General features: G+C 39.6%; 1 protein-coding gene and 2 long non-coding RNA genes across 7 annotated transcripts; 1 reads left to right on the top strand and 2 right to left on the bottom strand.

The window, feature by feature from the left end:
• Nucleotides 1-8,663: 8,663 nt before the first annotated feature.
• Nucleotides 8,664-9,972, bottom strand: LOC122880557. The gene is made up of 2 exons (XR_006378967.1): nucleotides 9,816-9,972; nucleotides 8,664-9,690 (listed from the first exon to the last, which is right to left on the bottom strand). It is a non-coding gene; the product is annotated as an uncharacterized LOC122880557 (long non-coding RNA).
• Nucleotides 9,973-17,502: 7,530 nt separating this feature from the next.
• Nucleotides 17,503-21,462, top strand: LOC122880556. Of its 2 annotated transcripts, XR_006378966.1 has the most exons (4): nucleotides 17,503-17,560; nucleotides 19,591-19,707; nucleotides 19,913-19,966; nucleotides 20,385-21,462. It is a non-coding gene; the product is annotated as an uncharacterized LOC122880556 (long non-coding RNA). The 2 variants fall into 2 exon arrangements; XR_006378965.1 differs by lacking the exon at nucleotides 17,503-17,560 and having other exon boundaries at nucleotides 18,457-19,707.
• A 6,665-nt stretch (nucleotides 21,463-28,127) lies between these two features.
• On the bottom strand, nucleotides 28,128-51,760 carry LOC122880410 (protocadherin-10-like). Of its 4 annotated transcripts, XM_044205503.1 has the most exons (6): nucleotides 51,324-51,760; nucleotides 48,724-51,203; nucleotides 48,250-48,308; nucleotides 47,900-48,006; nucleotides 37,991-38,148; nucleotides 28,128-35,432 (listed from the first exon to the last, which is right to left on the bottom strand). In XM_044205503.1, the coding sequence occupies exons 1-6, from the start codon at nucleotides 51,325-51,327 to the stop codon at nucleotides 35,379-35,381; spliced, it is 2,862 nt and encodes a 953-aa protein (XP_044061438.1). In that variant the 5' UTR covers nucleotides 51,328-51,760; the 3' UTR covers nucleotides 28,128-35,378. The 4 variants fall into 4 exon arrangements, with proteins under 4 accessions (XP_044061438.1, XP_044061436.1, XP_044061437.1 ...); XM_044205501.1 differs by having other exon boundaries at nucleotides 37,804-38,148; nucleotides 48,724-51,760; XM_044205502.1 differs by having other exon boundaries at nucleotides 48,724-51,760.
• Nucleotides 51,761-72,089: the final 20,329 nt, after the last annotated feature.

Genomic DNA, 72,089 nt, shown 5'->3' with positions numbered 1-72,089 from the left:
TGATGGTTTGAATGTGGCCTGCATTGACACATTAGACTCTGGCCTTTCATAAATCTGTAGCTCTGTTGCGATAAGTATGTAATTGACACACTCTGCTCCAATTAGACAGTTGTCTTTTTTTACCTCATGGTAGACATTGTTGAAACTGTTTTAATTCATAGCCCGAGCTGGCAAGATTGGTTGGCATTGTGGCCCTGTATCTGCAACGGAAGCAAATCCCCACTCCACTAGTGGAGCAGAGTAATAAACAACTCTGTGCTTCTGTTTCAAAACAAGCGGCTCTCACCAGAACACTGGCATTAAGTTGAGCTTTTCTAAACTTTCCCCTTTAGTGTTGCTGGGTGCCTTTTAAAACTCTGTAGCTCAGCGGGCGGCATTTGGCTGCAATGCCAGGTCCCATTCACGATGAATAGCAGCCTATCGCTGTCCCAGTTTTTGTGTGTTTCAGAGGGGAAACTGATGATCTGAAGTTAGTGGCTTCAAAGTGTATGCAAAAGGGCCAAGAGAGTTTTTAAGATTTTAGTTGAAAGAGTTCTCAGTTTTTGTCATAGACACCTCAGACCAAATGTATTTTTTACCTGTGCAAATTATGCTATATGATTAAATGAGCTATTCTGAGGGTTTTTTATTTATTCATTTATTTATTTATTTATTGGGGGGGAGTGCTGTCCTCTTTCCAATATACATTTCATCCTGGACCATTAACAGTTACACAGCTTTTAGTAAGGCTCACATTTGTTTGGTAATTTTTGTTTTGCTTTGTTTACAAGCACAATTTTATTATTTTATTAATTTAGGAACATGGTTCAAATATTAGGCTATTTTGTGAGCAGCTAAATTTTTACATACATTACTATGTATAGTGAGTACTGAGCATAAATGGCAGTAGAAACAAATTTCACACAGAAAATGAGGCAGTTTAAATTTTTTCAACAACTTCCTTGTAGGCCCCATCCATTTCATGTTTCAACCCTAACACTGAAAAAAACTCAAAAAGCAAGCCTGCATCATGTAACTTTCTTTCTAGCTTTCTTGATCATTTTAACCTAAATACAATACATGCTGGGAAATATCCTAATAAACTAACAGTTTATAAACATCTCAAATTTAAGTGAATGATCAACTGGACATTTAGTCAACTCATCATTTTAAGTTACAACACTGAACTCATGATTAGAAGCTCTGAAATGGTTCTGAATGTTCTGAATAAGTTTACAATTTAAGTTGACGTGACTTGAAATTGATAAACTGATCTAACTAGATTGAGTTAATGAAGGATGAGTTAATATAATGCGTAATATAATGATCCGTGAAAGTTGTTTAAAAAGGACAAGTTAACAAAACTTTTAAAATGTTTTAAAATGCTGATAATTTATGCTTCGAAGTCGTAACAACTTGCAATTCTCATTTATGCCAATGAATTTAAGTTGCTATTTTACAGTGTAATGAAACATGGGTTCAAGCTATGGGTGCAGCCCTGCACAAATCATCAGGAATGAAATAATTTGAACGTACATCATATTTAATTTCATTCATAATTGAAACATAAGCCAGTTATAATGCATCATTTCTTTGCCAGAATGTTGATGGAAGGAAGGCATGGAAACCCTGCAAATATTTAGACATGTTTTCATAAATCATCAGGGAAAGGGAGAAGGGCTGCTCTGCCAGAATCTTGTGTAGGAGGAGACAAGTTGCTGTTAGACAGATAAGCCCCCCTCATACTGTAACTCCCTCATATAAACACCCGCCTATTATTACACAGTTTTAACTTTTGCCAGACTCCCTGGTAATGGCGGGCTGATGTGCTTTCATCGGGCTAATAAAAGCAGAATATCAGTTGCGTCAAGATAGATTCAGAAAGATTAGGGCTTTGATTTGTGCAAGTTAAGAGGAGCTCAGAAATCATCAACCAAATTAACATCATAGTCTTCCTTGGCTGCTCTTTCAGAGTTCTGCACGCTCACAAAGGGGCATCACTGTTTCATCTAATACACATAAAACACTCCACTACCTGTGTGTGTGTGTGTGTGTGTGTGTGTGTGTGTGTGTGTGTTTGTGTGCGTGTGCGTGTGTGTTCATGTCAGGCAGAGATGTCTCGAGTCAACAAGTAGTGTTACTTTATGTTTCAATATAATACAAGAACTCTACAAGTAATGAACGCATGACATTGATGGGATCCCTCACCAGCTTCCCACAGCCAAACACAGCCAATTGTGTTTGCTAGAAAGCATGATCCCTGCTGGTTAGCATGTTCCAGGCTGGGAAATGACCGGTAGCCTTAGTCAATACTATAACTCTTTAAGCTAACTGGCCTACTATCTTTCAGAAAGCTAACTCGGTCAGGACATTTTGTTACTGGTCAACGTGTCAGAATTCACCAGAGTTGAACTTGATGCAAAAGATTTTTGCATTGTTGAATTACTTTGTTTCTGAGAATGAATCCTCTGATAACAAAGATTATCAATTACTTGATTTCACTCGTTTTAAATGTTGGTTGACCATCTGGGGATCGACCACCAAGCCTGTGAGCCATGGACGACCCTCTACCTCCTGAGCCACAGCCGCCGGTAATTGGTAAGAATGGGAGCATCTGCCTATGTAAAACCCTGATTTCTCCAACCTTACCGAATTCTCTAACACATCACAGTGTATGGCTGCCAGCTACAGGTGTGTGACGCTGGAGTCAAACAAAAAGTCAATGGAAGTCAGCAGCTTCCACAGGATCACTACCATAAGCCTTTGGATTCAAGAACTTCAAGGAACTTAGAGGAGCTTAGCCTGCAGAGTTTGCATACCATTACAGACCTGAAATATACGCCTTTTAAATGTAACCACCATCTTTCCCTGAACTTCACCAAGTTTTAGTTCCCTCATTGAAATGGTTTTGCAGAATTGTCCAATCTGAATGTAGGATAGCTAGTTATTTAGCCCCCCCATTAATCCTGTCTACAAAGCTGTGATTGATTAACTGTTTCTTCAACTCACTTGTTGTCACTTGTTGACTTGTTATTTGTGGTTTGTCTTAACAACAGAACATGTTCTGCAATGTCTTAGCAATCTAGCATCATTAGAGTTTTGAGCTGAGCCAAGAGCACTCCCAGGTGTGAACAGGCAAAGCTTTGATTCAAAGCCAAACTTTACAACATTTGGCTTAGCTTTCTGATGTCTTTTTTTTTGACATTTATATCTAGTAAACACTGTTTACTGCTGTTTTGAACACTTTCCTCCTACTACTCATATATTTCCTCCTCCTACTCATATACTTCCTCCTTTCTTCCTCCTACTCATATATTTCCTTATTTTTTACTGTCCAAGATGCCTCACATATCTAGCAGCATAGCTGTAAATTCTGCTTTTCCAGGAAAGTAGCATCAGGTCCAGATACATTTCTGATTGTGCATTCTGATTTCCCAGAATGCACGATTTTTCAGTGAGGTTTAAAATAAGCCTTAAAGGAGCAGTGTGTAGGATTCAGTGGCATCTGGTGAACTTGCAGTTTGCAACCATTTGAATACCGCTCAAAAAAACAAAATCAAATACTTCAGTCACCAGCTAATTCTTATATCAAGAGCACTGTGCTTTAACTGTCAATATACATCAAAATTTCAAAAATATATGATGGAGGGTGTTTTTTTTTCTTTCTCCCAGAGCAGTGTCTGCATGCATCACAATTTTAATTTTAACTGAAACAACTATTAAAATCATGATGATATGACATCATCATGATTTGCCATCTGCTCATCCGAACAAACTATTACCTTTATCAAAAAATTGCAGCTTCTGCGATTTGGATATTGCACTTGGCCATTTTGCGTTTTCGATAATATTTCAATTAATTCTGCAGCCCTAGTACAAACTAGTTTATTCTTCAGATTGCAGAAAGTAAAATACAAATCTGGAATATGAATGGTCTGGATTCAGAATGCAGGACTACAACATTTCTCCTGGCATCAATTTTTAAACCTTTCATACTAAACTCCTCTTGATGGGATGTGATGTTTCTGGTTGGTCAATAATTAAAGTACTGCACAAAAGACTCTGCAGCCCTCCTCAGTGGCTGCATCTCTGGTGATGGGAGAACCACAGAGAGATTGGGATCCAGTAAGCAGCCTCCTGCAGGTGTTGGATCAAATTTAGGGGTGAGTGGATTTATAATCTCAGCAAAATAGTCCCACAGGGATTTGAGGAGGACTTGCGCCAGTTTCTTTCATTACACCACCAAGGGATGGATCAGTCTGTAGCTGGTCTGTGAGAACAGTGAAGGGCTTTAGCAAGTTCACCAGGTTCTCCAACTTTGTCCAGTCACTTGTTAACAGTGTGTCCATCCCTAGCTCTTCACGGACATTGTTATGTTCCGTCTTAGTGTCAAGCATTCTCTTGACAAAATGTCAAGTGAGCTATTCCACTGTGTGCTGCAGTCCCGGATCAGAGTTTTATCGCACTTCTTTGCCATGGCTTCAGTAGCAACTGATGATTTCTGGACTGCATGAACCAGCCTCCTTGCTTTGGTGATGACTGAATCTGCACTTGTGTGCTTCATGGTGTCCTTCAGTGTGAGTTGAAGGGTGTAGGCCAGGCATGGCATCCTCTGGAACCTATTGTCCTTTAGCAGCTGCTCATAATCTGGACACAAAATGGTAAATGGACTGTACTTGCAGAGTCCCTTTCTAGTCTTCTGACCACTCAAAGCGCTTTACACTACATTCTCATTTTCCTCTCTCCTCTCCTCGATTGGCCTTACAGTTTTAACAATGTTAGACCCATTATCTGTGACAATTAGCATTACCTTCTCCTCTTTGATCACCCATTTATCCATTGTTTTGTCCATGCATTGTGCAATAGCTTCCCCAGTGTGGGAGTGTTCCAGACGGTGCAAGTGCAACACAGCATGGTGGTCTTGGCCAGTTGGTGGGTGATAAAAGCAAACAGATATACCCATGAAAGAAGCTGTTAATCCTTGCATGCTCCAACCGTCAATCCGTCACTTTTCTCACTTCCTTCGAGTACATTTTCGACGTAATTAACCCATTAATTCTGGCAGCACGTGGCGGTTTGAATTTATGCAGATGACTCGCATAGCATCTTGGACATGCCAGTCTCAATAAACATTTGCACCAATGTATCCTCTCACTTGTGTTTGTTGGCCAGGTTACCGATCTCAGCATGCAGGAGGTCAATGTTTGCTGTGTTGGTGTTGCAAGAAAAATTACTTTCATGAAAATTAAAAGATATTTTGGTTTTAGGGGGAGTTATGTGCTGGATTTCTTGGTTAACAGTCAGGTGCAGTGATTGAATGTACTGTAGCTTCCTGAAGTCTTGTTGTCACAGTGACCATTGCCAGGTTTAGTAGCATCTTGCCTGTATCTGACTGCATCTAAAATGACTCAACAAACTGATCCGCAAGGCCAGTGACATTGTGGGGGTGGAGCTGGACTCTCTGGTGGTGGTGTCAGAGAGGAGGATGCTGGCCAAACTACATGCCATCTTGGACAGTGTCTCCCACCCACTCCATGACGTGCTGGTCAAGCAAAGGAGTACCTTCAACAGAAGACTCATCCCCCCAAAAAGTACCACAGAGCGCCACAGGAAGTCATTCCTGCCTGTGGCCATCAAACTCTTTACCGCTTCCCTCCAAGGGTAGTCTGTCTGACCCTAAGTCATTAAACTGGACATTGATCATTACATCTCTGCAATACTTGACATAATTGTGCAATATTTTGTGTAATACTCCTGTGCAATATTTTAGTTTAAAATTCCCTATTTATTGATATTGATATTACTCATCCTTCTATTACTGCTGTGCAATATCCTCTGTCTCATTATAACCTTAAATAAGCTACACTTAACTTGACAGTCCATGCACTATTACCTTATACTGTATTATTATCATCAACCGGTAAACCCATTTGGTACTTCACACTTTTTTATACTTATACCCACTTGGTACTTAATTTATTTTCTGACCTATATTATAGTGTATTATATTTTTTGCTAGCACTTCTATTCCTGTGTGCACTGACATAAAGGAGAGCTGCTGTAACAAAAGAGTTTCCCCTCTGGGATCAATAAAGTATTTCTGATTCTGATTCTGATCTGGCAACCTGGCAACACAACAGCCAGAAACATTACACAGAAATGTTGGGTGGATGGATAAGCTGTTGTTCATCAAGAAATAGCTCCAGCATATAACTCTCCATAAAAACTAATTAAATAATTAATTGTTTTCAAAATTGTGTACAGATTAAACAAACAAAATAAAGAAAAACTAAAATAAACCTATACATTGTAGCTTTCACATTTCTTTTCATGTATGGGCATTTCTGAGCTGTGGACAGAGCTGTTTCATCCTGCTTCCAGTCTGTTATTCTAAACTAAGCTAACTACGTCCTAAGTCCAGGTCTGTATTTAACATGCAGATATGAGATTGATATCCATCTCTACCATCTAACTCTCAGAAAGAAATAATGTTGAACTACTCCTTTAATGATCTGCAGAAAAAAGTTCACCAAATATCGAATAATATGTCCATATCTTGTTGTGTAGACCAGTTTTTAATTGAACAATAGCATCACTAACAAAGCTCTGCTAACTCAGAGACATTGCATTTCTCATATCTTCTAACAATACAACAGTAAGATAATTAAAGCGAGTTAAACCTAGCCCTTGGAAAACAGTGTATGTATCCTGATCCAAAGTGCTGCCTAAGAGGTGAAACTCAGGGTACTGTGAAGGTTTTTGAGTGTAGGTTAACAGTTGAAGGCATCTTAGATTTGTATGTCTGCATTTTTATCAAATAACAGCATTAGTGATGAGTTATGGTGGCAGGGCAGTAAGAAGACATAGTTCACTTGAACTCCAACTGTAAATTGTAAAATGGGTTTCAAAAAGTGCAGAGGACATGTCCCCACATTCTCGGGGGAAATTACACCCTTGCTTCACCAAAGAAAAGAATCTTTCTTCCTATTAGCATATGACAGTGACCTATTTGTCCTGTGCTCTATATAGGTTGGGTCAGCTACTTCATATTCAGATTCAGAGGAATGGCAGTAATGGCAGTCATATTTTCACAGCTTTTATTTTACACCTCCAAGTTTATAAAAAACACATTCGAAATGCATTTTCATGATATGTGATTTAAAAACAAATGTATTGTTAGTTGTACAAAACAATGTGCATATGACATTCAAAACTGCAAACAATTCACATATTATTAATATTATTATTTAGTTAGTTTGGGTAAATAAGCCAACAGTAATGTAAAAAATAACACTAACACCTGATCAAAACAATCCATTGTCTTAGGGGGTTCTTTTACCCATGGGTCTTGCAGCACTCATTTCTTAGGTAAACAAAAGTTAGAGCATGGTTGTTCATGTCTCTTGCAAATATCCTTGCTGAAGTTTTTTTTAAATCAAATTATAAAGGAAGGAATCTCTATCTGTCTGTCTGTCTGTATGTCTGTCCTTTGATTTTCTCGAGAACCGTTCCTTTGATCAACTTAACACTTGGCAGGTGTATTGATCAGACCATTCAAACTGCTCCACAGTCAGCCTGAAATATCACTGAAACCAGGCGCTATCCAGGCAGAGTTCATGAACCAAACTATGATACTCTCCCAGCTGTGTCCTCGAGGACCTTCAAGGTCTCTGTCTGGCTTTCAGTCTATGCTGAAAAACAGCAATACCAAGAAGCTTCCTTTGGTTTGTGTTTATTTGTTTGAAAGACAGAGAGACAAATAGAGACAGTGGTGATTGAACAACCTCTAGAGTGAGTTAGGAAAGGGAGCGCCGGTAGCGAGAAAGCTGGTGAATCAGAGAAATAAAATGTAATTTTCTGATTGTTTCAAAGGACAAATAAACACGCCCACCCCCCCACACACTGGTGTTGAAGCAGTGACCGTTCTCCACTACTGGAGTAAAGCATTTCTCAGAATCTGGAAATGAATTTGGATTAGTGTGGGTGGATATTCTTACTCAGGATAAAATTTAATGACTTGTCTAAAGTAGTAGTAATAGTAATAATAGTAGTAGTAATAGTAATAGTAGAAATATATGTGAGTAAATATAACCACCTGTTGTTTTCAGCAAATTATAGGAAAACAGTGAAATCTCTTCTAAATAACAAAATGATGCATTACGGCCATCATCTGGTAAGGAGTGTGGTTGGATGGATAGGCAGTATGGGCAAACATGGCTAGTTACTCTGTTTGGTCTCAGCAGTGTGAAGCTCTACATTGGTTCCTCCAGCTTATTCTGTCAAGTATAGTGTAGTGGTTACAAACGCTGCCTCAGTGTGGATGGAAGGCAAAAATATGTGTCAGTGTGGACACTGTGTACTACACGCACAAATGCAAATCCAATGGTATGAACATAATTACAGAAGCAGGAGAAAGATAGTTTAGGCTTGTATCAATGTTAGATGGAAATCACATACTTGTAGGTACATACTAAATGACTGCAAATGTGTTTGAGCCTACAGAGGAGCAAACGGTTTTGTTTTGACTGCCCCCATCCCCTCATAACACTACCTACCACCCTATACACACACACTCTTGCACACCACCTCATCTGATGTCTTTGTCTATGGATCACCTCCACAGTTGTAGAGTCTGATAGGCAAAGCAGATGGCTTTCATACACAGTTTGCTTGTTTGTTCTGGGTTGCTCTGGTGTATGTGGCTGTATGTATGTCACTGGTCCCACTCCTTCAAATGGCCATGTGCCGAGTGGAGTCCAGTTTGAACCATTTGACGAGTGAAATCCTGTGAGAACACCAGGGGACGACTCACAGGAAGGGACATCAAACACTGGCTGAGAGCAAAGACTGACCCATACAGACCAGACTGTACTTTCAAGTCCTGCACTACTCTGTTGAAATACATGCACCTTTTTATGTTTTTGAGTGTGTGTGTATTTCCAGTGTATACCCTTAATCCATAGTGAACAAGACCCATCAAAACTAATAAATACCTAAATAATTGCGGAAGAGCAGATGGGCAGCTGGACTAAAGAACACTTGTGCAATAATGATAACCTAATGTTCCAAACTGTAAACAACCACGGTCGACATGTTATTTCACTTCAACTGATTAGTGGAACAAGTTGGCAATGTGGGATGCTGAACTGGCATTACATTATAGGTAAACATTATATGACACATTTAACTTTAGTTGTGGTTTCTGTTATGATGCATAATAAAGTGAAGGCTTGAGCAGGTATGAAGGCTGGGTACTGAAATAATTGCTAAATATCATATTAGTCCTGTTAAGTACTTGTTGATTTTGATGGGAAAAAATACAGTCCTAATACAGAGATGTGGGAACAGCAAAACATTTTATTCACTTGTTTAAGAAATGTGCTTTTCAAACTAAATAAATGGTAAATGGCTGCATTTATGTAGTGCTTTTATGAATTCAATGCAATTCAGTTCAATTATATTTATATAGTACCAATTCATAACAGAAGTTATCTCATTGCAATTATCCCACAGAGCAGATCATAGACTGTACTCTTTATAATATTATTTACAGAGAACCAACACATCCCACCATGAGCAAGCACTTGGTGACATTGGCAAGTAAAAACTTCCCTTAAGAGGCAGACCACTCAGGCAGAACCAGACTCAAAGGTGGGCGGCCATCCGCCGCTGCCGTGTTGGGTTGGGGGTGGGGCACAATGCAAATTCCACCTATAATTTAAAAATAATAATAATAATGTAATGGCAGAGGTAATATTAATATTTATAAAATAATAATTATAGGAATGATTGTGATAGTAATAATAATGATAATAATAGTAATAAGTAATAATAACAATTGTAGTAGCAGTTGTCGAGCAGGAACACAGGGCAGCAGGTGACCCATAATCACCGATCCAGATTCTGCATCTCCAGAGGCATAAATACCTGCTAAAAGCAAAAGAAAGAGAAAAGGAGATGAGAAAGCACAAAACTATGGGAGAGAGAAGATGTTTAGTTAGTAACATGCATTAATGGGATAAAAATCCATACAGATGGAGAGGGAGAGAAGGAGAGAGGAGCATCATAGGCCTATGGCAGCATAACTAAAGGATGGTTCAGGACTCACCCAAGCCAGCCCTATCTATAAGCTTTATCAAAGAGGAGAGTCTTAAGCCTACTCTTAAATGTGGAGATGATGCTTGCCTCCTGAACCCAAACTGGGACCTGATTGCACAGGAGAGCCACTTGATAACTGAAGGCTCTGGCTCCCATTCTACTTCTGGAGACTCCAGGAACCACAAGTAACCCTGCATTCTGAGAGTGCAGTGTTCTAGTGGGGTAATAAGGTATTATGAGTTCTTTAAGATATGATGGTGCCAGACCATTAAGAGCTTTGTAGGTGAGAAGGATTTTAAATTCTATTCTGGAATTTACGGGGAGCCAGTGCAGAGAAGCTAATATTGGAGAAATATGATCTATTTTACTAGTTCTTGTCAGTACACATGCCGGAGTATTCTGGATCAACTGGAGAGTCTTGAGGAACTTATTTGGGAAGCCTGATAATAAGGAATTGCAATAATCCAGCCTAGAAGTAACAAATGCATGGATTAGTTTTTCGGCATCATTTTGAGGCAGGATGTGCCTGATTTTTGCAATGTTACATAGGTGAAAGAAGGCAGTCTTTGAAGTTTATTTCATGTGGGAGTTAAAGGATGAATCCTGATCAAAGATAACTCTGAGGTTCCTTACGGTGGTGCTGGAGTCCAGGGCAATGCCATCTAGAGTAACTATATCTTTAGATAATGTTTCTCGGCGGTGTTTGGGGCCAAGTACAATAACTTCAGTTTTGGCAGAGTTTAACATCAGAAAATTGCAGGTCATCCAGGTTTTTATGTCTTTCAGGCATGCTTGAAGTTTAGTTAACTGATTATTTTCATCTAGCTTGATCAATAGGTATATTTGGGTATCATCTGCATAAAAATGAACGTTTCTAGAGTGTTTCCTAATAATATTGCCTAAAGGAAGCATATATAAGGTGAATAGAATCGGTCCAAGCACAGAACCTTGTGGAACTCCATGACAACTTTGGCGTGCATGGAGGACTCACTGTTAACATGTACAAACTGAGATCGATTTGATAGATAGGATTCAAACCAGCTTAGTACGGTTCCTTCAATCCCAATTAAATGTTCCAGTCTCTGTAATAGGATGTGATGGTCAATGGTGTCAAATGCAGCACTAAGATCTAACAAGACAAGTACAGAGACAAGTCCATTGTCATTGACAAGTCCACTGTCGATGCAATTAAAAGGTCATTTGTAATTTTCACCAGTGCTGTCTCTGTGCTATGATGCACTCTAAATCCTGACTGAAAATTCTCAAATAAACTATAGTTATTTAGAAAGTCACACAACTGATTGGCAACTGCTTTCTCGAGGATCTTGGAAAGAAAGGAAAGGTTAGATATAGGTCTATAGTTGGCTAAAACCCCTAGATCAAGAGCTGGCTTTTTAAGAAGAGGTTTAATTAACTATTTTAAAAAGACTGGGAATAGCCTGTTAATAAGACAGATTGATCATACCCAGTAAAGAAGTGCTAACTAAGGGTAAAACTTCTTTAAGCAGCCTAGTTGGAATGGGGTCTAAGAGACAGGTTTATGGCTTAGATGAAGATCGTTGAGGTTAGTTGAAAGAGGTCAATAGGAGAAATGTAGTCTAAATATATGGGTTTTTACAGCTGTTTCTAAGGTTCCTGTTGTTGGGACTCCACAGATTAATTCATTCATTTCTGTGATTGTTAACTGAATTATCTTTTGTCCCACAATCCTGAGAGCCATTGAATGCAGCATTGCCCAGTCTGACATGTGACCCGGATGTCACCAGGTCAATAAAACGGTCAGTGACACTTTGTTCTAACTCTCTTTTCTCCTGGAATCTTTCACTGCGGCGGATGGCCATGGTCGGCCTGCTCACCAGCAGACACCTTAACTCTCTCGCAGCAGAACCGAAGTTTATGTTATAGTTTGAGGGTTTTTCATTTCCTGTTATATTTTGTAGTGTTCTCCTTCCCTTGTCTGTCTTGTGGTTTTACTTCCTGTCTTTGTTTGCTTTCCCTCCAGTTTTGATTGTTGGCCCTTCCTTGATTGTTTGCACCTGTGTCTCGTTGTCTCACTTCCCCTAGAGTATTTAGTCCGAGTCTCTTTCTTTGTTCAGTTTCGGCTCATTGTGATTCCTGTCTTGTGTGGTTCCTGTCTTGTGTGTGTGTCGCTGTTTGGGGCACTTTTGATTGTACCTGGTTCCCATGCCCGGTTCCACAGCTTTCTTACCGTGAGTCTGTTTTGGATTCTTTATCTCCCTTGGACCGTGTCTGGAGTTTGGATTTAGAACTTTGTCTGCTCCCTATTGGACTGTTTAGCCTCATTGGACTCAGTTCCCTGTTTTCACCACTGTAAGCCGGTTACCCATTTCCCTGTACTTGGACCTAGCTGCCAATTTTCCGGTAACCTGTTTGCCTACTGGTCTGTCTGCCTGTACCTGCCTGTAAACCACATCATCCCCCAATAAACACTGTAGCCATCTGGCTACTTCACCCTCATACCGCTTCCTGGTCATCTGCATTTGGGTCCACATACCACTACACACCACATGACAGTTTAGTGCCAAACCTGGGGTTGTTGTTCTTTTTCGCTCTATTAATGATGAGTAGTATGCTGCTCTGGCATTGCAGAGGGCTTTCCTATATGTTTTAAGACTATCTTGCAAGGCTAAACAAGATTCTTCCAGATTTCCTTTCAAGTTTTCCTGTTTGCTATATTTGCAGGTTTGGGGGGTTATACCATGGAGATAACCTTCTTTGTTTTATTATCTTTTTTAGAGGGGCGATTAAAATCAAGTGACGTTTGCAATGAGCCTGCATCACTATCAACAAGATGGTCAAGATGCTTTTATCCAAAGCACTTTACAAGTTTTGCCGCTTATTCACACACACACACTGATCGCTGCGAGCTACAATGCAAGGTGATGGCCTGGCCATCGGGATCAATTTCAGGTTCGGTATCTTGCCCAAGGACACCTCAACATGTGGCAAGAGCTGGATATTGAACCGCCAACCCTATGAACAGTGGAGGACCCGCTCTACCTCCTAAGACGCAGGGGTGAATCTTGTGAACGATTCACTGCCAGTTTTTCCTGCATTAATGAAGTTTAACTTGCCAAGTCAAATCTGCTCTTTTTTAATTAAAGGTGTTGAGGCTGAGTAACTTATGTGCAGATTTTGAGCCAAGCAGAACCTGCTTAAACCATCACTGAAAGCAGAGAATCTGAATTTACACATTCCTGTCCTTGAAAGAAGATGACCAAACCTGGTTGGATGAACCACAAGGGAACTTAATTTTAGTATCAGCTCCCACTCAATCAGAAACCACAAACTGCAAAAAAATTATTTGATATTAAAATTAATATTGAATTAAATTATAAAATATTAAATAATTACAGGGTATTTGTTTAACATGCACAGTGTCTGCTGATGAAAAACATATATACTCAAACAATTATGTTCTGAAGTAACAGCTAGTATTAGCTACCTAGCTACATGTTTGCCACTGTACTAGCACACACATTGACTCACTAATTGTTAACTAACCATTCAGAAATGTCCTACTGCATTCTCAATGTTTGAAGGAGCCTCTCCTTGTTTTGGGTCAGATTCTGGATCAAACATGTACAGATGAACCCCTGTGTCTTCGTTACCAGCCATATGGGTTCTTCTGCTTCTTTTTATGGGGGGTAGATGCTCAAGGTAACCATGGTACGGAGCCCCAGCTGGAAAAGCACTACCAGTTCTGGAGAGGGGTGTGGGGAGCAGTACTTCATTTGGATTTAAAGCTACAGACACAGAAACAGCCCTTCTAGAACAGGACTGAAAGTGAGGGGTGTATAGGTATGCTAGAATGCACTATCTGTGTGGTATTTTCAGCAAAAAACTTAAAAGACACATTTTGGGTACCTCAGAGCCCTACGTATATTAACTTGTTAAAAGCTCTTGTTTTTCTAGAGCTTTCAGCCGTATGTCATGGTCCTTCTCAGCAGATGGAGGTTGGATTGTAATTTTTAGGAGACACAAAAATCTCCATGACAAATGAGTTCCAACTGAGCTGTTAAAGCGCCAACTTGAAGTTGTTGAGGAGATTCTTCTCATGTCAGATCAGTCTGTAAACATTTGTTTTCATCTATTTTATTCCATCACGGTTTGGCACAAAGGAGGAAAAACCCTCAGAAAAACACTATAATCATCAGACTATAAGTCTAAATGTTCAGCTTTCACTCATGCCAACTGTTTACAGTATGAATGTGCAGCAAAATACTTTACATAAAGAATGTGAGTAAATAGGAGTTAAATGATAGTCACAACCTAATGCCTTATCATTTATAACCCTTACATAAGAATATAGAAATAGTTAAGAAAATGAATAATCTCTTTTCACCATATACAATCTTTAAGGGGCCTATGAAACTTTTCATAAATTAGAAACCTTATCTGCTGTAGGAAATATGATGATGAACAACTTTAAATATTCCACACAGAACTGATGCCCTCTCCTATCAGCTTGCTCATATGGCAAGCTCTGTGAGAACTCAAAAGATAAACTTCCCCCTGTCCTCCATCCTGCCTTCACTTTCTTTGGAGCCTAAACAAACATCTGCCAGAACTCAAAGATGACATCAAAGGGGAGTTAAGTGACAACTGCCCCATTTTACAACTGACCTGGACCCAGGTCTGATAACCCCCACATGTCAGCATATAAGCCAAAGTCACACCATACTGTTAACTCAGAGAGGATGCCAATGAAAGTTAAGTGAGAATGGGCCAATGTATGATGCTAATCCACCCTCAGGATGATATCTGGACCTCATCAATAACCCATACACGGAACAAGGAACAAAATAAACCAACTATCAAATGTACATTAATTGATACACCATGTTTAATTCATGTTAAAGGAAGAATGCAAAGTGTATTTCAACAGGCTGATTTTGATGCAGGAACTGAACTAATCCAGAAAGAAGATGTAAACTGGCATGTCAAATGTCACACTCATGCGTGCTTGCTCGGGGTGAAGTTGTCCCCCCTCCTCTTTTCAGTTCTCTCAGAGAAGGCAGACACATTCCTGTTGATACAGACTGATAGATGTTCTGTTTTACACTAAAATGCACTAAAACTTACATGTATTGATTTTATCTTACTGTTTAATTTTTCTGTGTATATATATATATATATATATATATATATATATATATATATATATATATATATATATATATATATATATAATATAAAATATAGGGACATATGTATGTGTGTATGTATGTATAGGGACATATGTATGTATGTATGTATGTGTGTGTATTGCAATACACAGAGGTAACATGATTGCCATTTATGACATTTAATTAAAACTGTGTTATTTACTTGCTTAAATGGATAATATCCTTATTCATATAATATGTGTTTAGTATCATTCAGCAACTGAAAGTGGCACGCTTTTAAGTACTGGAGAGTTAAACTGGTAACAAATACTTTAATAATTCTTTAGGAAAGTAATTGACATAATAGATCTCAGGTGGGAGTGTCACGCCGATGACATCACATTGCCATACCCCTGGACAGAAGACTACAAAACAAAGGAAACCCAAATGGCTACTCTCTTAGGTTATTGGTCTCTCTTCTTCTTCAAGGCTCTTCTGCTCTTCAGTTTAACCTCTTGCCTGTCCGTCCAGACCCCTGTAAGGAGACCAGCACAACCACTCTGTCTGCTCACCACCTAACAAAAAGTTAGGAAAGTCACCATCAATGCCACCATCAAGTCTCCAGCACATCCAGCCATGGTGTGCCCGTGCCGAGATGTTACCACAATGCCGCCTGCAGAGAGAGGACAGATGGCCAACTACAGCCAAGTCGCAACGCGGGACCGACAATGCCCAAAGAAGTCAGAGCTCTTGGGAGCTCCATAAGAGGAGTCAGATGGTCGAACTGCACATGGTACGCAGCGCATCCCTCCTCCCTTCCAGCGCAACTTGTCCCCTGGCTATCTGAACTACCAGATGAAAACATTACTTTTCCTCTGTTATATTTGAGTTAATGCTAGATAAATTAGTAAAAGGTCATTTAGCATGAGGTCAGGAATAGAATCTGTTCAGTTCAATCATCATAGGGAATCATCAAATATTTCACAAGTGCTTCCCAAAGCTTCTCTCAGCTGCTGACTGATATTTCACCGGTCAATATTAAGGTTTTATCCAGTCTCCTGTGTTTCCACAAATTAAGACATCTTAATTTCATTCACTGCTTTATCCGGTACAGTGGTCATTCATTCATTTATTAATTATTTAATCGCTGTATTCATCTTTACACATGGTTGCATTTATCTGTTTGTTTGTGTGTCTAGTTGTTTGTGTGTGATAGTAGTGATAGTAATAATAGTTTCTAATTTAAATCGGTGCCCTTTCTTTTCTGTAACTTACATTCATTCACTTTACATACCCTTTCCTTGTTGTACCTCTTGCTACCTGATTACAGGTTAACGTTTCAGTACATACTTTTACTACGGTTGCAACCCAGTCTCACCCATCTGCGTACAAATAATACAGCTTTACACTTTCAAATTGCGTGCAGATGATACACCAAAGTCCAATTTTGCATGCATATGATACGCCAATCCTTCATGTTGACTTCTGTGGAGAGCAGATGCATCCAAATACCAGTGGTCATGCCTTCACCAGAACCGAGGCGACACGAGTGATCATTACGCCTGCGCTAGCCCCTGCAGTGCAGAACCTCAGGTGAGACGATTTAAATGGGGCATTTAAAGTGTGATTATTTAGTCAATAAGCAAAAACAATACAGAAAAATTTTTTAAGGTGACGTGACATGAGTGTTGACATGAGATAACCATTTTGAAATTGCATTTGCTAGATATTACTACATTCTTTACCGATCTTCTGCTATGCTATACCTTGAAGTAAAGTTACTGCAAAAAGGTCTAACTCAGGATTGCAGAGCGCTGTGCATTTGCATCTAAAAGCTACAAACCACACATTTGAAGACAGCAAGGTGAAGATTCTAAGTAGAGAGAAGAGTTGGTTTGAACGGGGTGTCAAGGAAGCCATTTTTGTGAAAAAAGAAAACCCCTCTTTGAACAGAAATGGTGGTCTGAGATTCAATTTGCCCAAAGTCTACCACAGTCCTTGGTCACGCCAATCATATGCTAATCAGGTACTTTACAGTTATGAGGGAAGTGCAGCCAGAAAACAATAGGCCTGATTACTGATTACTGGGCCATCATGGAGACACTTAGGTCAGTTTCAGGTGAAACTAGCTACTCAACAGATACTCAGGTAGACTCCTTCCTGAGGTTAGGGCTTATGTAACACAGAGTACCTTAAATTTCTGAGTTCCTGTTCCATTTTTTCACAATTGAGATTGACTTCCGGATGGGAGCCGAAACGTCTTGATTCTGAAAACAGTGTCCAGATGACTACGACTGAAACCTTTTCTACGATAGAACACTCCTGGATGAATGAGGGACTACTCCGTCTTAACTGTTAGTATCTTCTTCAGTTTGTTGTTTTAAAAACTCTGTTAGAGCTAGCAATCTTTCTTATAGAAAGTTTACAATGAGCCATCCTCCCTGGGGTTATTCCTAGAACCTGAAGGTTATGAACCCTGTGTACATGAAGGACATGAAGGTCATTGTCAACACAGGTTTGTCATTTTACATTGAAAAAACCTTAAGGTTAAGGAATCATATTAAATGTGGAGCAGGTAATTCCTATAAGGAATTCATCAAATTTGTAATGCATTTTTGAAAATTATTTTCTGTTTGCTGATTCCACTAATAACTACCTACCTAACCTGTGTTTCTATGGTAGTCTATATAGTAGTCTTTGGTTATGTTTTTATTTTATTTACCTTTATTTGGCAGGATGGCTCTGCATCATCACTGTCAAAAATGTGTGAGTGTGAACCAGAAGCCTGCACTCAGCAGCCAACAAGCCCCAAACAGCCTTTTCCATCCCTCTGCTAGAGCTTTTTGTTTGTCTGTCACTGGAGTGTCAGGTTTCTGTTGAGGGTTTTTGCAACAACCTGCACTGGAGAAACAACCTCACTGCTGTCTATGATGTGAACATTTCAGTTACTTTCATGGAAGACTGACTTGAGTCCATATGGTTGTGAAAATTAACTGCATATGATTACACACCTTCCTTGATTGTGCTACATCATTAATTATCACAACTAAAAGTAAACCTTTATGGAAACATCTAGAATTATATAATAGCATGCAAAATTATTATTATTATTGTAAAATAACTTTTTAGTGAACCATGTCAAGTATCACCTTGACATGTAATGTATGTGCAATGTGCAATGCGAGCATGATGATAGAAAAAGAGAAACAAGCTTATCTATCTGGATCAGTCGCGCCCCCACATGCTCTATATGAATATTTGTGTGCGCGTGCTCAGCTGAAAGGTCCAGTAGAGGTCCACATGAAGAATTGCATTGATTGGACAGACGGGGGACATTCTCATTAGAAAGGCTACTTTGGAAAACACTGGTGGCAGCGAATTGATGATTGAGCAGTAAGAATTAAAAGTCCACTCAGAGGGCTGTATTTTCCATATACGCCACACAGATGTTTATGGGCTTAATGAATGAACAAATTATCTTTATTTACATTGCGCTTTTTACAGCAGAGCCATTTCTAAGACACATTGCAAACACACCTAAAACAGGGAATGTTCTCACCGCAACAGGCCTATGTCATATGAAGAACAGACTATGCCTCATCCTCACTGTAAATGTACAGTTAAGAACGTTAAACAATACATTACCCATCATTGTGGCATGTCTTGATAAACCTTATAGTGAAGGTGTCAATAAATAAAACAAATGAAATAAGGTCTAATTACAAAATTTCTGATCAGTGAGGAATAGGCGTGATTTTAAATATTAATAGCTATTTACAGACTATGTAGGCTAAAACCCACAAGAGACTTATTCTCCTTTACAATAAATCACTACATGTTTACAATCAGGTAGACAAACTCATTGAGATATGCAATAATTAAGATCGGTGTATATGATGAAGTAGTGGCATGAAAATGTGCCATTCCTCCCATAATTATGTAAATTCTTCTTAACTCTTTAGCAGTGTAGCGACTTGTCTGTGTTGTTGACACACATTTGTGACACACACGAGTACATTTTTAAACTCCTGTGTAAAACAGAATTATTGTTTTGACACATTAACTCAAACTTATGTCATAGTGTGTTCAATCAGAAATCAGGGGAGGGCATACCACAACATCTCCTTTGCCGTACCAGCATTTCACATTTATGGACACAAATTGCCATGCCAGATAATTCATAGAGACATTGGGACCTGTATCAGTCAATCCACTGCACTGCTGAAATAGTAGAAAATGTAGAAATGCTTAAAAGTAATCTTAAATATTTTCCCACCTGGTATTTGTCTGAATTTGTTTTAGAGCTGCACTGTTTATGACAATATAGTAGAAATATGTTCAGTGTCAGTGTATCTGATATTCCATGACTTTGCTTTAATCACAGATCAAGTACAGCACCAGATGGCTTGATAGGTTTGGGCTCACAGACAGGGAAGGAATGAAGAGGTTGTGGTCTTTCCTCTGAAGATTTGCCAGAGTCACTGGTTGTCAAAACCAATAAGTAAGCAACTTAAGTGAATGCATGAATGTCTTGAATATTGTAATAAGGTCACAAATATTAACAAAGAATATTGCAAATATGTTATACTTACCATTCCATGTACAGTAATGAAGTACAATCTTATAAGCTGTGTGAGTAAAGAAGTAATATGGAATGAAGTTTATTGTTTATTAGAGCTGTAATAATGTCTTTATCTGTTCTCCAGACACTGTCTCTAAAGGAACTACATCATCCAACAGATTCAATTCTACAAGCTCAAGTAAGAGTTCAATGTGTTTATGCAATACTATATGGTAATTACACCCATCTATAAGTGCTCTACTGATGTGCTTCAACATGGAAGCCTAGGTGTGATTACATAGCTATGAGCCAGATAGTAACATAGCATATTGTTGTAGGTAACTGTCACAATGATGTTGTTAAAAATGAAGAGTTGCTATAATGCTGGTGTGATTAATAATCAATTACCACCAAAGCCTCCTTTACAACTTATGTAGTGTTTGGTCAGGTGTACCACAGTGATACTTTCAGGTTTGCAACTATTTAATTCTTAACAGAGTTAGTAAGCAGTCTGTTATCACTCTACTAACCACCTGCACCTGCAACTACCTGCAAATCATTTTAGAAACCACCTGGTAACATGACATAGCACTCTGTTTTCTTTTGTCCTCTTCCAGATTGAAGAAGATGAAGTTTCGAGGAGTTTGAAAAGGCAAGGGGTTTATGCCTTACATATGAAGACTTGAACCACTGAGGAAAAGCTCATTCTTTACCAGAAAATGAGAACTGTAACTGACCTCCATGCAGCATGCCTTTCTGTTCTCTGCCATCAATAACACAGCGCAACCTGGTGCAAAGGCTGCTCTCATCCAACGTTTCAAACAGCTGGAAAGAAAGCTACATCATGCCACTGTAATGTTTCACCAACATGTTCCAGACTGTTCCTGCAACGCATGGTTACATCACCCCAGACAACCCCTGCCTGCCTTAGGCCCTCCCCCTGTCAAGCATACAGACACTGATATACAATGATGATGATGATAATGATGATGACAATGATAGCAACTAGGGCTGGTTTGCTGCTTCTTGATTTTTAATGATTACTTTAAGCAAGCTTGTATGTTTTGTTATTCATCATTCAAAATATATCCTATATCCTTATTTAGTGCTAACCAAAATTCATCATATGTTCTGTGTGTGTTTTCATTGTAACTGGTCAGGATCTAATTGATGCTGTGTTGCTGATCAGTTGATTAGTCTAACTGCAACGAAGTCTATGTTTCTTTTTCTTGAGCTGTGAACTGTCCCATCAATCTAATCCAAAAAAACTTTGTTTAAACTTGCTCTTTTTGGACAACAAACACTGTTTTTGTAGAAGTTGTTGTCTCATTGACTTTCTAAAGTCTTGTAGTATTCAGGGTATAGCCAGCTTTGGTGTAATGAATAACCTTACAATTAACACTAACCGTATTATTGTATCTATACACCATGTTTTTGTAAAAAGGACACATTTGTAAAAGAGGGCTTGCTCTCTGTTTTCCATGTGTAAACAGTGTTGTCAACTTGGCTACTTTGTCAATAGATTTAGCAGCTTTTCAGACCCTCTTAACGGCTATTTCTAAAAAGCTACTAGTGACAAATTTAGCGACTTATTCAGACCATCTGGGAAAAGGCAAGAAATATATTCAAATATATTATATTCTAATTCATTCCCATGCATGCTGCAGCTCTTCTGCCAACAGTGTCTCTCTTGCGCTGTGCGCAGGCAGTCAGTGTGTGGCGTGTGGGGCAGGCAGCTTCACTCTTTCTCTCCGGATCTCTGGATTAAGATGTTATAGCTTGTAAATATGTGAATAGTTTGTTTGTGCTTCTCTCTCACTCTTTCTCTCTGGAGATGTTACTACAGGTTGTCAATATGTTATTGTATGTTATTGTAAATAATATTGATCTTCTCCCTCCTCCTTCCTTAGTAGATTTTTTAAATTATTGTTTTTACTTTTTTTTACTTCAAATACATCTACGTTTAATATGTCTTAAATTAAGGTCATCTCTCCCTCACTGCACTAATCTTTATGCAAATTAATGCGTGATGGCATCATCTGGCGACTTATAGTGACTTCTGTAGCTGGTGCTAGCTACTTTAATTGGAAAAGTGTTGGCAACACTGTGTAAATGAAGGTTACGGCTACTCAATTTCAGTTTATAAAGATGAAAAAGAACCTACAGGTGTATTGACTCTACAATACAGCTTTCCCACAAGGAGTAATACGTTTACAATCCTACTTTGCTAACAGGAACCACTACCAACCCAAAACCCGATTTCTAGAATGATCGCTAAAATATCTTAAATAAACCAACATCTTTACTTTTTCTTAACATAGATCATCTAGATGAAGTGTAATTACTAGCTCGGCTGTACTAGATAGATGATATATTTAGTAGATATATCTATTTAAGATCCTAATCGGAAGAACTATAACTGTGGTGCTGATTTGTATCAGGCTGCTTGGCGCTGTTCTCTGGAATTGTAGTTTTTATGAAATATTAGTGTTTTTCCTAGAATTGGAATTGAAAAGTTGGAAATACTGAATTGAGAGTATACTGGGGAGTTTAAGGGGATGGTAAACACATCTGTGTAATCAGATTTTAAATCTCTAATTGTCAAATGGGTGAAACTTAATTTTATAAATATTTTACACATATTTGACAGCGCCCCCAATTGTTGACTGTATTCACATGATAGCTGAGGTCAAGAGCTCTCTATAACAGTGGTCAAGGTTCAAAGGTCAGTATTTAAAAGCAGGAGCCATGAAAAATCATCATACTGACATATATTACTCTCCAGGTTGAGACCTTTTCAACGATGTATCTGGTGTAGCTTTAAGCCAAATTTAAAATTTTCTCATTGTATGGACACAAGCCACCCCAGCGTAGCAGCATCCATAGCAACGATCTGGTGAGACCTGAATGAATCTTCATAATAACTAACAAAACTAAGGATCATATACATTCACTGAATGAAGATTATGAAAATAAAATGCACATTTATTGCTAGAAATGTTATCAAAAGTAATTTTAATGCTGAAACTATCTTAAAATACAGCATCTTCCACTGAGAATGAAAGGAATGTCCGCCTTTTTTTTTTCTTTTTCAGATAGAAAAGAATAGGACAAAAAACCCTTTTTCTCAGAATTGAATGAGAAATAATTAAAGCTAATGGCCATAACATTAAACTATATAGTAACACAGGGACTTCTGATGTGGTACTGTACCTGCCATTCTACACGATTTGCCTTTTGGACGATGGATTATACACTTTTATGGGCAGCAAAAGCACCTTGCTGAAAATATTGAAAGCTTAAGTTTAATATGTAGCCCTACAGTGAATCTGTGGTGCAATGAATAAGGTGGTGCATGCATCCTCTAGCTATATCATAGTCTCAACACATCACATCAACATTATCCCAAAACTGGGATAATATGGGAAACTGTTCTGTAGAGCTGTAAAGGAGGACAAAAAAAAGTCAGGTAAAGAGGTAGGCTATTATGCAGACAGACTGACAGATGGACCTGCACCTTTGGGTTTTATTTTTCAAGTTCAGTTCTTTTCTGTAGAAATTTCTGCTCCTGATTTTCCCATATCTAAAATCAAAATATTTGGCAATTAATAGCTAAAGCATTGTTCGACATAGACATAGTGCATGATAAGTAATAAAATGGACTTACCACAGAAGTCCTGGGACTGACAGGGACACAACTGGGATTTGGAGCTGTAAAGGAAGACGAAAAAGGTCAGGTAAAGAGATATTATGCAGACAGACAGTCACAGACTGACAGACAGATGGACCTGCACCTTTGGGTTTTATTTTTCAAGTTCAAGGTTGAGGACAGCAATGAATGTTCATGTTAGCCTACGTCATTGCTCACAAAAATACAACAGAGCTGCCACAGCCCTGATATCACCAACAAGCTAAGGTATTTCTAATAATTTGGCAGTGTCCATCTTTTGCATTTATATAAATGTAATTGAAAGCTTCTAGCTTACACTCACAGGTGACAGGTGTGCTAGTAGAGGAGCAGGCCAATTAAACTTCTAACTTACTCTATGGTTCTTCATGTGGGATCAAATTCAGCCAGGCTTTGTTCAAACCAAAGAACTGTATTTTGCATTCTAGTCAAGATCCCAAGGTTTCCAAAGATACCAAACATGTCAGACTCAATGTCACAACAATTTTTGTAATAACATCAACCTAACATCACTGAAAACATCAAAGCAAGCAGGTAAAAACATGCTAATTAGTAACTTTAATGCTAACCGCTTAGCTATGATACAGGCTCACCTTTTTGCAGTAACTTTATTTCAAGGCACCGCAAAAGATAGGTAAAGAATGTAATAATATCTAGCAAATGCAATTGTAAAATGGTTATCTCATGTCAACACTCATGTCACGTCACCTTAAAAAAAAATTCTGTATTGTTTTTGCTTATTGACTAAATAATCACAGTTTAAATACCACATTTAAATTGTCTTACCTCAGGTTCTGCATTGCAGGGGCTAGCGCAGGAGCAATGATCGCTCATGTTGCCTCGCCGCATGACATCATGGCCGTTCAAGCTGATGCGTGGACGCATCTGCTCTCCACAGAAGTCAATGGAAAAGTTTGGCGTATCATATGCAAGCAAAATTGGACTTTGGTGTATCATCTGCACACAATTTGAAAGTGTAAAGCTGTGTTATTTGTACGCAGATTGGTAAGACTGGGTTTTTTACCACATATTTTGGTGGAGAATGTTAATTAAACTGTTGCTGTTGTAGATTTTCTACACTGCGTTTTGACTTAAATACAGGTATAAGGTTCCTGAACCCAGGGTCTAAATATAGTTCTTCAGACACAGTTCATGGCCCTTGTTCAGGTTCAACTACTAAAGTTAACTATGTTAAACCCCCAGTTTTACTGCATGTTTTGTAGTGCTTGCTTTTAGTATCTTTTATCAACTGAGGGGGGGCCGTGTGTCGAGTTCTAATTTTAACACCTTAAGTATTTTAGTTTATATTGTGCTCATTTGATAGATATTCCTAAATAAATTTACATGAGGGTTAGGGTTAGGGCAAATTTTTGTCCCGAGGATTGTCCTACACAGGATTCTTTGGGTGGGTAGGAGATATAATACATAATCATCAAATGTTTTGACATGTCACATTACTACTAATTGATATTTTCAATAAAAATAATGTTTCAAAAAATGATATACTGGCAGTATATATAGTATATGCAGCATGTGTGAACAGTGTCGAGCAGGGATTAACCTGTGACTGCAGTCTGGTATGAATGGGTCAAACAAAGGTTAAGTGTATGTTTATTGTGTGGTGCCAAACACAGGCTTGTGTGTGAAAGTGGTATAAGACTGATTTTATCCACCCAAAGAGAAGATTTCGTATCAGGAAAGATTTCTTGGAAAAAACATTTTCATTGCATGTTATCCTGAATCTAGTTTTGAACTCAGACAAACAAAAAGTACTTCACATGGTGAAGATCACATAAAAATAAAGATAAACATAATGCTGTCCAGTGTAAATGTAGCATATCCAAGTTTGGTCATTTTCAGGTTTTCAAAAGGCTATGATTCAATAAATCTTTTATACACCATTCAAATCCCCACTGAATCATCTCAAAAATGCATTGTCATCAATCTTAATATCATCAAGATTGGTTTTCTTAGTTTGAGAGAAAAACAAGTACTTCTGCAAAGATACACCTAAGACCTAACACGGCAGCGGCGGATGGCCACCCACCATTGAGTCTCGTTCTGCCCAAGGTTTCTGCCTTGCCAGTTTTTTCTTGCCACTGTCGCCAAATGCTTGCTCATTGTGGGATTTGTTGGGTCTCTGTAAATAATATTATAAAGAGTACAGTCTAGACCTGCTCTATAGGAAAAGTGCAATGAGATAACGTCTGTTATGAATTGGCACTATATAAATTGAATTGAATTGAATTGAATACACTTTAAAATCTCTGTGGATCTACGAAGAGGAGGGTGATTCGGGTAGCCATAGGTCACAAACTCCAAACTTTTGACCTGTATGTGAAACAGGCTGATTTGTTGATCCAACGTCCTGTTGAGAGGTGGGTTTAAAATGGAACACTGGAACTAAACTGGCCATGTTAACGTCATACACAAATCCATGCAAAAAAAAACAAAAACACAGCCAGTCTCCAAACAACAGCACATGGGGCTTTCAGGCTCCATGGCCTTTGGCGGCTTGCCCATTTTGTTGGGAGACTCTAAACTGTGGCGGATTGTCGTCTTGCACCATGAAAGAAAAGAAAAATCTGGACAATTCTAGTGAGAATCTCTAAAAAAGGAAAGAAAGAAACCCACAGTATTCTAAAGTTGAAGACAAGAAATTATTTTTAGTTCATCATTGTTAATTTGTCTTGAAGAAACTCAATGCAGTTCATATACACCCTCTAATACTCTTATCTGAATGAAACAAAAAATAAAAATAAACCCACTAAAGCCCAGAGGAAACAAATTCAATTGAAAGTAAACTCAACTACAACATCAAATAAAAACAGCAAACTAACTGCTGCCAGTGAAATGAACACAATCTGTGTGTGGCTGTCCCCATTTGCCTCAGGCCACATGACCGCCCACAGCAGGGCCCGGCTGGACAACACCATTTAGACAAGTAGGCCCTTATCACTGATGTGTGTGCGTAAATGTGTGTGTGTGTTTGTGTGTATTTCTGTGTGTGTGTGTATGTGATCACTGTGACACTAAGCAGTCTCCATCCTGGGTGGCTCTGCTCCCTCGACTCCCTGCCCTGCCACACTCTCCCCCCTGAGGGCATGTTGGCTGGAGCCAGTGCAGACCGGGGCAAGTGGGGGCAGCAGGGAACACACAGGGTCAGAGGTGAGAGTGTGTGGAGGTGTGTGTGTCTATGTGTGAGTGATTGGGGAGTGGGGTATGAGCGGTGGGAATGATCCACAGATAATATCAGCGCTGTGGGCTACAACTGCCGTGGTCATCTCTCACTGATTGCTGTGTGTGTGCGTGCGTGTGTGTGCCATCCGCTATGGCATTTTCACAGCCAATCCTTTGTAACTACTTAAAAAGTGCTTTTCAGATGGCAGTTAAGGATATGTTTATATATTAGTTAAGGATAAGGATATATTTAAATATATATATAAATCCTTCAAAGCTTTCTTAAAAGTTTTCATTGAACACTCAATTCAATTAAATTTAGTCATCCCCGAGGGAAACTTCACTTGCACAATGATACATAAAAACAAGCACAATGCATATAATATAAATTCACCAAAGTACATAATGTATGTACAGTATGGAGGACAAAATATGCCACTGGAATCATTTTAGACCTTTTCAGATGTTAATTCTAGTTGATTATTTAATTAATTTATTTTTTTAAATAAAAAAAATGATAATTAACATAACAATATAAATGTAAATGTATTTTTTCAAACGTTTGTAGTTTAAATTAGTAATTCCGTAATTAAAAACTAAGACTTAAGAATTGTTAAGTTTACACATGAAGAGTTTTTTCACAGTGTAATGCATGACAATAGAACTTTGATAATTTTATATGTGATTTGGCGTACATTTGCCACATATTAAAAAAGTTTTATATAGATATTATCATGTTTATTCAGCCATGAAGTAAAGCCCTATGGTAAATTGATTCATTATATTTCTTTTCAATTTATGTAAATAAAAAACTGTAGTAAGTGTATGTAGAGTATGAAGATGTGTATGAGTGGTACTGATATCATATTCAACAGGATTTTAAAGTATTTATAAAATAAAATATAATGATTAATAAAATAAATAAATGAAAGTCAACTAAAAATAACATGGCAATTAATTTTTTCTTAAGGGTTTCTTCAAATATATTTCTATAATGTTTTAACAACCTATTACTTTCAATTATTTGTAAGGGCAAGATAAATAAGAAGTGAGTTGAAAGAGGTAAAAAAGGTTGCAAACAAAAAACCAAATAACGTCCAACTCACAGAAAAGTAAAAGGTGCTCTCACTAGTCTTTTGGCCTCTGACTTCACATAAAGCCTATCAAATATCTTATTATCTGTAGTTTGGACCACAATTGCAAATACATTTCAAAATGAATGAATTTATTAGAAACTGAATTTTTTTATTAATTGATATTAGTAGATATATATATTTTTTATGTATGAGGTAATTATTAATAATGATAAACCAACTAATTGTTGCAGTGGCACAAACAGCCTCCATACCAAAGACTTAATAGTCAGAGGCTTTAATTATATCAGTTCACCGATTGTGATTAATAATTTATTTATTCTAGTGGAACAACACAGACTTAATACAAAAGATGGCAAAATACTTTAAAAGTCATAAATGGACATCATTAACACTCAGTCAGAGTAAAGATTTTATTGCCACAGTTGCAGATGAGTTTTTAATGATGGGTTATAGTTGATTTATATTAAAAACAATACACATGGCAATCTTTTTGATCCCACATTTAATATGATTCAATGAGAGGATGTTTCCTTTTCCCTTCTTGGAGCTGTAACCACCTGAAAGCACTCAATGTCTGACCACAACAGCTCAGTGTGCAGGCCAGGACAGCAAAACATCTGCTTTCTCCAATGTATCCTCTTTCCTATCCTTCTTCCACTTATCTCCGTGTCTCCAGCAGGATTCTTCTACAGACTCAGAGGCCCTTCACGTGGTATAACACATTAAAGACCGTGTTTAAGGTTCTCTTCTCTTCACAAGAGAAGCTAAAAACTGCTGATTTGCTTTCTAAACCTCTGAACACAATTGCAGTAGAACTTGACAGAAGATCATCACAAATCTGGCAACAGTGTCTGGATCTGTCATATAAGTCCAGTGCATGAAAATAAAAGGCCCATTTTAAAATATATGGACTACAAAAAAACTAAATGAGCTTAGAAGAGCCAACTCAGTAACATTACACAGTAAGTGAAATGAATAGATTACTTTCTAAATTTAGCCTGCTATGTCACTGTGAACTGTTTTGTCTTGATTACCTGATTACTCCAACTCACTTTACTTCAAGCTGTAGCTCTAAAGATGTAAATTCATTTTACATAAGTAGTTAGTTTTTGTTTGTTCTCTTTTGTTTTGTTAGGTTGCTATGTGCAGCAAATATGCTGCACAATCTGCACAGTGATATGTTGATTGTTTAGTGCCGTAATGTATTATAAAATTAACCTACCGACTCCTCTAAAGCTCACTAATTAACACGATGTGTCCACATTCACTCCCATATTTGCACTTTTCATTTGTACTCAGATTAGGTTTGCTGCCTGTGGACTGGCCTGGTTTCAAACTGGTGGTGTTCTGAACTATTCTATTTCTAAGCACCCGAGTCACTTTTACATAAAAGTCACAATGGCAATCTTACGAGGTCGGACTTGTAACATTTCTAACATTTGTAACATCACATTCAACACGACACATATCTGAAGTGAATGCCGTCAGATTAACGTAAAGACCACAGCACAAGGTGAAACATGCAGAAAGAGATTAAATACGTGTTTTGTAACGTTACCGACTTCTATCATGGCAATAAATGTATTATCTCATTCAATATCTCAATCCTTATGCACACGAAAATAAAATCTGTTTAGTAAACTATGAAACAATGTGAAAGAATTTTAAATTGTTGAAGAGATTACAGTAATAATCTGACCAGAACTCTCTCCTTATATTTTCACTGTTCCTTCACCACATGGATGAATCAATTGAATATCTAGCAAAATGTTTACATACAGCATGAGCGCTAATATGAATTAAACAAGAGAGAGAGACAGACAGAGTCCCAACTTAACATCCTGTCATTCGATGTTTGTGCACTGTCTGATACTATAAAACAGGCAGCAGAATATAGTTAAATGATGAAAATTATGTGAAAATGTATCAGTGGATTCACTATGAGAAGCGGTGGTGAGCATCCCTCACACTCATGGTGATCATTAATTAAGGCTTCAACTGCAAAATAAGTTATCAAATCCATCAGCAGCCTGTGAAAGAACACTCCTCACTCCTCCCGCTGTCATAACATTTTTAACTAACCGCTGCTCTCTCTCTCTCCCTCTCCGTGCTACACCAGGTGACAAATATCGCATTAGGATAGTGGCTCTCTCCGTAAATGTTCTTTCATGTCTGAATGAACCCATAAGGAACATTAAAGCAAAAGATACCTACTGTATGTCTGAATGACAAAAAGCCAATACTGTACACATAGATGAAGCCAGCAATGTTACGTATTCCATGCCTGAAAATGACATGACTGTCCAAACCTTAAAATATTTGCACTGGGGAACATTACAAATCTGCAGTACATAAAAAATATAAAAAAGAAAGATGAGGAAAGTAGAACACATTTTTAATTCTGGAAGAGCTGTTCTGAGCAGCATCACCGTCCACATACAACCCACGTGATAAGTACCCAGGATACAACAGGACCAAAGGGAAACAGGACAATGTGTAAGCAGCGGTCTAGGAGCACATCACTGCTGTCATGTGAAAGACTCAAAATTTTTGTGGGGGAGCAAATTAAACAAAACAAATAATGGCTAAAAAAGTGAAATAAATATACAGTATTATGACAATACAGCAATGCACTGCATTCAATTATGCAATGACACCTTTTTGTTCCTTTTTTCCAGTTTATTGTTTTGCCACTTTTGGCCTTGTGGGTAGTATCATAGATGTGGGCCCCAGGGCAATTTCCCATTTTACATAAGCCTTGACTGTGGGGATATAAACAAAAGAGTGAAAATGTGTGAAAAAGTAATGTGTGTATACTGGATCCCACTGCATTGTGTACATTTGGCCATGTTTTGTTCTGTTTCTTTATAAATGGACCCTTAAAGTTTTGGTTACAATGACCATGGAATTACCATGGATTTCAATTTAAATTACCTCCTTTTTATTTATCAATATCCAAAAGTGGAAAAATAATGAAATAATGTCAAACAAAGAGAACTTGAGTTTTGCGTCTGCTTATGCTGTTCTATTTCTCTTTATGTATCCCACTGGGAAAAACAAAAAGCCTTCTTCAGGCGCACAACAGGAGTCCAACCTCTGAATCAGAATGTGGAACCTAGCAAACCGATAGCACGCCTTCAGAGCACGTACATATAGATATGCTAATGTACATTAGGCTCATTTTCCTTTGCACCTTTGAACATCTTGGTTATGCCTGTGTAAAATTAATAAAAATAGTATTATCAGGTGCTTCATTGCAGTTTTCTTTTTTATGTGTGTGTGTGTTTGTTGTTGTTGTTTTTTGTTTGTTTTTTAGCATGTCAATGATAATGGATATTAGGAAGTGGTTTGCATTGTGTTTGCTGAAGTCATGTTTCTCTTAGCTTGCATAAAGTAGCTGTGTGCTCAGCATTACGCTTATCTGCTGTAAACTGGAGCCGGCCCTGAAGACACTGTATAATTATGGGGAGCTACAACCAAATCAGGAAGTGTATCTTGTATAACATGACTTACATCCACATTACTACGTTTTCATTTAAAAACTGCGTTTTAAAATCTGTAGTCTGGACCCAGGAAGATGCTGATGGTCTTACAGACTTGTCGGATGATGACTGAAACAACTTGTCGGGATAGTCCATGAGATAGTCCAAATGCATTATCGTTATTGGTTTTCCAATTCCGATAAATCTTCTCTCATCACTCAACATAATACAATGTGCAGAATACCTTTGTAAATACATCATGCTAGTTTTTGTTGTTGCTCTTTCCACATCTCGAAAGTTATCTCGCCATTACCCAGGAACCACAACTTCATTAATAACATTATCCCACCAGGCACTAGCTCTTCACCCAAAATTAGTGCTCCATGCAGGGCTGATAACGCCACTGAACTTGGGAATTGTAACAAATCGCTTGCCCCCTGCACATGTGGGCAGTAGCAGCATTATAAAATGCTAGCATTGACAACAATGTCAGCAACGCTGGTTCGTTATCCATGTTTAATTAGCCATGCTTTGTGTTTATTTTCTTCCGGAAAAGGGTTACATGATAGGGGCATGACGAACCAGGGAAGGACACGTCGTTACTGATGAGACCCAATAAAGAAGCAAATGCAGGTGTCTGCATCATCGCTTCCAAAAGCCTCCGTTTTTGCCCATCCAGACTAAAACGCAACCCCGGAATTCTCAAATGAAAACAGGGCCAGCAGCCTTTCCAAACATATCCGTTTTAAGGGCTAAAAAACGCCAGAGTAGTGTGGACACTAGGTGTAGTCGTAGCAAAACTTATGCATTTTAAAACAAAAACTTAGTAGTGTGGATGTAGCCTTAATGAGCAGAAATAAAGTAAAAGTTTGCAAATAATTTTAATCAGATGTCATTAAATTCTGATTCAAATGTTGTTGATTACGAAGTTTTCAGGGCCTTTAAGAAACCCAAAATGGCAGCATAACACAGTTTGTTCTGTAAATTTCCTCTCCTGTCTTTCTTTCTGAGATTTGTTCCGTCTCTCATTCATCCACATAATCACCCTTCAAGCAGACCATATTTCCACCTGAACTGATCACTGGGGAATTTCAGCATAGATTCTCATCTGCATCTGATGACTGTTTTTTTGTGTCCGACAGCATCTACAAAAGAGGAGAGCTCTGACAAAGAAAAAGTTTAGCCTCCTATAATCCGCTTTGCCTTTGTGAAGTGAGTGACTTTGAAACTCGCTATTGCAATTGACCCTTTCCCCTTCCCCAACTCACCGGAAATAGAAATAGAGAGAAGTCACTCTCTCTGTTTCACCATCCACCTCTCTTCAAATCCTCCCATTTGTTTGGGGAATTGTAAGTCTCTCTTTTTTTGTTCTTAAATTATCATTCATTATACTCTATTGGTTTTTCTCATTTGGAGCCCGGTGTGCATAAATGCACATGGAAATTAAAACTTTTTGGTTTGTGACAGAGATTAGCGTCAAGTGGAGGTCAAACATAATAGCTTCCATTTAACAAGAAAATAGATATGATTATACTGCACTTGCTCTCCGTTCAACTTTTGTCCTCAATCTAAAAGGGTACTGCTCCGATAGCTCTGCCCTAATTATGCAGCAACAAAAGGGCCTCAGAATCACATCAGAATGGGATTCTGAAGCCAAAAAAGTAAAGACTGAGAAATGTCCTCTGTGCTATTTACCCCTCCTCCCCATTTGCTTGTAATATTTATAGTGGACAGCAACAAAGGCTTTTGTCTGCCTTGGATGAACCAATCGATGAATATTCAACGTGTACTGGAAGATTAAGCAGGGCTACAGATGATTTAGCGTGTGTATCTGAACTCTACCGCATTATTGGTTCATCACCATCTGTGGATACTATAATCTACCTCGGATTACAGCTGCAACATCTACTACAGACTGATAAAAACACATAACAAGACCTCCTATCTACATGGCTGTAGTAAAAAGGAATGAGTAGATTGCAGAATGTGTTGATATGACAGATGAGACAGTGAAGGATGATACAGATTATTTTTTTCTTGATTTGTAATTCAACATACTGAATATATTAAGGTCATGTTCGCCCATTATCATGTTTGGGGGAAGTATTCACGTGTTCATTTCAGATTAGTCCACTGGAAAGCTTTAATCATTCAGCTCAATCAATACATTCTGACAGCACTGATGGAATAGTGCTGTCATAATTTTTCTTTGCTACCTTGTACGGCAAGCAAAAAGGCTCTTAAACCTTCTGCTTGACTGGAAGGCTCCAAATAAAATATCAATTTGTAAAAGGTTTACAGCGTTCAAAACCACAGCCGTATAACCCAAATGACAAGTCTGGGCTTGTAATAAAAGTCTGCCATATGTTTTCCTCTGTGGTGTGGTAAACGCTGCAGGGCACTGCAATAGCCAACGAGCCAGAGCTTCACCCAAAACTGATTTGTCATGTGCATAAACTACCTCATATCTACCAAACTGTGCACATTCCTGCACAGATTAATTTGTTATCAAGAGTCCATTGAGGACATGAATGCTTCCATCTTACTGTATCAATAAGTCATACCTTACCTTTTGCTGATAATACTTCTGTACTTTAACTTATCTAAAATACTGAATGCATTTTATTTTATAAAAACTGAACTGAGAGGAAGGCCACTGTACCACAACATGAATTTTTTTAAATGTCTTCATATGGCTATCATGGCTAGAGTATATGACCAATGATTTTATTGGTCATATACTCTAGCCATGATAGCCATGACACCCCCCCCCCGACTTTTTCTTGTACTAACAGGAAATACATCAAAATAAAAGCACATAAGATCTTCCTTTTCACCATGTTTCAGTTTATTGTTGGCATATTAGTGTGTTTGTGTTTGTAATGTGTGAGAAAGTAATGTGTGAATCCCACTGCATTGTGTACAACACCTATTGCATTTGGCCATGTTTTTGTTCTGTTTCTTTATAAATGGACCCTTAAAGTTTTGATTACAATGACACAGAATTACCATGGATTTCAATCTAAATTACCTCCTTTTTATTTATAGATATGATCTTTATCAATATCCAAAAGTGGAAAAAAATAATGAAATAATGTCAAACAAAGAGAACTTGAGTTTTGCATCTGCTAAGGCTGTTCTGTCTCGCTTTATGTTTCCCACTGGGAAAAACAAAAAGCCTTCTTCAGGGGCACTTAAACAGGAGTCAAACCTCTGAATAAAGAATGTGGAACCCAGCAAACCGATAGCACGCCTTCAGAACAAGTAGATATAGATAGATTTATATAGAGAGTCTTATATTCAGCTTGAAACTTTAAGAGAGTACAGTAAACACTTCTCACACATGATAGAAACTACTTGATGCCTCAGAATCAGAAAAAATGTAGGCCACACATTGTCCAAGCCCACGATAAAGTGAACAAACCAAATCCAAAGCAAAAAAGCTTTAAAAAAACATAAATAAATAAAAAAAAACAATCCTGCCCACAATCTTTTCTTACAAAGTTTGAAGTTGATCGGAATAGACACCTGACCACACAAACAGAATAGAAAAATCTTAAACAGTGATACTGCATTTTGAAATGCACAAAGATTCTCCTGTACAATTTGGCGTATGTCTGCAAGTACAAACGCCTAAAGGGCTCAGTGGCGGTTTCTCGGGTGGCTCTTGTTTCGATTTGTCTGTCAGTACACATATGTAGTTCTCGTCTGGTTTTATTGTCCTCAAAGATGTATACATCAGTGCTGTAAACAGGCACACGCAGATTGGAAAAGGAGAGAGATAAGTGTCCAGTTTTATCTCCCCGTCATCAATGTCCTTCCTCCTCCTCTGTTAGTTTCTCAGTCCTGCTGAGACAATTGGGTCCTCCTGGTAAAGCTATCCATCTACCTGCCTGCACCTATCCATCCCACCCCCTCCCCCTCCCCATGTCCGACCGTCTCCTAACCCCGAGAGCGGAATGCCTCCAAAGCCTGGCAGTGCTCCAAGGACTTCCAGAAAGGATGGAACTCTTAGTTCCTTTATGGGTCGTTCCTCATTTTGTGTGTGTTTGTATTTAATTTTTTTTTGCTGTTTGAGGAGGGATGAGGGCAGGGAGGGCAATATGGGTTGAAAACTTGATGCTTTTTTTATAGCCTTGGTCGTCAAGGAGTGATTGTGCAAAGTCACGCAGTCTCCGGTATGTCCACACGAAAGGAGCTAGCAAACCCTTTTCCTCGCTGAAAGAAGCAGAGAAAAACAAAAAGCAAGATTATCTGTGTGTGCAAGTGTGGGGCAGTGTCAAGTTTGTCTGAAAGGAATGACAGAAAACAAAAAAGAAAGAAAATGAGCATTTAAATGGCCTCATTCACACCAAATTAGAGGGTTCACACATGCACAACAAGGGGTAGGAAGTCTCACATCCCTCAGGGAGGCTGAGTTTTAACAGGCTACAGTCTAACCTCACATTCCACCCCACCCCCACATCTGCACCCACCCTGACCCGACCCCAGGCCAGGCCTGCACCTTCCGGGACAAAAGAGTATCTGTGTATCACTGGCTGACTTGATCAGATTAGGGAGCTTCAGCCTCTTGGTATCATCATTCTATCCCTTCCTCCACTCCACTCTTCTTACCCTTCCTCTCTCCTCTTCCCCACCCAGCCTTCTCTCTGACTGTTGTTCCCTCTTTGCCATTATCCCACTACCACCCCCACACTCATTAGCATAAGGGCCACAGTAATCTACTTTGCAAGAGAAATTAGTGGTGGTGTTCGTGGGAAAAGCAGTGATATTGAGAGCCCTTCACTTCGAGTGCTGCAACATAAGCGCATAATAAGCACATCTATGGTAACTATTAGAACCAGAGCAGATCACAGCACACGATGTGTATCAAATTGAAGGTTGACAAGCGTAAAGGGGAAAACACAGAAATGATAATAATTTGAAACAAGTTTAATGGTTGTTGTTTGATGTTTGGTTGCATCAGTCTCTGTAAGCTCTGTAAATAATATTATAAAGAGTATGGTCTAGACCTGCTCTATAGGACAAGTGCAATGAGATAACTTCTGCTATGAACTGGCGCTATACAAATAATACTGAAGTGAATTAGAAATTTATGAGGTTTACATGATTCACATTTTTACATCATGTTTATTACTGGAATTTCAATTGGCAATATTATAGCCAGAATGGTTTCTACTGTGTGAAAATGTCTAGTTTTGGTGGCTCACATTTTCAGATTAGGTTGTATAGCCTTTTCGACCCTTTCATTGTGAAATATGCATTGTCACAACAGCAATGTTACTGTATTTTTATTATTGCATAATTAGCACATTTGACATATCTGCTATTTTTATATTCCATTACATAGTGTTGATATATTCTTGTCATTCAACAACATAGCCTATATCACTACAACAGTTATACTTGGTTGATTTTTATTTTAAATGTTTTAGTTTTAATTAGTTCTTTAATTTATAATTCTTTATTTTATTTCCTCATCTTATACTGCTGAATTACATTACTGCTGTAATAACCTAAAATCCTCAGAATATTCAATATCATGTTATTATAACCTGCTTGGAGTGCCCTACATTTCACTTGAAGTTAATGTTATCCTGATGATCATCCTCTGTGACAACACTGCCAGTACACAGCGTGCTAGAACACAGCCTTTTATAAACTTTTTGATCCAAGATTTTTTTTTTAATAGCATAGCAAATGAATAAAACATTAATTAAAAGGGGGCAATTTTTTTCCTGCTGTTCCTAACAGAATGCTGTGGTTTTAAATGATGGTGCTAGGGAAGCAGCGGTGCTCTGACAGTTTGATAATTCCAGCTAGCTGTGTCGGATGATGAGAGAGGGGGCCTCTTCAGGCGCTGCTTGACAAAATTATAATTAAGCATTATCACCAAATTGCAGTGATTGAGGATGTATCTCTTTGTGGCCTTTGAATTAGAGTTTAGAAACAGTAATTCCTTGGGAAATGCGTTGTTTCCGTTCTTTTTTTTCTCCTTAATTATCTCAAACTTTTTTTGAGCCTCAGCTCCAACACAATGACGTCCATCGAATGAGAATGAGATGGTAAGCTGCCTGCCGTTCTTTTTCTTCACTGGTTGAACAGCCATTTATCATAGCTGGGCTTCGTCAGAGGGCCAGTCTCTCTTACATTACAGCAGCCATTTTTCCATAATGAGACAGAGCTTTCTTAATGCTAACATCTCCACCCACATCGCAGCAACCTATAAATTATAATTGCTTTTGGCATGTTTAATTTGGAATGTCCCACAGGCCAATCAGTGCTGGATATTTATGTGCATGTGTGTGTGTGTGTAGGAATGAATTGAAACTGTGGGTGAGGGAAGATAAGATCATCACAGTTGGAGATAATGGAGCCTATCCTGCCTGAGAAAGAGGGAAGAGTTAGTTAAACACTCTGACAAGAGGGCTGACAGAACAGGGGTCAGACCTGAAATGAATTTCACGCTTGCTCCCACAGCCGATCCAGGGAGAAAATTGAATTTGGAATCTTTTCTTTTTCACCTAATTCGATCACCAGATCAGAGAGCAGGGCAGGCGCTTAGCCCAGTGCAAAACATAATACTCACTTAAATAAGCTGGGTTATAAGGTGCTTTGGAGCTAGGCAGAAATGCTTCCAACTCTTTTCTCTCTAGGGAGCCCTGGTGGTGGCTGAGGTGATGGGTTTTGAGAAGGTGATGGTGGTGACTGAGAGGTGTCTTTTTGTCAAAGGTGGAGAATGACTTATCAGCCGTTTGCTCGGGGCTTTCAAATACCTCTGTGTCCGGGACTGAGTCCATACCAGGTACATGGAGGTTGCTGCGGTAGTCCGGGCCCTGGCGCCCGTCAGAGGGCACGAAGCTCGGCATCCAGCAGCGATCGGAGTGGCCCAGGGCCTTACACTCCTCTGTGCAGTTAGAGAACAGATCAGCGCCTGTAGATGAGGGGAGGGAAGAAAACAGGGGCAGGGAGGGAGGAGAAAAACATGAGAAAGGTGTTGAAGTCTTTAGCATTTCTTGAACAAGCAAGACAAACAGGAAACATGATACCTGCGCAAATGCACATACACACTCACAAGCACATAACTCGATCCGACATATTTCTGCATGACATTTTCAGTATATATTTATGCAACCTGCTCTTTGATTCCTGATGTCATGGCTGTCTGCTTCACCATTGTTAAGATCAAAGTCGCCCACACGATGGATAGAAAAACCCCTCTGCTAACACAAACATGCACACAAACACACACACAGTGGACTGTGGCCTTATGGAACAAAGTGACTCATGGGCGTGCTGGTTCTGCTTTGTAAAAGCATAACTCCTTAACTCCACCTAACTGGTAAAACAGATTTATTATTATGCAGGCACATACTATATTTACAGAATGTACAGAGGCTCTGACATAAGCACAGAGAATGGTGAGTGACAATAAAAAAAAAATAAAAGACTTTTGGTGGCCATTCAACTGTGAGAAACCTCAGAGCCTTTCAGGACAGAGGTAGAAAGTGCATTGTCTTAAGTACTTTACTTGAATACAGATATAAATACTTGTACTTTATTAGTATTTGCATTTGATTCCATTTTGAACAGTAACAAGGGAGATTTTCCAGCTACTTTCACATTTGATATTTAAGGTACTACACATCTTATCAATAGCAGAGATGTTTAACTCAGGACGTTTACTTGGAGTAATGGAGTATTTTTACATTGTGGTATTGGTGCTTGTACTTTAGTTAAGGATCTGACTATTTATTTCACCACTGTACAACACCGTAACAGTCATTTGGTATGCACCCTCTTTCCTTCCACATCAGGCTGAGCTACAGCCGAGCATTTTTTTTCTTCTGTTTTGGATGTTTTAAACTTTTTTCCAAGCAATAAAAGCATCAATTTTACATGTATACCATTACATTGTATTAAATGCATCAGAAGCAAATGATTTTAAAATAGCTCAAACATGTCAGCATCTTGAGACAGAACAGAATAAAGCAGATTGCTGTACTAGAATCGAGAAATGTATCCCTATAAGTTAATTTGCATTTAAAACACTTCATTCACTTATTTTAAGAAACTGACATTTTTTTGTTAAATAATGGACTAAATGACTGGTTAAGATTTAGATTTATGGCCTTGGAACTGTTGAAAAACCTATCCTTCTTTTTTTTCTCAAACAATTTCATTCCCGGTTTTACAAAAGTGCTCAACAACACAATGTAAACTCTGCTGCAGAAAGGGGCAGTAGAGTTTAAGGACTTGTCATTTCTTATTGTTTCATTGTGAATATGGTCATATATGTTACAATCTATTTAGAATTGTGTCATTATGATTGTCCATACTGTAATTTTACTATGTTGGTCTATTCTGTACATGCAATATCTATTGCATGTCTGTCCGTCCTGGGAGAGGGATCCCTCCTCTGTTGCTATTCCTAATGTTTCTTCCATTTTTTCCCTGTTAAAGGGTGTTGTATGCTGTACAGATTGTAAAGCCCCATGAGGCAAATTTGTGATTTGTGATATTGGGATATATACATAAATATTGACTTGACTTGACTCAAGGGAAATTTATCAATGGTTTTTGTAAAATATCTGGGTTTTTGAAGGACAAGTGACTCAGTTTTAAACAACTCAAAGAATGCTAGTTTGTGAAGTTTATGAAATCAACCACCAGAAATACATTCTCAACCTGGGACATGCACACACAGTCACAGTAAAGTCAATTTTATTTATAGTGCTCAAAATCGCAAGTCACAATTTTGCCTCAAAGGGGTTTAGGATCTGTACAGCAAATGACACCCTCTATGCTTAGAACCTCCATTCGGATAAGGAAAAACTCCTAAACCTAAAAGAATAAAATAAATAATTTTTTGCTTAGTCAAACCATACCCTGGAATAATTACTAATACTAAATAATGCATACATAATGCACAGAAAGTGATAGAAGCTGGGGGGTCAGTAGGGGCCCACAGCTCATTTTGATCCAAGGCCCCCTTGCAGGTTAATCTGGCCCTGGCTGGTCACCACACTCTGTTGTCAGGACCAGTAAGTCTACATTCTCTAAATGCATTTCTCTAAATTAATGAAATAATTCAAGATGATAAATACAACTGCTTAAATGATATACATACACTAAAGGTATACAGAGGAGATGCCCTTTTTTGTACTGAGCCACTGCCCATCAAAATGTATGTGCACATCCCTGTTGTCAACACTGATAAACTTTGGATTTGGGGCATTGAAAAACGGACAAGAAATAGACACATATAATTAAAAAAGAGCCAGTTAGTAAAGGGGATTAGGTAAGGTAAAGGATTCAGGTGCCAAGCAGGCCCATAGCCAGGATTGTAGAAATACCAAAGTCACTGAGGTGTAAATCTTTTTAATTATTAGATTCTGTCATATTTAGCTTTTTCAACCATTCATTTATAGTTTCTGTAAATTTTATTTTCCAACTGGTACATCTAAATTCAGTTTCAAGAATTTAATTGTCCCAAATTCCTAGAAAAAATACTGAAGACATGACTTTAATGGTGGCTAAGGCCCTGATGGTGCCAAGCACCGAACAAAATTTTGAATCCTTCTTCAGTGTTTGGCTCGCCAGAGAGATAACCTGTGCTATGACCCCAAATATATATTCAATCAAATGCAAAGTATCACAGGTCATAGGCTGTAGCTGCAGACATTTGCATGCACCCACATGCACCAAAGTTCCCTAGGAATAGTTAGGCGGTATATATATGACACAGTGAGAGTGAGAGTGAGTGTGTGTGTGTGTGTGTGTGTGTTTGCAGGGGTTTAGAAGAAAGGCGCAGTCTTTAAAGCCATTGCCGGCAAACTGCCCGTGCTTTAACCAAGGCATTAGATTAACCAAACCACAAACTCAATAGTATTGGATTACCCAGCCTGCCCATGTCCCAGGCCCTCAGTCTCACTCCCTTTTTAAAACCTATTGTCCTCTATGAAAGGCTGGCTGCAGGTACAACAGTTTTAGTGAGCTCGCTTTCATGTGGTGGAATTATTTGTCAGGATTTTTAATGGCTGGAATTCTCAGTGACCTCACCTTTTGTCAGAGAGCTGTTCAGCGCAGCTATGTTATGCCGAGTGTAAGCCTTAAGCCAAATTGTGTTTTCATATGCCCCATATGTTTTTGCAGTAGGGCCTAGATCCTGTGTATGCATGTATTTTGAACATTAAATCCGCTTGTTGTGTATGTGTGTCTGAGTCGCTGTTTGGGGCTACAATCTGAACTGTCCAGCTAGGGCTATCTGCTGCTAATCCTTCTGAATACAGACTGATTAGGCTAAGACTGCTGCCATCCCAATAAGCAGAGTGTGTGTGTGCGTTTTCTTGTGTGTGTCTGTAGCAGTCAGCAAAGGGGGAATTTGCTTTGTTACAAAGCAGATTAATTTATTTTGCCGTCACCAACAGCTTGGAAAAGTGCCCAGTCTCCTAACGAGAGGGTTTCTTAATAAATACTAACCAACATGCCATAAACACACCATCACATTACATTTTAATATGGCCTCTTACACGGGAGGAAATTACTTACTGTACAACTTGATGGGGGAGCAACCAAAACACACACTGGGAGCTGACATAGCACTGCATTGTGGGCAGCAAAAAAAGCTTCCATTACAACATGGATGCTGTGTTAATTCTCAAAATGGAAACAGGAAATGTGGCATTTAGACTGTCAAAGAGATAACACTCACATACACACAGAGAGAGAGAGTGAGGAAGAAAGACAGAGACAGAGGAATAGGAAGAGTAATTTCAGTCTTGCACTAAGTCAAAAACAAGCAGAGAAGCCAACGAGCAGACAGAGGGAGGGGAGGGTAATGCGATCTCGAAGCGTGCTGACCCTCGTTTCTTCTAAGGCCTCATCTTAGCATTCTGCACAGCGCTCGTGCGGGGCAAACGCAAAGTCTCAATAATAACCTTCATTTGGTAATTGGTATGCAGAGGTCTGAAAAATGAATTACTGATCAGCGAGCTGTTACCACGATGATAACGTGAACCGCAAGCCTAAGAAGGAATTCATCACGGCAGCGGGGAGAGATGGGAGTGGAGTGGGGGGTGGGGTGATGGTGGTAGAAAAGTGGATAAGCGCTTCGACTTAATCTTCTCCAAGTGCATGACGTTGGCTATATTGATAATATGTACTTTACACATGTAGCGGGACTGGAAATGGGGTCCCTAAGCGGACTCCCGGGGCCGCAGAAGAGGTCCTTGTGGGTCCAGCAGTAAGTGAGAAACACTTTACTTCCACTGTGATTTAATTCACAAGGAAATGTGCCCATCACAGAATGTATAGAATTTCCAAGGTCAAGAGATAAGTTTCACATTCAAAAGTCTTCCCATATGGGCTTCTGGGACTGAATCTGATTAAATAAGGATCCCAAATTATTCAATTTCTTGATTTTCAGAAAATAAACCTATGACAGTTTTCATAACTGATTAATCATTTAAATCATGTGTCAAGTAAAATTATCTGGTTGCAGTTTCTGTGTGAAGATTTGTAGTTTTGAAGTATTGTACTTAAGTACAATTTTGAGATACTTTACTCAAAATTATATTTCAATCATATGCTAGTTATACATTTACTCCACTACATTTCAGAGGTAAATATTGTATATTTTACTCCACTACAGTTATTGTTACTAGTTACGTTGAATACCAAGACTGTATATACTGTATGAAACATATGAGGGTTTTATAAAATACAATGCTCTGTTAAAGACAAAACTGTTAAGTTAAAATTAGTTCCACTTTGACCAGCTACAACAGTAACATGATTAAAATGCTGCTTACATGTTATGCATGTAGTGTTGTGTTATTTGGTAATGATAATCTAGTATATATGCTGCGCGGTCATCTCTTCCAAGGAACCTCTTCTGGCTTCTTAACTAATCACAGCACAGTGAATAATTACAGTAAATAAATCTCACATATGAATTAACTCTGTACAGTAGGTACATATTCAAACAGACAGTACATACACATATAAATTGCTATATATGAAATTGAACATACATTTATAATTAAAAGTGAAAAAAACATGAATATGAAAGACAAAATGAAGATTCTAGTGAAAGTGAAAATATGTGTACATAAGAGTGAGAATGTATATTTGTAAGAGGGAAAATATATGAATATGAGAGTGAAAAAAGATGTATGTGAGGGTTTCATCTTACTCCATATATTCTTTATGATATTAAATGAGCCTGTCTGAAAGTAAAAATGCATGTACATGAGAGTAAAAATGTATGTATGTATGTATGTAAGAAGGAAAATACATGAATATAAGAGTGAAAATTACAATATTTATGTGAATGTACAATTAATGTATGTGAGGCCCAGAATAAATTATGCTCATAGTTCTGCCTAATAATAATTTTACATGTAATGGATTTTTTTTTCAGTATGATATTTCTATTCTTACTTAAGTGAAGATCTGAGTACATCTTCCACCACTGTCATTCATTAAAAACTGCATCCCTTAAAGATTTTTGACTGTTGGTCAGACAGAATCAGCTATTGCTATGTAATGTTATTACTTTCGGCTGTGGCACCTTGTGAGGCACATTTGTCATTATTCTTGACATTTTATAGACTAAGCAATTATACAATAAAGCACTCATGAAAATAAAAATTACTTTCAGCCCTAACGTGCCTTCCCATAGTTTTCTACAATAGCATAGTGGACCTGAGACTAGTACATTGTTAGGTTTACATGCAGAATGGAAGATTCTGACATTTTCTGAGGTAGCATATTATTTTACAACAATATGTTGAATAGCAGCAGCAGATTTAGTACTTATAATGCTAAATATAAATAAATATATATAAAAACTATGAAATTACCCTGATTGTAAGAAATATATAAATATTTTTGTGTTTCATTCTGTTCATATGTCTGTTACATGTGATTTCTGGACTCTTTAAGAGCATCCTTGATGAAGAAAAACTGAGTGATCAGGGAACAACGGAGCAGCAACCTGAAGCAGCAGAAAATGTTGGCACGACAACGCAGCTAGCAGCAGGAAAAAGAAACACATATCACTTTGTCAACAATCACGTAGTGGTGGTTGTCAAAAATACACCACCACTATGGTAATAAGGGGAAAAAAAGACAAAAACGGGCAATGAGGGCAAACAGCACCATCCTCTCCTGTGAGTTTCCAGCAGTCAAAAACACGTTCAAACAAATCTCATGAGTATTTATCTGCCAAAATGTAATACTTATGCTTTGATTCATAGTTCAACAAATTTAGCCTAATATAAAAAAACAATATGTTCCTATAAATCTAATTACATGGACACAAACTCTCTCTCTTTGGAAGAAAAAGAAAAGATTGAATTCCTCCTAAAGACTGATATATTCATGAAGTCCCCTGTCAAAGCCATGCGAAGAGGCTAACACACCATTGTGATGGATGACATGGACATGTTTATTTAATATTAGCATTTATTAAACACTGACGCGGCTTGAGTGTACTCTTGCTGCTGACAAACTCAATTAGCACACAGAGAATTAAGCCTGTGTTCTTTTTTCAGCTGTGGGAGAAGAATTTCAGAGCACTAAGCCACACTATCAATTATCCTAATCAAACAAAGACTTAATGCACAGCAAATAATCAGTTTAAAGGCACTAAGCTACCTGATAACTCAACAAAGCAACTGTATTCTATTTGCCACACCAAGGGTACTCAGAGTCAGCAGTGAAGTGCTGCAGGGCCTGCCACTGCATCACTTAAAACCTCAATACTTTTGTGGTATCAACTGAAATGTGTTCATAGCACCAAACTTCAACAGTCAAGTACTGAAAGTTGCCATTAAATGTGTGGTTAGATTGCCACTTTTGTCATTTTGTTCTTTTATCAGATACTATTCAAATCAGATAGTTCCAGGTTTCACACTTTAAAGTTCTTGTACAGCTACTTGTGTTTAGACAACATTTAACATAGCAACTGAAATGTGTCCATAGCAAGTGTCAAAAACTGTCCAAAGCTAGTATTTCATAATCAGAATCAGAAATACTTTATTGATCCCCGAGGGGAAACTCTTTTGTTACAGCTGCTCACTATCACGTCAATGCACACAGGAATAGAAGTAATAAGCAAATCAAAATATAATACAGCTAAGATAAATTAAGTACAAATGGTATTATACAATGTAATAATATAAGTAGTAGTAGTAGTGCAATAATCAGTACTGTCAAGTATTCATTTTTATTTTATTTTATTTTATTTAATGTCTGATCAGATTCATTCTCTTGTTAAAATATACTTTGATTACACAGTTGATATAAATTTAAATCAGGTAGTTCCTGATTTCTCAAAATGTTGCACTTTTAGACTATTTTATTTATGCAGAGTTCTAGCATGGCTGCTTGTGTTTAGACAACTTTTAACATCTGAGATTGTTTGCCTCTTTTGTTAATTGTGAAACGGGTTTATATTCCACAAAATAAGATATTGGAAAACGGATCGTTTTGGTATTGGTACCACAGCTCAAGAATCATATTGGCACCAGGGCTAGTTCTGATTAGGTATAAAAGGTGAAAAAGGAAAACTGATGCAATTGTGAATAGGGCTGGGTATTGAACTACAAGGCTTTTTTTGTAGCGAATGAGATGTGTTTGCACCGCAGAGATCAAAAACTGTAAAGTAAGGAGAGCTGGAATCAAATGTCACATTCAGAATCTTGTTTCAAGGATTGATTTCTAATTTGGTAAAATAGGCAATTGCCCCGCAAAGCCCCACTGTGTGGCAATTAGTATGCGGTAATTTGATTAATTTATCTATCTATCTATTTAGCAACTCCAGCATCATTAGCTAATATTACCACCCTCTCTTATAGATGGGTCCTGTGTCAAAATCTAGTTTTAACACCTTTATCAGTTGATTTTACGCTCACATGGTGAATATCTTTGAATAAATGTATAATTTAATAATAATTAAAGAATATATAATTATTTATAATTAATGCTAATATATTTGAAATAGGAAACTCCATCCACATACAGCATTTGGCTGGGCTGCCACAGTGGTTAAAAAGACTAAACTGACATTGGATATTGAACCTTGAAACTTTTAGTACTGACCAAAATGTGTCCATCACAAGTTGGCAGATTCTTGGTTCTTTTATCAGATCATTTAGGCAAAGTTCTTGTACAGCTGCTTATGTTAAGACAACATCTAACATTTGACAACTTTGGTTTATTTTGTTATATGATAAAAAGGGTTTATATTCCTCAAAGTAAGGCATCAAAAAAAGCATTCCTTTGGTATTGATACCAATCTCATGAATAAATTTCACATGATACTCAGCCCTACTTGTATAAAAGAGTGTCACTATTCATTACAGAATATGAACTCTGGCTGGCAGCGTTCACATGAAATGCTAATGCACTCGAAATAGGACAACTACATCCACATAAAGCAGCTGGCTCAGTGATTACGAGTGAAAATGTTCCACAGTGGTGAAAAAGAAAAACCTGAAGCAGTTGTGGATGTCTAACTCTGAGCCTATAGAGCTAAAGCAAGGGCTGTGCAGGGAGTAGGGGTTCAGCTCTGTGTCATTATGTTTACTGAGGTCAGTTTAACCCATCCAGGCCTACTTGAGTGACAGTGGAAGTGGCAGGCAAGCCTCATTTGGCAGGGCGAGGGCCCCTGCTGCGGCTGACCAGACATGATGACAAGCTCCGTCCACAGAGGGCCTGCACCAAAGAAAACTCACCACTGAATGAAGACATAAAACCGGCATTCATAACTCAGTGGGGCCCTATTGTATGAGCTGCTTTGGGGTTCCTTTGGAAAAGGAAGATTAAAAAATAAAAAAAGGACAGGTAGGGAGGTCAGGGAGAGAAAAGAGAAGATGTGGGCTATGGAGACAGGGAGGGAGGTCTGAGAGTAACTGCATGAATGAATGCATTAATTAATTTAATGAACGAATGAATCGCCTGTTTTGTTTGCTGCGGCCACAACCTATTTGGTCCACTTCCCAGCACTTCGGTGCGAGCACAGCCTCATTAAAAAGCCTGTCACGTCTCAAGCACCAAGTGATCGAGCTCACAGGGAGAAGGCTCCTCATTAACACTGACACATATTTACAAACAACAGTGCCGGGGTTTACTTTCTGCCCGCCGACATTAAATCATCACGTGTCAGAAAAGACATAAACAAATATTGAGAGACATGATTCCATAAAGGGCAAGCACTCGGAGGCAGCTCACAGGGACAGAATCTGATTATGTGACCAGCCACCCCAAGCTTTTTTCTTCTTCATTTTTTTGAGCGATAACAGGAAATCACAAGCCACAGTGTCACTTGAGAGAAATCATAATGTCTCAAAGTACATCATCAGCACAAAAGCTGATTATCAGACACACTGAAATGCCTCAGATGAAGCTGACTCCAGCTGTGTGTGATGCTAGCCCATTTTAAAATGAGGTTTCATTCTTCCACCCTAAACAATGTGCCACAACTGGGCAAGGAGAGTCCAAATTTCAGCACTGGAGAGATGGGAAGCAATCTGGGGGCAGTAACCATATGCTAATCAGCAACGCCTAAGCCAAAGAGCCATTAATTTTCCCTTTGAACGTGCAGTTTAAAAAATCAAACAAACTTTTAGTTAAAAAAGAGGTAGGTCATACACAGTTGCAGAAAAGCCTGTTCTTACCGGAGGAATGGCCTCGGTTGGTGGCGTCGTGGTCGCTGTCACCCTGCTCACTGTCTCCGTGGCCGCTGTCTTTGGAGCTGACCAGGTCTGCCTCCTGGAATGCTGAACTGAAACCAAAGAGAACATTAAAGCCTCACTTAACAAGTTGATGTTTTCATCTAACAGCAGTTATGATTATTCCAGACCTTCTAGTCTTTCTGATCCCATCTCATCATCTAGAGCATCATCACAGTAATGCGAGTTATCAAAGAATGAAGTAGAAGCAGTCGGCAGATAAGAGGTTTATTACAGGTGAACGAGACATAGTGAACAGCAGAAAGGCTGCAGTGAGAATCTCTTTCCATATTTACCTGTTGACACGTCTCGGCCTGTCAACCAGGTAGCTGAGTTCACCTCGCTGGTGTTTGGTCTGAAAGAGAAGGGGCAGTTTTCAGGGTGTGGATTTTTTTTAAATATCACCACCATTGAGCCAGAAATGATGCAACCCACACAGTTCCATGTTGTTAGCTGTTGTTAGTTGTGAAATTAAACTGAGCTGTGTTAAACCATTATAGATGTCACTCAAATCTAATGAGGAGTGTGAGTGTGTGTTTGAGGTATTAGCACTCAATAATCTGGCATGCAACTGAACTGAGGGAAAAAATAGGAAATGGAAATGGCTCCTGTATGAAGCATATTTTGTATTCTGTCATGCAGGGATGTATTTAAATATTTGATCAAACAGGCAGACTTTGTGTGTCTAAGGGGAAGTCCTATGTATTAATCACGTATTAATTTCTGAATGAAGAGAGGGTTTAAACTGTAGGTATGAGAGGGACTCTTACCTCGTTTGATAAAATGCTGCCATTTGATATGATGTCAGGCTGCTGGTCTGTGTACCCTGTCACTATGGCCCCGCACGGGTTGTGATCGGTGTCTGTGCTCCTAGACGGACTACACGGCTTTAGGAACATGAGGTCGGTTTTGGCAGACTCTGGAGTCAGACATACCTGGTAGCAATAGTTCTGGTTTTGGTGGTGGGAGCCGAAGCTTCCTGACTCCTCCACGGGGACTTGAGCCGTACCGGCCCCACTGACGTTACCGGCGCTTTGCACCAGCATGATATCCGACTTGCTGAGCTTTTTCTTGCGGGCCCGGCCCTGCCGTGAGCAGCAGGAGCTGCAGGCTAGGCAGCAGTCACTGGTCAGGCAGGTGTAAATTTTGAGCTTTTTGTCCTTCTGGCAGCGCACGGCCAGCACGATCATGACCAGGAGGAAGATGAAGGAGACAGAGCCCAGGGCGATGATGAGGATGAGGGTGAGGTCGAGAGTGCCGTCTTTGGCCTTGGCAGTGCCTCCCCGGTCGCCGCCGCCCCGGCCTTCAGCCACGCTGTCCACCATCATCACCAGCACGCTGGCGCTGGAAGACAGCGGCGGCTGGCCATGGTCTCTCACCTCAATCAGCAGGTCGTACAGCTGGTTGGGGTCTCGCTTGGCCGACACCCGCCTCGCTGTCCGGAGCTCACCAGTCCTCCAGTCCATCCTAAACATGCCATTCTCATTCCCCCTCTGGATGCTGTAGGACAGCCGAGCATTCTCACCATCATCCGCGTCCATAGCCACGATGCGGGTCACTAGGTAGCCAGGCTCAGCTGAGCGGGGCAGGGGCTCCTTGGCTGTGCCATTCTTCCCAAGGGGGCCCAGCACCAGGGGGGCATTGTCATTCTGGTCCACGATGATGACTTTGACTGTGGCGTTGGAGGAGAGCTCCGGGGTGCCCGCGTCTCTTGCATGGACCATAAAGGTGAAATCCTTCAGCTGCTCATAATCAAAGGACCTGAGTGCATACAGATATCCTGTCTCCTCATTGATGGACACATAGGTTTTGACTGACATGCCCTGGATGTCACACTCTAAAATTGAGTAGCTGATGAGCGCATTATGCCCGATGTCCGGGTCCAGAGCCGTCACAGCATGTATGTACGCCCCTGGCACGTTATTCTCTGTCACATACACATCATATATAGGCTGCGTAAATGTGGGCGCGTTGTCGTTCTCATCTGACACCTGTACTCTAATGGACTTACTGGTGGCGAGTGAGGGTGTGCCTTTATCCCGCGCGACCACAGTGACGGAGTAGGAGTCCACCTGTTCCCGATTCAACGGCCCGTCGGTCACTATGGTGAAATAATTCCTAAACGATGATTTTAATTTGAACGGGACATCACCGAGGATTTCCACGTGGATCTGTCCGTTCTCCTCTGCGTCCCGGTCCGTCACACTCAGCAGCGCGATTACGGTACCGGTAGCCGCCTTTTCTCTCACCGACTCAGTGACAGTGCTGAAGGTGATCTCCGGTGCATTGTCGTTCATGTCGGTGACTTTGACCAGCACTTTGCAATGTGCGGGCACAGCGTTTGGCCCCAGATCCTTGGCCTGGACAAAGATCTGATACAGGCTGCTCTCCTCGAAATCCACCTCTCCGCGCACCTCGATGCGCCCGGTACGCGGGTCTATGCTGAACAGGTCCTTTACGCGGTTGGATATGTGGTTACTGAAGGAATAAACTATTTCTCCGTTTAACCCCTCGTCCAGGTCGGTGGCATTCAGCTGTATAACCAGCGTGCCAGCCAGTGCGTTCTCCGAGAGGCTCACCGTGTAGACGGGCTGGTCAAACACCGGCACGTTATCGTTAGAGTCCAGCACTTTGACCACCAGCAGCGCGGTGCCAGTACGGGGAGGCTGGCCGCCGTCCACCGCGGTCAGGACGTACCTGTGCGCCGCCTGCTGCTCCCGGTCCAGCGGCTTCTCCAGGACCAGTTCCGCGAACTTGTTTCCGTCCGTTTGGGTCTGCACGTCCAGGTAAAAGTAGTTATTAGTGGTGATATCATACGTGCGTAAAGCGTTAGAGCCCACGTCCGGGTCGAACGCGCTCTCCAGGGGGAAACGGGTGCCCGGGGTGGCGCTTTCTGAGATCTCCACCGTGATGTCTGTCTCCGGAAAGTTCGGCGGGTTGTCGTTAATGTCCACCACCTCGATTTCGACCCTAAACAGCTCCAGTGGGTTCTCCAAGAACACTTCCATGTTGAGCTGACAGCTGGCGCTCTGCTTGCAGATCTGCTCCCGGTCGATTTTTTCGTTGACGAACAAGACGCCGTTCTCCAGGTTCACCTCCAGGTACGGTGTCCGAGAGCTGGGCACTACCTGGAAGCGGCGGGAGGCCAGTTTGGTAAGGTCCAGTCCCAGGTCCTCGGCGATATTCCCCACCAAAGTGCCATGGTCCGCCTCCTCCGGCACAGAGTAGCGTATCTGAGAGAGCACTCCATCTGTGATACACAGGATAATCAAAAGCACAATCATCGCCGGAAAAACAAGTGCACTTGGGTAATAAAATATTATAAAACGTATTATCCCCTGTTAATTGACAACATTTCAATTTCCATCACCCATTTCAGTAGGAAGACAAGTCTCCAAAATGCGTAAATGTCTCCAAAAATGTGTAAGGCGTCCGGAGAAATCTGTCCCATTAAAAGAGAAGCAGTTTGAAATTTCTAAATGAGTTTTAATGACTGCAGAAGCTTTTTTCTATTCTAGTTCTGCTGCCTTTTCAGACGCGTCCCGGAGAAGCTACATCGCACATTCCACTGAGGCGCAGTGCTGCTGGAGTGATGAAACCTCCTGGAAAGGAGTTGGAAAAAATAAATCATAATCCACATAAGAAAAATAAGAGATACATTTTCTCTTCTGTGATTGTCCTTAAACGCAAAATAAGACTTTCAGACTCGTCCTCTTTGTTTTTCTGGCTCTGTCTCCTCTTGGCACCCTGCTCCTTCACTGCGGTCCCCTCCACTCCACTCTCTACTGAAGCTGTTCACTCAACTATTTGCTTTTTTCCTCGCATCGCGCCTCCCCTTCGCAGCCCCGCGGCTGTAATTCACGCTGAGAGCTCTCTCCTGATTGGATTGCGGGGTTGCCTGTCAACGTTCGCTCCGCCCAGGTCTCCCTCACTGCTTCTCTGTCTCTCTCTACCGCACTCTGAGCTCGGGCTGGCTTCTATTTAGAATACCTGACGCAAAAAGAAAAGAGGGATAGAGAACGACAAGGCTGGACGTTTATGACTTTAACCCCTCAGCTGCCAAATCCTGATCACACTCCCCACCTTGCAGTGATGTAAAGCGCATCATCTAAAGAACCAATGTGTGATTAGAGTCAGTGGGGGACTTGTTGACTTGGTGGCAGGGCCTGTGTGAGCCTAAGGAGAGACTGGGCGAACCGGGTGCAAATCCATGCAAATGTTGTGATATGTATGCAGGGAATCATTCGATATTCATGTGCTGCTCTCAAGGATGTGCGCTATAATTACACCCAGTAGTAGTAACGTTATTAACTCTCCTCCAGCCGCACAGCAGCGGGACATAACGACATCTGCGGACCTCATACGACCCCTAGCGGCAGTCTGATTCATATCAAGGACCATCTGCAGTCTGTCAAATGATGTTTAGCATTATTTTCTGTTTATTACAATATAGGGACTGTTATTTTATGTGTGGACCAGTAAATGGATGGAGTGACAAAAGTTAGAGGTAAAGCTGGAAGATGGTTAGAAGCAGTAAACCAGGACAAGTAGCCTTTTCTGTGATAGCAGCAAACCTCTGGAATTATCCTCAGGAATTAAGGAACTACACTGCATACAGTATTTAAATATACTCTAAGGATAAGTCTGGTGATATGACTTACTCCTCTGTCTCATTTCCATTTATAACAGTTTTCCTCTTACCCTTGCTGCATCTACAAATAAGGCTAAATAATTGTTTTCTTTGTGTATAAAATGTAATAATGTCAACTAATGTCTTTATTACATTAGTCTATGGTGGACATTCTGAATGAGACAGTGTAAAATGGATTTTACCATTGATGGTTGTTTTAACTATGTTTGTGTTCCATTATAAAAAATATTAGATAAGTCATGTTCTCAGTTTTGTCCCTGTATTTGATACCAAAACACAAAATTGAAATACAGTCTGATTCTGAAGCCACAACATTTTAGCCTTGGCATCCTCCCTGAAAACATGTCAGACAATAAGTTGAGTTACTTAGTCAGGATTTTCCTTCTAATAGCAACAACAATTATAATAATTGTAATAAACAGATCAGATCCTCCTGGTCACAGCCACAACCTCCTGGTTTATCTCATTAAGAAAAAAAATAATAATTTGGTTCAAAACATTGACTGTATCGCATGGTCCTCATCAGCAGATGAAGTTTGCTCAGTTGCTCAGTTGTCATGGAACTGTAGATGTTCAGACAAAGAGAGAAATATTCACGGACAAGGTAAAAGGTCAAAGGTCTTTATTATTTTCACAGAGTAACACAGGGATCCGACTGCTCTGGCAACTAAACACAGCAATGATGATGGCATTATAAAATGTAGAAAATTTTAAATAATGAAAAATATATAAAGTACAATGGAGCACTAAGCATAACAATAGAAATATGGATGTATTTGTATGAGTATTATTTCAACAGGAAAGTCTCATTGAGGTTGGAAACCTCTTTTGCAAAGAAGACCACGCCAAAACAGCAGCATAAATAGTTGCAGAGGAACCAATACAAAATCAGACAATGGATAAAACATTATTAAAAACAGACTGTAATACTAAAATATGGCTAAACATAATTCCTTTTGCAGCCTATTCCAAGTGGGCTGAAGGCTATCTTTCCCATATCTGTCTGTATATTAGATTATTAGTATTGCACAAAAGAGGTAATTGCACATGGCATCAAAACGATATTCATTTTAATATTAACTGAGTATTTCTAATTAGTTCATTACAAAAGGGAGATATGGGCAGTGGTTGTGTAAGCTGTAACAGAACTATATACCTAAAATTCTTAATTTTAACTCTCTGATTCCTAATACTTTGGATGTCGTTGAAATGCTTTTTCATGTATGATGAAAAACTAAGATTCCCATTTATGTTTTTTTTTTAAGCTGTCTTTACCTAATTAACTGGATGGCAATGCGTGTTTCCCAAGGTTTTTCATTCACCAATTGATCTAGATATAGTGGTACTCTGGATAATTTTTCCAGAATCCATGTTGTGATGTTTGTTCATATACCTGATGAAGGTCGGTAGACCAAAACGTTATAAATAAATAAACAACCAGTCAGCCAGACTGTGTGCAGAAGGATTTTTCCTTTGCTTTTCTTTAATTTTAATTAATTCTGTTCTCCATAAATTGTCTCCTCCTCTCCTCTCATTTCTGTCACTTGACCTTGGCCATAACAGGAAATCTGTGCCTTCAGTGTAAGATCAGTACTAGGTGAAATCAGCTCATGTCAGACCAAGTGCTCCCCCTAGTGAACAACAACAGCACTACACCATAGACACTACTGCACCCTGTCCAGTGTGGTCTTTGCTGTGATGGAGTCCAGAATGCACACATATTCACATCCATGAGCTGCAGTGAGTAAAACACACACACACACGGCAGCATAAGTGCATGATTCACGCTGCAGATTGTCAGAGCTACACAGAACAGGCCACTGGAGAAGAAACATGAATTGGCTCCAAGAAGAGATTTTCTAAATCAAGTCCCACCAAGTCAGTGGTGCGGTCAGACATGCATCACTGTCTGCTCAGATAGCCAAAGTGAGGCTCAGTGCTCACTCTGCACATGGTAATGCAGAATAAGCACTGATACAGAAACCATATTCACAGTCATGAACAATAACTGACCAGTAATTACTGTCTTTTAGTGGGTAAAAATAATGGCCCTCTTGCTCGTCAAAAGTTTCTCACACATTGAAGCGAGCAAATAGAAAAGAAAGAAAAAAGTCTAGCGTCTAAAAAGGTGCCCTCAAGCAGTCCCACCCATAAGATAATTAGAGCAGAAGAAACAGCACGTAATCATCAAGTGTTATATTAATAAAGGGACCACAGAGCATCATCTGATCTGAAACCAAGCACTGTCTCTCCTCCTGTTAGCTTTAACAAGCACACTATCAATTAACATACAAGTGGAGTCACACCTGTGACCTATTGTTATGGACAGACAGGCAGGGGACACCGACCTGGAGACAGAATGTTGTTTATTTGATTACAGCCAGATAGGACAGGTATGCAGGTATGGAGATGGGGAAGTCTGTTGGAGGGAAGACTCGCTGGTATGGTGATCGCTGGAGAGGTTATTTATGTAAAATTCCTACTAAGTGGTACTCTTAACATGTCTGACTGCATGAAATTTGATGGAAATTAAATAATGACTTGTTTAGAACTGGACACACAAAGTTTGGGACTTGGACTTAACTTGATCTTGACTTGGAACTTGACTTGAGACTTGTTAGTCTTGACTTGGGACTGTTTTTGACTTGATTTGTTGTTCATGACTTGAGAGTTGTTGGTCTTGATTTGGGACTTGTTGGTCTTGATTTGGGACTTGTTGGTCTTGATTTGGGACTTGTTCTTGACTTGGAACTTGTTGGTCTTGATTTGAAAATTGTTCTTGACTTGAGACTTGTTGTTCTTGACTTGGGTCTTGTTGGTCTTGATTTGGGACTTGTTCTTGACTTGACTTAGTTGTGACTTGTGCCAATGGAACATGGATGATCATTTTTAGGGATTGCAATGCTGGTCAGTCGGTTGGTCCACCGCTATGGACCAGACTGAAATATCTCAACTAGTGGATGGATTGTTATGAAACTTTGGTGATCTGACTTTTCATCTAGTGCTACCATCAGGTCAAACATTTAATTTGGTTTATGACCAAATACCTGCAAAACTAATGACATTTTCAGAGTACTAAACTAAACTAAGATGGTGAACATGGTAAACATTATACCCACTAAACATCAGCATGTTAATATTGTCATTGTGAGCATGTTAGCATGCTATCGTTAGCATTTAGCTCTAGCAAGGCTATAGAGTTGTTAATCATGCCGGTCATACATTTCACAACGTTCTTTGAACAATCCAATTTTGGCTATTTTGTGTTTAGAATAACACAAAATTTGGTTGAATTTTTCTGAAGAGTCACTGCAAATTCATACATTTTTGGACCCAGAAATCACAACCAAACTTCAGATGGAACTGATAAATAAACTTAATTTACCAAAAGACAAATCACACAGACCAGAGATTATCATCAGTGTGCAATAAACAGCACAGACCAGTGTCTCATTGATAGCTTAGAGCATTTTTTTTGTATTATTACTTCACATCCTGTCCATTTTCAGGGGATCTCTGCTTCCTCCTCAATATGTGTGTGTGTGAGAGTGTGTGTGTGTGTTTGTGACCTCTGGCAGCTTCTAGATAGCCTAACTTGAAGCCAGGCTGTTAGAACTCACAGCTGAGAAAACTGCTGTTTGTCAACCTTGAATTACTTCGTTCTCATTTGCTAAAGGCACACAATGGACAACCTGTCAGAAAAGTAATTGCATTTAAAAACAACAGAGAGGAGCGAGGGATGAAGTAATTCACACTTCAGAAGGCTGAACCCCACCACGGAAAACAAAACAGAGTGTGGCTGCATGTTCTTCAAAGTCTGAAAGTTTGAACAGATAATAAGGGCAGAATCGGTGCAGATTATACTAAAGTATAAAGGCATTTGGAGCTGAAACACAGTGACACAGACTGACAGCATTGTCTGGAAGTTGTTAAAGCTTGTCTACTTTCCCAGATTTTGCCTGTCACATTGGCTCATTTAGCCCTGCTCACAATCCCATTTCATAGACATATGTGACACCTCAAAGACGCTCCCAGGTGCTTTAATTTTTAATAAAACGAACACAGAGGCTGCTTTTCAATGAAAACAGTAGCCACTCATCTGCTACTCCAGCCACATATGTGCTAACTTAACAAAAAACCTCCATGCACACCTGCACACATACAGATAAACACACACAGTGTCCAGAATGTTGCTGCCATGGTGGTATCACTCAAGCAGTGTGAGCTTCAGTCAGTCAGTCAGCTGGCAAGAGGCAGAAGGTGTGAAGCCAACACAGCGACAGAGAGAGAGACAGATGAGAAGACAGACAGAGGCGTGACGGACAGAGTCGAGTGGAGGAGAGACAGACAGAGAGGAGTGGACAGATGGAGAGAGAAGTGTGGAAGGATGGAGGAGAAAAGTGAACGTAGATGGACGCCAGAGAGCAGAATCAGTGTGGCCAAGCCAGCCTGCCTCACATCAAACACTTTAACTTTATAATCTTCAGAAAGTTTAAACTGCGGGAAAGTGGTGGTCAGACATAATGTGTGATAGGAGCAGTTCAGTGCACACATTTAGACCCCATTTTAACCTGGTATTAACATGTGATCTGTATTTGGATACATTACCTATATGTACACCTGGTATTAATAAAATAAAAGGGTTTTTTTTCCCAATTCTGCTGCATTGTGAAGGTCAAACTTGTTGTTAAACTTGTTCCGGCCATCGATTTTATTTGGCCTGGACCTTTACTATTTGTTTTAAATTGGATTTTTTAAAGTAGTGACCACAAATTATTTGCCACACAGTTAGCCTGGAGGCTATGGGCCAAAATAATGTGGGCTGAAACACAGTGAAGAGAGACAAGAATATGAAACTTATAGGATAATTCTGGTTTGTTTTGACCATCCTTCCTATCAGTAATAATAACATTGTACTCCCCAAGTTAATTGCTGCTACAATTACATTAAAAGGGGCAAGAAACACAAATGTAATGTAATGCATGTAATTTGTCTTATCTGGATTTAGTAAAAGCTTAAGTTTAATCAGCGCCTTTTGAATTGCCAAAAAATCTGATTTTAAATTAGACAAAGCTTTGTCAATAGAGAGCGCTGATGAGTAAATGATTGTGTCGTCAGCATAATAATGAATAGAACTGTTATTAAACAATGAGCCCAAGTCATTTATACACAGTGGGAACAGGATAGGATAGAGTGATGATCGTCCGCAACTATTGCCGGAGTTCTGTCAGTAAGATAACTTTGAAACCAGTTACATGAATTTCTGTCAAAACCAATTGATCTAAGTCTATCCAAAAGAAGGGTATGATCCAGCATGTCAAATGCTTTAGACAAGTCAATGAACAGGGCAATACAACACTCCTTCTCCAGAGAACAGATTATATCATTTACTACCTTACATGCTGCTGTCAAAGTGCTATGTCCAGGTCTAAAACCAGACTGATGGAGGTTTAAAATGCGATGCTCAGATAGAATGTGACGCATTTGAATATTGATGTGCTTTTCTAAGATTTTGACTAAACATGACAGTTTGTAGATTGGGTGGTAGTTATTTGGATCGCCGGTGTCACCGCCTTTATGCAGTGGCAGTACATGTGCTGCTTTCCACACTTTAGGAATATTTCTGGATACAAGGATAAAATCAAAAATATGTGTTAAAGGATAAGCTATAATAGGTGCTGCCAACAGAGTCTTGCATTCAAGGGAAGGGATGAAAAGGGTTGAGGGGAGGGATGAAAGGAGTCGATTGCATGGATATGAACAGGGGTCGATTAGAGTCGTGATGGGCTGGATTGGCTAGGAACCTGGGGGTCGACTCAGGGGCACATCTTGATGAGCTTCCGCTTCATAATCCCCCTAAGTTAACTTTGCAGGACTAAGTGAGAATGAGCTCTTTGGATGTCACTGAGGTGGCTATGGAATTTTTTTGTGGTGTTGTCAGGTATTCCTTGTCTGGAAGTGGCTGAAGCGGCTCCAATGCGGAAGGAGTGGCCGGAGTATAGTTCTCGAGAATTCTCTGACTTGAACCGAATTTGGTGGTGGAACCAGAAGCGCATAGTGACTCTGCCTGATTCAGTGGTGAAGAGCGGGTCTTGTGGAGAAGCGCAGTGGGCTAGTGTCTGGTTTAGGTTGGTTTGGATGGGTTCAAAAGGGCTCAGATAATACCTGCTGAGAGCGACAGAAGGAGAGAGGAGAGAAACGAGAAAGCTCAAAACTATGGGAGAGAGAAGATGTCGAGTTGCATGCAAAAGTGCATGCAGACGAAGAGGGAGAGAGGAAAGAGATGCATCATGGGGAGTCTCCTGGCAGTCTAAGGGATGGTTCAGGACTCACCCAAGCCAGTGCTAAATATAAGCTTTATCAAAGAGGAAAGTCTTAAGCCTACTGTTGTGTGGAGAGGGTGTCTGCCTCCTGAACCAAAACTGGGATCTCTATTCTACAGGAGAGGAGCTTGATAACTGAAGGCTCTGGCTCCAATTCTACTTCTGGAGACTCCAGGAACCACAAATAACCCTGCATTCTGGGATCACAGTGTTCTAGTCTGGTAATAAGGTATTATGAGCTCTTTAAGATACGATGGTGTCTGACCATTAAGAGCTTTGTAGGTGAGGAGAAGGTTTTTAAATTATATTCTGGATTTTACAGGGAGCCAGTACAAAGAAGGTAATATTTGAGAAATAGGATCTCTTTTCCTAGTTCTTGTCAGTACACGTGCCGCAGAATTCTAGATCAACTGGAGAGTCTTAAGGGACTTATTCGGGCAGCCTGATAATAAGGAATTGCAATAATCCAGCCTAGAAGTAACACATGGACTAGTTTTTTGGCATCATTTTGAGACAGGATGTGCCTGATTTTTGCAATGTTACGTAGGTGAAAGAAAGCAGTCCTTGTAGTTTGTTTCACGTAAAGGATAAATCCTGATCACCTTATGGTAGTGCTGGAGACCAGGACAATGCTATCTAGAGCAACTATATCTTTTGATAACGAAGGTGTTTGGGGCCAAGTACAATATCTTCAGTTTTGTCAGAGTTTATCATCAGAAAATTGCAGGTCATCCAGGTTTTTATGTCCTTAAGGCATGCTTGATAAATGGACTGTAGTTATATAGCGCCATTCCTACTACATATCACATTTACCTTATTCACAAGGCCAAAGGACACTTCGACATGTGGGCTGGGGGAAGCTGGGATCGAACCGCTCTACCTCTAAACCACAGTCGCCTCCATAAAGAAGTTGGTTCAGGTGAAGATGGTGGCTGAAAATGGAGGGACCGGTTTTGTATGAGGATCTGAGTTTGCTGCCAAAGATTTGAATTTATGACAGGATTTGCTGCCTAAGGGAAGGTGAAACTGGGCTGTGGCAGTATGGACAGTAGTGTTAGTGGTGGTTGCTATGAGAGAAAAATAAGAAGGAGCTGTGGGAGCAGGCGGAGCCAAAGCAGCTATGTTAGCCACAGCTGAAGGAAGGGAAGAAGAATGAAAGCCGGGATGGAGGGATACAGGGGTAGGGATGCAGGGATGCAGGGGTAGAAAAAAATAGGAAAACACATGAGAAAAATGAGACACTGTAGTTGTAGTGGGCTGTGTCGTGATGTTGGTGTGCACGTGGTGCTGGGTCGAGAACCTGGAAATGAGTGGCCAGCTGGAGCGGTGGTGGAAGTGGCTGTGTAGAGCTGAATCCTGGGGCTGCAAATTGGGTGTCAAGGGTCCGGCTGGTCGGAAGTATGATGTCTGGAAGAGCGAGTTTCTCCCGAAGGTCTGCAATGTCGGCTACAGCCTCTTTGTAAGTTTGGTGGTGTCTGGCCAGAGCAGCTGGATGAAGAGTAATGGTGATGTGGTGCCAAGGGACGTGGATAACGGAGCGTGGGCATGATGGCTAGGTAGCTGACAGCGTAGGAGTGGATGTGATTATGGATAGAGAAGATGCATGCATGGATCTACAGGGGCTCCTGCTCTGCCCAAATCTGCAAGCCTCCGCCCTCTTTTATAAGACCAAGCTCGGTGTCCATATCTTCACCATCTTTGACATGGCATCACATTATGCAGCAAATTACCTGTGGCATGAGGGTGAAGCTGGTCTCTCTGCCAATGAGTTTGCTTCATGCATCATGGACTTTCTCAAAGCAAACCCCTCAAGAGTACATCCTGTGGAGTGATGCAGCTACCAGAACTAAAACCTGCTCTTAAGCAACACCCTCCTCAAGTTCGCTACTGAACAGCAGAAGCCAGTGACACAGAAGTACCTCGAAAGAGGTCACACACAAATAGAGTATGATTCTGTGCATAGTGTGATCGAGAGAAGACTGAGAGACATCTGCGTTCCGGCTGAGTAAGCTGAAGTGATCCGGGGAGCTCGCTCCAGTCCCAGGGCATACCATGTGAGGTATGTGGACCACAGCTTCTTCACAGACTTCAGCCAAGTGAACATCTGCAAGTCCATCTGACCAGGACAAAAAGCTGGAGATCCAACAGTGCATGACCGCAATTAGGTATTTTATCATACACATTCGTTCTTGCACAGACACAGACCACAGACATCAGTGGTGGAAAGTATCTAAGTACAGTTACTCAAGTGCTGTACTTAAAATCAATTTTGAGGTACTTGTACTTAACTTGAGTATTTCCATTTTATGCTACTTTATACTTCTACTTCACTACATTTCTGAGGGAAATATTGTACTTTTTACTCCACTACATTTATTTTGACAGAGCGGCTAAAGCTCCTGCCTCCCAATAAGGAGATCGTGGGTTCGTGGGTTCGATTCCCGGACCAGACCAACATCACGCAATCTCTCTGGGTGGAGTCTGCATGTCCTCCCCGTGTTACCGTGGGTTCTCTCCGGGTTCTCCGGCTTCCTCCCACCGTCCAAAGACATGCATGTGTAGGTTAATTGATAACTCTAAATTGCCCGTATTGAATGAATGTGAGAGTGAATGGTTGTCTGTCCTTGTCTGTGTCTGTGTTAGCCCTGCGACGAGTTGGCCACTGTCCAGGGTGTACCCTGCCTAAGGCCCAAAGTCACTGGGATAGGCTCCAGTCACCCGCGACCCCTAACGGGACCAAGCGGTAGAAAATGGATGGATGGATGGATATTTTCATAGATTAAGCTACCCAGCAGAATGTAAAGTTAGTTAGTAGTAGCTCCACCTTTACCAGTTGCAACAATACAGTTGTATTTTGTGATGCTAATACAAAATTAGCATAACATTTTTAATTCAGGACTTTTACTTAAAACAGTTTGAAGAGTTTTTCTACAGTGTGGTGTTGCTGCTTTTACTCAAGTTAAGGTTCTGAGTACTTCTTCTCCACCACTGACAGACATACTTTATACTTGCCCTTACAATTTCTTCAATCCATCTATCCACTAGATACAATGTGGATGGCACTATGGAATACAAGATTCTACACTCAAACGACTGGGAACCCTATCCGTCCCCATCTCTCAGAAAGAAAAGAAGTGTCATCAGAGTGTCCCCACTGTGCACTTCCAGCCAGAAAATTAAAGAGCTGAAGTTCAAACACCTTCAAGAACTAAAGAAGGTTTTGCCCAAGGACTTCTACTCCTTCTACAATGGACTGGACCATGAGTGATGCCCATCACCAGCTAGAATCACACATGGGCACAAACACACATACAAATGTACATAGGTTACAGTTTTGTTTATTATATGGAGAGTAATTATATTTTAACATGATTTTGTGATGGCTTTACTGGTTTTGAATTATATTGTTAATATATTCTTAATTGTGCAAAGTATTAAATCAATTATTAGGTAGCATTAAAGAGTATAATCAACTATCTCTCACAAATTGATTGATTCTCTTTACTGACTGTTAATAATTTGTTTGGGGTTATGGTTAAAGGTTTATTTCTTATTATATTGAGAGTAATTATATTTGAACATGACTCGTGATTGCTTTACTGGTTTTAAATGATATTCTTAATTGTTATCTGCACAGTGTCCAGATGACTACGACTGAAACCTTTTCTACGATAGAACACTCCTGGACGAATGAGGGACTACACCGTCTATTCTTAATTGTTCCAAGTATTAAATCAATTATTAAGTAGTATTAAAGAGTGTAATCAATTAGCTCTCACAAATTTCCTCACTGTTCATAATCATATTCTAATAATATTTAATATATTTTGTAATTTTGTAATGTATTTTGTATTTTCCTAACATTTGAATGTGTTTTTTTACATGAATACAATAAATTTCAGTCTTTGAGTATTGATAAAACCAATTTTATTTTTTGGTCATCGTTGTCTCCTAACATTATTCACAGTGTAATTATAGCCTGTTGATGATGATAATTAGCATGATTTTTAAAACATGCAATAGCTTATTGTTTAGCTTAGATAGCATCAGAAGGTATGCCTTTGAATAGAGACTACAGGTAACTTTTGTAAAATGTAGCTAAATGTATCTGTTTTTTTAAACAAAGTATCTTAAATACCCGCCAGATAAATAATGTTTTGAGGTTTGAGCCAAGGAGTAGACGACTAGCTCTGTGATTTCCCTGAACCGAGTCAGACTGATGCATGGAAATCAGAGTCAGATGGCCATTAGCCTGGATTGTGCTTATTTCAAGCTAAAATAGTAAGACAAAGCTTTGATTAGGCCATTGTGCTACGTGGAAAACTGTAGGGTAGGCTTGCTATCGATAGTTTGCCGACTGAGGGGGACATAAACAGGCTTGGAACCACCCACATGTCATTAGTACCCATTATTTAAAAAATGCCTATGTCCACTTTCGCTCACAACAATCCTCGTAAGTCCATTTAAAATATTAAACAGTTCACTGATGACTAAAGATATATTTTCATTTCTGGTGCTAAATGGGTCTAATTACAGTGTTTTAGGCTTATTTTGTAATCTAGTTTCTGAGAAAAATAGTTTTTTCATGCTTTTATACGTGGTTTTCATCAGACAGCGACGAGAGTCTGCAGTGCTTTGAGGTGAAACACAGTGATTATATGTGACTGTTTTTGGACAGACAGAAGAGTCAGACAGCTCACTGCTGTGCATTACAGTATACTGAAGTTATTTCCTTCTTTGTAAAGGTATGTGATTGCAGTGACTTCTGCACAGTGTGGAGGTGCATTTAGATAGTTTGAAATTCCATTTGAAACTTCAGCCAGGTATATACTCCAGTTAGAGCAAACAGACATACTGCAGTAATTCTGAATGAAAGTAATGGTGTGAATGAGTCACAGCTGGATTGGAGTGGAACATAAATAGAATGGCCTGCTGAAAGGCTCCATCTGTGAGGCAGGCCAGAGAAATTCATTCTTATTCGCTGGCTGAGATTTAAGTTTGCTGCATCATTATTTAGAAGAGAAAATGAGACCAAGGAGAAAGGATGGATGGGATGTGTGTGTGTGTGTGTGTGTGTGTGTGTAAGTGAGATGAAGAGTTAAAAAGACAGAAAGACTGATGAAGGCATGAAATTGAAACCTGTTCAGATTGTGAAAATTAAACAGAACATTAGTTTTAAATTGCTCGTGATATCTGCAGATCATTTACATTATTTCAAATAAATTCAAACACCAAAGTTTCTGTAGGTGGCACCTACCTAAACAAAATCTACCATTTCCTATCTGCTATGTGTGTACAGTATGTATGATATAATTTTCATGAAATATTAAAACGTGGTTATAAATAGATTATTTGTCAATGCTATACAAGATGACCAATATGACCATTAAAAAACAATTCATGTGTGTGTTTTCTGATCCTCTTTGCTTTACGTTTGGTTAGGGTTAGGCAACTAAAAATACTAGGTTAGGGAAAAGATCATGGTCATTAGGGTTGTGTACCGAGGACCAGTCCTAAATTGGTACGGTTCCTGGTTCGTCAGAAGTGCAATATCTCCTGCAACAGTAAGTGCTACTATTGGTATTTGAATGCAATTCATTCATTCATTTAATGTTCAGTTTTCCTACTGTTAATGTATTTTTTTTCCCAATGTGTGTGTTTACACAGTGGTTGTGTTTACGTTATGTGGACTGTAGTTATAGCGGACAGGTTGAAATGCTCTCAAGAGAAAACTGAAACTTTAAAAAGGAAAATGAAAACACAGACGCCACGTATGCTTAACACTTGTTTACACAGTTGTGTGTAACAAGTTTAACATTCTCTGTGCCTAAACAGGAATGGAATGTGTTTTCTGGATGCAAATAAAGCTCAGTGACACAGTGGAATAACTAATATCAGACTGTGACTGATAAATATTGTTTAAGTTGTCATCATCTGTTTTATCTCCCTTTAACTTATTCTTTTTTTTAAAGTTTACTGAGCTTTTCTTTCTACAACAACACTTGATTCTGTTCTAATCCCTGACATTCACCAAGACCAAGTTCCATCTGTCAGAACATGTAGGTTCTGCTTGTATTTCTGTGTCCTTTCTCTTTAAATGTATGAGCCTTTTTTCTGACTGTGTTCCATTTGTCCTCTGACACCATTGTAAGTGGCTTCACTTGTTCTAGTTCTTTCAGGGCAAGACGGGAGGGTGGAAATTGCCTCACTTAATTGAGTTACCTTGCATATCTATTCCCTATTCCCACCCGATCTGATCATCCTCTGTCTCTCCCAGTCTCTCTCACTCCATCACATTATCGCTTGGCTTGTCAACTGATTTGGAGGTGAAGCTGCCTTTTGTTCTCCTCATTTTCACTTGGAGTCCGTCTCATAGATGGATCCATTTCCATCAGAAGAGTACTCATAAACCTTAACATACAGGGACAAAAATTTAGACTCATTCCCTGTCCCAACAGCACCCAAAGATGCATGTTAATGTAAAAAAATGTTGTAATTAAAAAAATTCATCTTTCGGTAGAAAGTAGTTCTGATGACGGAGACAGATCTAAAAACATGGACATATAAAAACAACCACAACCAGTGGAAAGTTAAAATATATACTGTATATTGTTTTGTAATTGGGGTGAATGAACCCTCCTAAGGGAGAATTGGCCAGGTGCTTGGTGAATGACCAGTGTTAGCTAATGATATCCAATGCTATATTGCTTGTCGTTGAAAGTTTGCTATCACATATCAGGCATTACCAAAACTATTAATGATTGTGTAATACTGGCAAGAGTATTGTTGAGGTCCCAAGTTCATTCTTGATCTTGTAACAGCAGATGATGTTGTCTGTGGTGCGGTATGGTATGTGGACCCAAATGCAGATGACCAGAAAGCGGTATGAAGTGAAGTAGCCGGATGGCTATAGTGTTAATTGTGGGTGATGGTTTACAGGCAGGTGTAGGCAGGTACAGGCAGATAGACCGGTAGGCAGACAGGTAGCCAACAGGTAAAAGAAAAATGGGTTACCAGCTGGCAGTGGTGGAAGGGAAGTGAGTCCAATGTGGCTAAAATGCGACAAAATCCAGAATTAGCCAAGGCCCAAAGGAGACAAAGAATCCAATACAGAACTCATGGTAAGAATGCTGGGGAATAGGGCACAGGAACCAGGTACAACAAAAGTCAGGAACACCCACACGATGAGAACAGAACTCAAGATGGGAGCAACACCAAACAGAAATCACACCATGTATTAACAACAATGATCCAACACTGAACAAAGACAGAAACCCTCCCCCTAGGGGAGGTGAAACAACAAGACACAGGTGCAAACAAGGAAGGGCCAGCAATCAAAACTGGAGGGCAAGCAAACAAAGACAAGAAGTAAAACCACAAGACACACAAGGGAAGGAGAATACTACAAAATAAAACAGGTGAAAAACGCTCAAACTATCACAGATGTGAAAACAATATCCCCTCAACTAGCTGTTCTGGAGCTCTCGATTATATCACATGGTCTTCTTCTGAAGATGGAGTTGCCCAGTTCTAATAGAATTGAAGATGTTTCAATTTCCATTTTTCTTATTTATTATCTTTTTTTCTTATTTTCCTTTTTTCCTTGTTTTGACAATGTTTGCTAATTGGCATTGACATACCGCAGCAACGAGTGAGAAGTGGTGACGGCATTGTTACATGATTTGTTCACTTCTGTTTCCAAGGTCAAGAATGAACTTTGAACCTACATTTTTAAGCCAATGTGTGGGCATGCAACTAAGAGTAGCAGTAGTAGAAATATTACCTCTACAATCTGTAAGCTACTACTCCAAGCACACTTTCTTGGTGGATTACTTTGTAACACAACGCTGTATTTCTACTATTTACCTCGCATTTGTAACGAAAGATGAAATAATTGCTGCAGTGAACTTTCCTGAGTTGTGAAATCCTGTCTCAAAGTAATATAAACCGTTGGCATCTGATTAGCTTTTAAACATAGTAATCTGTTAGTCCAACTGGACTTAACAGATAACATTTCATTGTCTTAACTATGCAACACGCCCCACCCTTTCCTGATTTCACTGTTCACATGACCTCTGGGTCACAAAACAGGCCCTGCCAGGACTCAGGACTGCCAGGATGACACTAAAAGTTAAGTGACAACTGACCAATTTACGACAGGACAGGTCCACATTCCAAAATGTGGCCTGGAAGTTCACAGCACACACTGTGAACTCATGAAACAAAAAGGAACAAAGGAACTGACTTTGCGATGCAAAATCTAATGCACACTAATTGATATGTGATGTTTAATTAACCATATAGGAAGGATGTGGGTCAACATGCTGATATTGATACAGGAACAATGGAAACCGAACCAACAGGAATAGTTTATACAGATCTGTCAATCCATAAAAGATAAAGATGGGATATCTGCTTTTGTTCAATAGCTAATGAAACAGGAAATGTGAATATGCATTTACATAACAAATGAATCATAGCCTATAATAAGGCATAAAATGTAAGTTGGAATGCCGAAACTCACATCCAGTCAGAGTGCATATGTGTCTGTGTGTCTGCTCGGGGACTGCCCACCCTCCCCTTCTCATCCCTCTCAGGGGGAGACAGAAAGCAAATGCACAATCCTGCGATCCAAGGAATACTGACATGCATTGACACTGACATGTAATGATTTTATTTTACTATTTTATTTGCTGTGCTTATAGATATATGTATGCATATATGTATAGGTACATATCTATTTGTATCGCCATAATAACAGATGTGGTACATGACTGCCATCTATGAGCTTGTGTAAAACTGTCTTGTGTTTATTCATAAGATATATGAGGTGGTATCTTTCAGCAACTGAGGAGGCCATGCTTTTAAACATGGGCATAACTCACTTCATTAATTCCTTAGAAAAGAAATTAGAACAAAGAAAATAATTAAAACAAGCTAGATTTAAATGTGGGTGGAGTGAAGTTTCACCCCCTTGACAAGAAGAAGCCCAAAGACGCTTTGCTCTTTTTCTTGGCATATCGTTTTGTCCTTGTTGGGTTCCTGATTTCTGTTTGTAAGCGGGCGGTCGGCTGCTGGCTCGCTCTCCTGGAACTCAGATGAATCCCCTGCTCCAGTCTGGCTGCTCAACGCCTGCGTTTCTAACATTACAAAAGTTAGAAAAGTCAGAACTGTGACAAACTCTGGAAAATGCTTCCACTGCATCGCAGCCCACCCAAGTGGGGGTTTTTGAAGATGCTATCATCCTGCTGCCGGCTGAGAGAGAGACAGCCGACTCAAACCAAGTCGCCACATGGGACCGAGCATACCAATGCTAGGAGAGGGGTTACACCAATCAATAGGCACTCATTAGTAAGAGCACTGCGGGAACACTGCACACAGTCCACAGCTGATCAGCAAAGGTCTCTGGGTAATGCTTCTGGAAGTATGTGAGCCCCCCTTCTTTCTTCCCCTGTCTATCTATCCATCTTTCTCCATCTCTTTCTCCTTGCAGCCTGGTGATGAATTGAACAGCCACATGACAGTCTGCTGCTCCTCTCCCCTGGCTTCCTGTCTTTACATCATCATCATCATCATCTCACTCCAATCCTAACCTAATTACCAACACATTTAACATTTATCTTAATTACCCCCACACCCCCTCTTAAGCCCTTTGACTTAATTAATGTAATCAATAATTAATTTAAATATCGCTTTAGAAATTAATTATTGTTGCATTGCGGCTAATTAGTCATGCTAATTAACAGAATTTGTCTGTATCCCCTCTGTGTATGTCACAGATCAAATTCGTAAAGTGTTTCAGCCATTGTTTACAGGCGCATCCTCATTATCAGCTCCCACCAACTCTCCCTAAGACGTTCCTCATCTTCTTCTCATTTCTTTGTTTATTTGGATAGAAACATCCTGTTGCTAAGCTGCACATCAGTAAGGAGCATAAATTGGTCTTTTTCCCCCTCCTTGCCCACTTTATTTTTTAAGCCTATAAGTCACCACAGCTTGTACTGGGCATTCTTTATCATTCCTCTCATTTTTCTATTTCATTCCATTTTTCATCATCTCACAGACTTCTCTCTCTCTCCCTGAGTATTTCTTCCTGTGTCTGTCTCTCTGTCTTGACATTTAGCCATTTTACAGAGAGAACTTTTATGTCATGTTCCACCTACAGCACTGCAAACAATGAGATGGTAGGATGACAAGAAAAGAGGAAAATAGTTCTCTGATCAGTGACTGAGGGAGCTGATTAACATATATAAATCATTGACTTTCAAAGATCCTCTCTTGCCAAGGTAACAAATAGCCACTTGAAATCAAACTGAACAGAGTTGACACATCTCTCTCTCTACATGGCTCTGGAGCAACTGTAGCTTGCGACAGAGTAGACTACAGCAACTAGGAGTAAAACCTAAGAAGCGTCCAAGAAAAGTGTCTGATGCTCCAGATAAAAAAGAGGAAAGATAACTGTCAAAACAAGAAAGCGATCGACGGCAAGGATCAACAGGAATAACCATTGGTGTAGCTTTTGCTTTTCCTTGTTGGAGAGCGCTTAGAGAAGGGATAGAGGGCAGACACAGATGTCCCATTACTGCTCTTGGACAGGTTCGTACAATATTTGAGTAGGCTACGTAGCTATACTCTACCTAAATAATGGATTATTGTCTTGGAACTGTGACAATTTCTCTAACTATTTCTGAACATGAGCCTAGGGTAAGCTCACCTGTAGGCATACATAATAAGCACACGTCGACAGTGTTTGTGTAATTACTCTCACTGCAACAAGGGGAGACAAAAGTTCTGCACTCAAGCTTTAAGAAACGCAAGAGAAAATGTGTATATAAATGAAACGTGAAGGAAAAGTAATGCACAAAATCGTTTTTATAAATAAATTCTGGAATACGTTACACCCCAAAAAATAAATAAATTGGATGAACGTAATTTCATCACGGCACCTATATTCCATCTAAACAAATCAAGTAAAATCTCACATCTGGCATTAACAACAGATCAACATTGTTCTTCTAAGCTTTCTTTTTATCATATGTACATGTATTAATATGTACCTCAAAAGTCTTTTCAATCCATAAAACATAAACTAGAGAGGTGCTGAATGGTGATTTTGTATGGTCATTTTGGAGGATGTAGTTTGTGGTGCTGTTGAACGAAGTAATACCGAGAGGTGTATTTGGTCAACCCTTTGATATTAATTGGTTGGACAAAATATTTGAAACAAATCTCTAAAACAGTAGAAACAAAAACAACGCTATAACCTTCATAAAGTTGTCAAATTTATTACAGGGCTGGTGCATCAGTTTTAGCTAGGTGGATAAATTGGACACAGACTGTATATGCATGAAGGAGATTTTAGAACCAAAATAATATTGGCTCATTAAGAAAAACTGCAAAAAAATAAGAAATCAGGAAGGGGGCAAACACGTTTTTCACACCACTGTAGATAGCATAGGTAGAGTGGATATTGTACATGGACTCTTTACTGATCAGATGAAACATCAACAATACAAACAACAACTTGTTACTCACTTCATATCAGAACAACATCACAACAATATAAAAATATATATATAAACAATAGAAAACAACATATAAAACAATAAAAAAAAACTATATTCTAATAAAAAGGCAGTGGGAAATGTTGAAGTGAAGGTTAATATCTAAAAAGGACCACACTAACGGTTTCCCACCCTTAAACTTACTGACTGTACATAACATTTGACATACTTGACATTATTGCTGGCTGACAGTTGAGCAGTAAAAATGGCAAAAATTAAAAACTTGCCTTGTGTTATAGAGGAGGTGCAGACAAACCTCAGCACACAGGGATGATGCTTTTATGTTGTCATGTATTGCTGGTAAAAAGATAAATTGTTTTCAAAAGTTAATGAACTAATATTTGCACAGTGAATTATTATTAAAATTAACACACTAAAATGTGAGGACTCTCACAATTGTTTAACCCTTCACTTACAGTATGCCCAAAGAGCAGAAAATATGCAAAACCACCTGATTAAAAGATCCAGATCTCAATAACTGTGAAAGAGACAGTATAATTTCCATGACCTTTCCTAATATGTCTGCATTAAGAAATGCAAAACATCTTTCCTTTGATGGTTTTCTATAATATTTTGCATAGTGCGCCAGAATATTTTCTACCTGTATTGAGGAGTGTCGGTGTGGCAGCACACACACACACAGCTGCTCTGAACCTGTCGTAATGCAAGGTGCTATATGGAGGTATGTGGACCCAAAAGCAGATGACAAGGAAGCAGTCTCAGGGTGAAGTAGCCGGATGACTACCGAGTTTATTGTGGGGTGGAATGCAGGCATGTACAGGCAGAGGTGAAAGCAGGGGAGTGAGTCCAAGGTGGAAAACACAGTTCACAAAGGAGCAGCCAAAATCCAAAATCCAAAATCACAAATCCAAAATAGGTCCACGGGAGAACAAAGAATCCAATACAAACTTACAGTCAAAGCTTGGCAGGAACAACACCATGTGTACAACGATGATCCAACACAGAACAAAGAAAAGACCGAGACTAAATACCCTAGGGGAGGTGAGATAACAAGACACAGGTGCCAACAATCAAGGGAGGACCAACAATCAAAACTGGAGGGAAAACACAGACAGGAAGTAAAAACACAAGACACACAAGGGAAAAAGAATACTACAAAATAAACCAGGAAGTGACAACACCAAACTACCACAGAACCGCGGTTATGAGACTTGGTTTGAAGTTTTTTAGCTGGTAACCTTGTCTGTCCAGAACTAACTCCACGGTGACCAACGAGAGTTTCACTTCTCTGTGGCAGTAAACACAGCACATTGGCCCACTGATAGCTGCTGCGCTACATCACGAGATCCTATAGACATTTATAGCTGACTAGCAGTAACGTAATGGGGGGTGTCTCTCTCAAAGCCGAGCTGCTAACGTTAGCTTGACCACAGCACCGGTACCCAGCACTCCTTTGTCAAGAGCAAGACTCAACCTGTAGCAAACACTCTTCTCCATGAAAAATACTAAGGCTCAAAAGCAGTTTTTAATCAGTAGCAGTGCTTGAATGTTGCCTCTTTTTTTAAGCTATCTGAATAAATTGAAATTACTGGTTGCAGTTTATTTTCTGTGTCTGCGCTTAACTGTTACAGAGTTAA

The sequence above is a fragment of the Siniperca chuatsi genome, linkage group LG8, assembly GCF_020085105.1.
Source record: "Siniperca chuatsi isolate FFG_IHB_CAS linkage group LG8, ASM2008510v1, whole genome shotgun sequence".
In the NCBI taxonomy this organism is placed as follows: Eukaryota; Metazoa; Chordata; class Actinopteri; order Centrarchiformes; family Sinipercidae; genus Siniperca; species Siniperca chuatsi.
The sequence above is the reverse complement of the archived record's forward strand: the minus strand, read 5'-3'. Positions and strand labels throughout refer to the sequence as shown.

Coding starts and splice junctions, on each gene's coding strand:
- LOC122880410 (XM_044205501.1), bottom strand. CDS start 51,237: ATGATTGTGCTTTTGATTATCCTGTGTATCACAGATGGAGTGCTCTCT. Junction 48,007..48,249: donor AGGCCGAGACGTGTCAACAG/GTAAATATGGAA, acceptor CTTTGGTTTCAG/TTCAGCATTCCAGGAGGCAG. Junction 38,149..47,899: donor CAACCGAGGCCATTCCTCCG/GTAAGAACAGGC, acceptor CCTCATCTACAG/GCGCTGATCTGTTCTCTAAC.